This window comes from Dendronephthya gigantea, unplaced genomic scaffold (genome assembly GCF_004324835.1).
Source record: "Dendronephthya gigantea isolate DGI-Jeju-01 unplaced genomic scaffold, DenGig_1.0 000011F, whole genome shotgun sequence".
In the NCBI taxonomy this organism is placed as follows: domain Eukaryota; kingdom Metazoa; phylum Cnidaria; class Anthozoa; order Malacalcyonacea; family Nephtheidae; genus Dendronephthya; species Dendronephthya gigantea.
In genome coordinates, this window is record NW_021163021.1 from 2,004,293 (window position 1) to 2,076,381 (window position 72,089).

Genomic DNA, 72,089 nt, shown 5'->3' on the forward strand with positions numbered 1-72,089 from the left:
TGTATACCTGATACGAGCGACGCTAGTCGCAAAATTCAAAATTCATCGTTATATTATTTAATAAATGCTCCGAAATTTTGTATTTACACAAGTTTCCATGACACAAAACGTTGTGCAAAGTTTTGTTAAGATAGTCGCACTTTTCATCTGGGGTGCTTTTCACAATCACCCTCATAGGTGATTAGGTCTATACCTGATATGAGCGAGGCCAGCCCCAAAATTCAAAATTCATCTTAATTTTATTCAAATGCTCTGAAATTTTCCATTTACACTAGTTTCCGTGATACAAAACGTTGTGCAAAGTTTTGTTAAGATAGTCGCACTTTTCATCTGGGGTGCTTTTCACGCTCGCCCTCTTAGGTGATTAGGTCTATACCTGATAGGAGCGACGCCAACCCCAAAATTCAAAATTCATCTTAATTTTATTCAAATGCTCTGAAATTTTGTATTTACACTAGTTTCCGTGATACAAAACGTTGTGCAAAGTTTCGTTAAGATTGTCGCACTTTTCATCTGGGGTGCTTTTCACGCTCGCCCTCTTAGGTGATTAGGTGTATACCTGATACGAGCGACGCCAGTCCAAAATTCAAAATTCATCTTATATTATTTAAAAATGCTCTGAAATTTTGTATTTACACAGTTTCCTGACACAAAACGTTGTGCAAAGTTTTGTTAAGATAGTCGCACTTTTCATCTGGGGTGCTTTTCACAATCACCCTCATAGGTGATTAGGTCTATACCTGATACGAGCGAGGCCAGCCCCAAAATTCAAAATTCATCTTAATTTTATTCAAATGCTCTGAAATTTTCCATTTACACTAGTTTCCGTGATACAAAACGTTGTGCAAAGTTTGTTAAGATAGTCGCACTTTTCATCTGGGGTGCTTTTCACGCTCGCCCTCTTAGGTGATTAGGTCTATACCTGATAGGCGACGCCAACCCCAAAATTCAAAATTCATCTTAATTTATTCAAATGCTCTGAAATTTTGATTTACACTAGTTTCCGTGATACAAAACGTTGTGCAAAGTTTCGTTAAGATGTCGCACTTTTCATCTGGGGTGCTTTTCACGCTCGCCCTCGTAGGTGATTAGGTCTATACCTGATATGAGCGACGCCAACCCCAAAATTCAAAATTCATCTTAATTTTATTCAAATGCTCTGAAATTTTGCATTTACACTAGTTTCCGTGATACAAAACGTTGTGCAAAGTTTTGTTAAGATAGTTGCACTTTTCATCTGGGGTGCTTTTCATGCTCACCTTCATGGTGATTCAAAATTCAAAATTCATCTTAATTTTATTCAAATGCTCTGATATTTTGTATTTACACTAGTTTCCGTGATACAAAACGTTGTCCAAAGTTTCGTTAAGATAGTCGCACTTTTCATCTGGGGTTCTTTTCACGCTCGCCCTCTTAAGTGATTAGGTCTATATGTTATACGAGTGACGCCAGCCGCAAAATTCAAAATTCATCTTTAATTATTTAAATGCTCTAAAATTTTGTATTTACACTAGTTTCCGTGATACAAAACGTTGTGCAAAGTTTTGTTAAGATAGTCGCACTTTTCATCTGGGGTGCTTTTCACGCTCGCCCTCTTAGGTGATTAGGTCTATACCTGATAGGAGCGACGCCAACCCCAAAATTCAAAATTCATCTTAATTTTATTCAAATGCTCTGAAATTTTGAATTTACACTAGTTTCCGTGATACAAAACGTTGTGCAAAGTTTCGTTAAGATGGTCGCACTTTTCATCTCGGGTTCTTTTCACGCTCGCCCTCGTAGGTGATTAGGTCTATACCTGATACAAGCGACGGCAACCCCAAAATTCAAAATTCGTCTTAATTTATTTCAAATGCTCTGAAATTTTGTATTTACACTAGTTTCCGTGATACAAAACGTTGTGCAAAGTTTCCTTAAGATGATCGCACTTTTCATCTGAAGTTCTTTTCACACTCGCCCTCTTAGGTGATTAGGTCTATACCTGATACGAGCGACGCCAACCCCAAAATTCAAAATTCATCTTAATTTTATTCAAATGCTCTGAAATTTTGTATTTACACTAGTTTCCGTGATACAAAACGTTGTGCAAAGTTTCGTTAAGATAGTCGCACTTTTCATCTGCGGTTCTTTTCACGCTCGCCCTCTTAGGTGATTAGGTCTATACCTGATACGAGCGACGCCAACCCCAAAATTCAAAATTCATGTTTATATTATTTAAATGCTCTGAAATTTTGTATTTACACTAGTTTCCTTGACACAAAACGTTGTGCAAAGTTTTGTTAAGATAGTCGAACTTTTCATCTGGGTGCTTTTCACGCTTGCCTCTTAAGGTGATTAGGTCTATATCTGATACAAGCGACGCCAACCCCAAAATTCAAAATTCATCTTTATATTATTCAAATGCTCTGAAATTTGTATTTACACTAGTTTCCGTGATACAAAATGTTGTGCAAAGTTTCGTTAAGATAGTCGACTTTTCATCTGGGGTGCTTTTCACGCTTGCCCTCTTAGGTGATTAGTAGGTCTATACCTGATACGAGCGATGCCAGCCCCAAAATTCAAAATTCATCTTTATATTATTTAAATGCTCTGAAATTTTGTATTTACACTAGTTTCCGTAATACAAAACGTTGTGCAAAGTTTGGTTAAGATAGTCGCACTTTTCATCTGGGGTGCTTTTCACGCTCGCCCTCTTAGGTGATTAGGTCTATACCTAACCCTAACCACTATTTTTCTACCCCTCACTCCACCACAGGAAAATCACCAGCAGAATTATTAATGGGACGCCAGATCAAAACTAAATTTTCTCGAAATACCCAGTTTGCATTTCACTAGTCCTACCATTTCCAGTACTGATGCTCCTGCTAAAGACAAAATAAAACTTGACACAGACAAAAGAAGCCACGATAAGCCACACAAATTCTCCCTTGGGGATCTAGTCCTACCTCGACAACAGAAAACAAATAGGTTTTCCATGCCATTTGAACAAGAGCCATCTCAAATTACTGAAGTCAAAGGCTCAATGATCACTGCCACATCGAAAGATTGGTCTATAACTCGCAATGTATCCCATTTTAAGGTTGTACCTTCAGAAATTGAAATGGCAACTTTTACTGCATCAAACGAAAGAGAAAGAGGAAAGGGGGAAAAAGACAACAAAGAATTACCTCTGAGTCAGAAAGATATCAATGAGCAAAATCGTCAATATCCAGTAAGAAGTACCAGAAACACAAAACCGAACTATAAACCGTAATCTACAAGTCGCACATATATCAGATTGTAAACCTGACATTTTGGTTTAATTAGTAAATATGTTCACATTATCTGTTGAGTTCAAAATCGGTCAAGAGCAAAATGGATTTAGAATCATCGAACATTTTGGAAAATTATTAAGTACGTTCACATTAAATGGTGAAAGTAAAATTCATTCAAGGATAGGAGGGATGATGTAATGTTGAGTTACAGGGGCGGATCTAGGATTTTTCAAACATAAGTCTAAATTGTGAAATTTTGAGAAAATTTTTCAAATCGTCGTATTGGAATTTTTATTATTTCGGTTCATTTTAGGGTTCGTCACAACGCCCAGGAAAACATACTAGATTCTGCTTATTAACAAAGCTCTGGCAAGGGTCATATCCTAGGTAGCCCAAAGGTATTTGTGTTTTAATCTATAGCGTCCATCCAGTGTAATATCGCGGTCTGTGACGTAAACACCAATTGCTATATTTGTATATAATAAGATAAGGTTGGCAACTAAATATAAATTAACGACGTACACCCTCAAAACTATCGACAAAAACATTAAAAATATGAAACATAACTCACAAAAAACATCATAACAATAAAATCTGATGTTTTTAATTGCTCCCCAGTACATTTTCTTGTTGAAAACAACTCTAGAATTGCGAAAAATTTTGTGATACTTTTCGTATTGCCATGAATTTTTTCGCCGTAACGATGCGGGATGTCTTTTGCCTAGCGCTGGTTTTCCATTCAAATGGCGAAGCAGCGACCTCATTGGCTCTTAAAATTGGCGAATAATTGGGAAAAAAGTGCAGTCCGGGGGGAGCATGAATGCTATGAATGTTATTCCGGAAATTGAATACGAAAATGAGCTGAAAATTAGGCAAAAGATTTTCGGCGCGAAAATTTCAAAACAAATTTAAAGGTCACTGTAATTCATATTACAATAAATATATCATATTGAAGTGCACTACTAAGAAAGTTAAAGATGTAAATCGGAAGGAAACAGCCGCAGAGCCGTCGTAAGTATAAAAATTATATATATTTTTCTGAATAAAATCTTTTATGGCCGTACGGTGGATATTGAAGCTATATTTAATAACACTATATAGGTTTTGAACATGGAAATGCAACATGAACAAAGAGATAATTCTGTTTTCAATCCTCTCACATTAGCTATATGGTAAGAAGACTGTTTTTTCCTAAATTAGTTCAGGCATATGTAAAAAAGAAACTTCAATATAAAAATACGTTTATGCAGTCACAGAGGTAGCTACTATAGTCTACAAAGCTCTCATGTCGCTATCGTTCGCAGTATTACTTGGTATGCATGCATGGCATGCAGATAAAGTATTGTTCTCCGACAAAACACATGCACAAAAAAGTGAAAAAAATTTCGTGTCCGCCTAGAAATGTAAGTAAAAATGGAGTCTGACGTACCTTGGGCTTGACGGTTTTTAGTATTTTACAAGTGCATGTTAAGCCTGTGCCCAACGACGTGTTTTCACACTTCATCAATGTCTCCCAGAAGAAAATACACATGCAGATTGCAGCAAATAAGAAACCAGTACAATTTGAAAACAACGATATTTCACTGCAAAGCTTTCTTTATATCCACGATCTAAATACGTTTTTATGGTATATCCAATCCAAAGAAATGACATCCATTACTTGTTAAATAAACCACGATGAAATTAAGCCAATCAGAAATTGTATTTCTGCCAGTTTACGAACAAATACCTGAAAAATACAATCGTTCTAAGTCTTTGCACACGTTTTCATAATAAAAGTCTAGTTTATATAGTTACTTTTATTAATACGACAGCAAAATACAGTGTTTTATGCAGAACTATGTAAAAAGAAACAAGTCTGAAAAATAAACTATAAACCACAATTTCCCCCTACCTATTAACCCATGTTAAACATTTCATCGCATTTCTATACGCTCAGAAAATTGATCAAAAATGAATTCTACACATTTGTGTTATGATAAAGTGAAATGTATATATGATATGATCTTTTCATAAAACCTCCGCAAAAAAACACATTCTGTTGTGTTCTATAACCGCTTAGATCGCTTAACAATGTTTTTACTTACCTTTAGATAATAAAAGTGTTCATATCAATTGAAAAAAGGCTAAAATAAAACACCGAGTTTGCTTCAAAAAACTGCTTTTCCAACAGACAGCGTGTTCTCAGCAAGGCTCCTACTGCGCATGCACGACTTTTTCGAACAAACATGTGGGAGGATGGTTTGGCTTCCATGGAAGATTTGCCTTGTAGTACCCTGCTGGGTTCCTGACAAGCTGTTCTTTGAACTCTTCATAGACAGAATGTTGGTCGTTTTCCTTAGCATCCGCTAAGACAAGAACATCTAACCAGTAAAAGTCTTCGAAGTCGAGTTGTGTGGTTTGCGTCAAAAACATTGCGTTCCGATCTACGTTGATACCAGGGCTCATTATGATCCAGGCAAACTTCGTCTTTTCCACCACCGGCTTGACATCTTTTCGGCTGAGTAGGGGTTTGGTGCTGGTTTTCACTCGAGCGTACTCTCTGTTTCCCAAGACCAGATGTATGGGCAATTTCTCTTTAGTGTCATCATTGTTCATGGCAACGCCCCGTAGATGTTCGTAATTCTGCTTCAATCTGTCATAACTGGGGTTGTTCACGGTCAACAGCTCGGGTTTGTTGACTTTACACACCTTCACGTTGAGTTTAAAGCTCTTGTCCAGGAAACTTATTTCAGTGTCATACATCTCTATTTGCATCGTTTATGTGGCCATCAACATCTCGATTCCATGGGACTTTTCTTTGCTCGGTTGTGTATTTAACATTTTGATCAATTTTGCCGACGCATAAGACCCCCGGCACCGGAATCTATCAACGGATGGCACTTCACGCCGTTCACCTTGACAACAATGACTGGGAAGACTGTCATTAGCTTCCTGTCACCTCCATTTGTTTCCAACCGCTTTTCACAGATTGAAGAGTGGTGACGTTATTTAAATGCTCTGAAATTTTGTATTTACACTAGTTTCCGTGATACAAAACGTTGTGCAAAGTTTTGTTAAGATAGTCGCACTTTTCATCTGGGGTGCTTTTCACAATCACCCTCATAGGTGATTAGGTCTATAGCTGATATGAGCGAGGCCAGCCCCAAAATTCAAAATTCATCTTTATATTATTTAAATGCTCTGAAATTTTGTTATTGCACTAGTTTCCGTGATACAAAATGTTGTCCAAAGTTTCGTTAAGATAGTCGCACTTTTCATCTGGGGTTCTTTTCACGCTCGCCCTTTTAGGTGATTAGGTCTATACCTGATAGGAGCGACGCCAACCCCAAAATTCAAAATTCGTCTTAATTTATTTCAAATGCTCTGAAATTTTGTATTTACACTAGTTTCCGTGATACAAAATGTTGTGCAAAGTTTCGTTAAGATAGTTGCACTTTTCATCTGGGGTGCTTTTCACGCTTGCCCCCTTAGGTGATTAGGTCTATACCTGATACAAGCGAGGCCAGCCCAAAATTCAAAATTCATCTTTATATTATTTAAATGCTCTGAAATTTTGTATTTACACTAGTTTCCGTGATACAAAACGTTGTGCAAAGTTTTGTTAAGATAGTCGAACTTTTCATCTTGGGTGCTTTTCACGCTAGCCCTCTTAGGTGATTAGGTCTATACCTGATACGAGCAACGCCAACCCGAAAATTCAAAATTCATCTTAATTTTATTCAAATGCTCTGAAATTTTGCATTTACACTAGTTTCCGTGATACAAAACGTTGTGCAAAGTTTTGTTAAGATAGTCGCACTTTTCATCTGGGGCGCTTTTCACGCTCGCCCTCTTAGGTGATTAGGTCTATACCTGATAGGAGCGACGCCAACCCCAAAATTCAAAATTCATTTTAATTTTATTCAAATGCTCTGAAATTTTGAATTTACACTAGTTTCCGTGATACAAAACGTTGTGCAAAGTTTCGTTAAGATGGTCGCACTTTTCATCTGGGGTGCTTTTCACGCTCGCCCTCGTAGGTGATTAGGTCTATACCTGATATGAGCGACGCCAACCCCAAAATTCAAAATTCATCTTAATTTTATTCAAATGCTCTGAAATTTTGCATTTAAACTAGTTTCCGTGATACAAAACGTTGTGCAAAGTTTTGTTAAGATAGTTGCACTTTTCATCTGGGGTGCTTTTCATGCTCACCTTCATGGTGATTCAAAATTCAAAATTCATCTTAATTTTATTCGAATGCTCTGAAATTTTGTATTTACACTAGTTTCCGTGATACAAAACGTTGTGCAAAGTTTCGTTAAGATAGTCGCACTTTTCATCTGGGGTTCTTTTCACGCTCGCCCTCTTAAGTGATTAGGTCTATATGTTATACGAGCGACGCCAGCCGCAAAATTCAAAATTCATCTTTATATTATTTAAATGCTCTAAAATTTTGTATTTACACTAGTTTCCGTGATACAAAACGTTGTGCAAAGTTTCCTTAAGATGATCGCACTTTTCATCTGAAGTTCTTTTCACACTCGCCCTCTTAGGTGATTAGGTCTATACCTGATACGAGCGACGCCAACCCCAAAATTCAAAATTCATCTTAATTTTATTCAAATGCTCTGAAATTTTGTATTTACACTAGTTTCCTTGATACAAAATGTTGTGCAAAGTTTTGTTAAGATAGTCGAACTTTTCATCTGGGGTGCTTTTCACGCTTGCCCTCTTAGGTGATTAGGTCTATATCTGATAGGAGCGACGCCAACCCCAAAATTCAAAATTCATCTTTATATTATTCAAATGCTCTGAAATTTGTATTTACACTAGTTTCCGTGATACAAAATGTTGTGCAAAGTTTCGTTAAGATAGTCGACTTTTCATCTGGGGTGCTTTTCACGCTTGCCCTTTTAGGTGATTAGTAGGTCTATACCTGATACGAGCGATGCCAGCCCCAAAATTCAAAATTCATCTTTATATTATTTAAATGCTCTGAAATTTTGATTTACACTAGTTTCCGTAATACAACGTTGTGCAAAGTTTGGTTAAGATAGTCGCACTTTTCATCTGGGGTGCTTTTCACGCTCGCCCTCTTAGGTGATTAGGTCTATACCTAACCCTAACCCTAACCACTATTTTTCTACCCCTCACTCCACCACAGGAAAATCACCAGCAGAATTATTAATGGGACGCCAGATCAAAACTAAATTTCTCAAAATACCCAGTTTGCATTTCACTAGTCCTACCATTTCCAGTACTGATGCTCCTGCTAAAGACAAAATGAAACTTGACACAGACAAAAGAAGCCACGATAAGCCACACAAATTCTCCCTTGGGGATCTAGTCCTACCTCGACAACAGAAAACAAATAGGTTTTCCATGCCATTTGAACAAGAGCCATCTCAAATTACTGAAGTCAAAGGCTCAATGATCACTGCCACATCGAAAGATTGGTCTATAACTCGCAATGTATCCCATTTTAAGGTTGTACCTTCAGAAATTGAAATGGCAACTTTTACTGCATCAAACGAAAGAGAAAGAGGAAAGGGGGAAAAAGACAACAAAGAATTACCTCTGAGTCAGAAAGATATCAATGAGCAAAATCGTCAATATCCAGTAAGAAGTACCAGAAACACAAAACCGAACTATAAACCGTAATCTACAAGTCGCACATATATCAGATTGTAAACCTGACATTTTGGTTTAATTAGTAAATATGTTCACATTATCTGTTGAGTTCAAAATCGGTCAAGAGCAAAATGGATTTAGAATCATCGAACATTTTGGAAAATTATTAAGTACGTTCACATTAAATGGTGAAAGTAAAATTCATTCAAGGATAGGAGGGATGATGTAATGTTGAGTTACAGGGGCGGATCCAGGATTTTTCAAACATAAGTCTAAATTGTGAAATTTTGAGAAAATTTTTCAAATCGTCGTATTGGAATTTTTATTATTTCGGTTCATTTTAGGGTTCGTCACAACGCCCAGGAAAGACATACTAGATTCTGCTTATTAACAAAGCTCTGGCAAGGGTCATATTTCAAAACACACAACTTCGTACTCCCATGTATTATCCCCTTATGATAGCAATAGTTGATTTAACACAAATTAACAATATGCTCAAATAAAATAAAGAGAAATATTTCAATTGCTTCGTGTAAGATGCATTAGGCCAATAAGAACTTTACAAAACCATGCTATTCATAAGAAACATAATATGCTATAAATAGTCGCGAATATTATTATATGCAACGATTTATTCAAGCCTTGTCTCAAGCTGATTGGTGTGACGTAGATAATGAACCCGATGTAGACTCAAGCTTAGCCAATATTCATGCGCCTTGGAAAACAGCTAGAATTAAAGGTACTAAACTTTCCTGGATGACAACACAGCTAACAGAAGCAGAAATGCGATTTTTACCATCAAAAAGCTAAGAAATCAAACTGCCCTGACCACTGGACTCTGTATAAGCAGACAAGAAACTTTGCAATGCTGAAGTGAAGAGATGTAAATCCGAATATTATACGAGGACAATTAAAGAAAACAAACACAATCACAGCGCATTGTGGAAAACACTTAATGAAATTACTACAAGGAAAGGAAATAGCTCTGTTTCATGTATAGAAAGTGATGGTGTTCTTTAATCTGATCATAAATCTATAGCGTTGATGATGACCAAACTATTTTCTAGTGTACCAACGATATTAATCCAGATTCTAAAAGTAGGTATAGGTGCAATTACCAATACGTATGCCTCGTCAGAAACTCGGAATTCATCTACAACTCCTGGAAATTTATTTCACCTTACATCAAGCGTTTGTTCTGAATAGCTTAAAACAACTTAAGGCAAACAAGGCAACCGGACAATCCTTGTCTGGTTAGCATTTAAATTTTTCAAAACTATTATATATACACTACCAGAATAAAATATAAATAGTATAATACAGAAAAGATAAGAACATTTTCATAAATTTGGTTGTAGCAAAGTATTTCCATTTGGTATTAGTATTTCTATTTACTATCTCCACCAACACAATTCTAGTCATGAGACAAAGTTCTTTTAGACACTTGGGCTGTTGTGCTCAGTGCTCTTGAGAATTTTCAGGCTTCTGCCAAGCATTGAGAGGGTCCTTTGATGGCATATATAATTCAATCATTGGTAATATTTTACATGATGTACTTTCATCTGTTAATATTTAAAATGCATAAAAAAAAAGAGACTGTGGATATGATCCTGTATTCGTATATTTGTGTTCACAGAACACATATGTGCGAATATCCCCCCCCCCCTTATTAAGAATCTCCTGCAGTCCCTGATAGGTAACTAGATTTGTGAATTAACTGAATTGCGAATATCATGACTTGGCCTATCAAATTGTATTTATTTATTGCAATACAGTATTGTAGTCAATTGTATTATATAGCTAGTATATATATAACCTAGTGGAAGAATATGTACTTCAGTATTTGAGCTAATAAGTACACACTGTACCTTTAAGGTTTGATTTGCCCTGCGCCGAAGCTGGAGGTGCTAATTTATAGGTGTCAGTGATTTTACATTGATGCCGATCTTTTGCAATACTTTCACCCTTTGCCATCTTAAACTCGACAAGAGGGACAAAATGATTTGGCTGGAAGGTATTCTCCAAGCCAGGAAGTAAATGAATACCAGCCCTTGTCCACATGATGATTAATTTAATTTCTTGTACAAGTTTCTCAACAAAGTTGTTATGAAAAATTCTTGGTGAAATGGTGCCATTTTGAAACTTTGAGTATTTGTTTTCCTCCTTTGCCTTTTCTGGGTAAACTGAAATAACACTCATTCCAGTGACAGATGATAATGCAAATAAACACATAAAAGAAGCAAAGGTCCCATCATTTGCATTTCTCATAGCTTCTCTTTTCACCACTATCACCCTGCTACAAGGATCATGCCTGCATAACCATCGCCCAATGCCATATTAGATGCTGTTGCAGGAAATGCTGTGTTTTCTCTTTCAAATATATTAGACTTCTCCTTCATGTAGGGATGGAAAGCATAAAACTCCAGATTGCTGAAGAGTTCAATACTGGTCAAGGCTCTTAGCATCTTGTGCATATCATCCTTACCACAAAGCAACATAGAGCAGGATCTATATAAACAATTTCCATCACCTTTTGTTCTATAAATTCAAATTTAATATTCAATTATAAATTTCAAATTACTACAATAAAATTACATTAAAATGATTAAATATGAAGTATCAAATAACAAATAGGAAAATAACTACAGTCTAAAGAATTATTAAAATATTTAATAAATTAATAATACAAAGGGGCCACCACTAAAGTGACTAAACAGAGTAATTATTGTACTAAGGTCAATTTAGTGCCAGATGTGCAATCATTGGAGAGATCTTTCATGTTTGTGCCTCAAATATATGACAATACGTTATATGACAATGATTTTCCAAGTGCCAACTGCCAAATATAAACTTGAAGAGTCTTCAAGTCTAAAGACTCTAGTTTTAATTTCTAATCCTATTTCAATATAAACGACTGAAGCATATGCGTATACCAGAATATGTGATCTTTTATCTTTATATTGAAAATTCATGGTGAATATTAATATTATTATTGTATAAATAATGAATTCTTTCATTTTACTTACTTCAAAGCCCTTAATTCACCAGCCTGCCATTGCATAGTTACATATGCTTCGGAATCAACAATTCCGTTGAAAGATCGCGCCTGTTCTTGCCCTTCAAATAAGGATTCCAAGATTTTGTTGTCGACACGAGTTCAACCGCTTTCTTCGTAAGATATCTTCGAAGGGTTTTGATTTCGGAAGATTTCTCTTCTCGAATGAATGATCTCAGATCACTGAGATTTTCAAATTTAAAATTGTGTTCAATTTGCATAATGCCTTTGTTTGCAGCCTTGACTTCAATCAATATGCATATTGATGCATATGCATATGCATCAGTGAAAGCTTAAACATCACAGTAGAATCCAAATCGAGGCTTAAAGCAAAGAGGTAGCAAAACGCCCGCATTCTGCATGAATGCATTGGTCGGCGGACCCAAATATACCCTCAAAACAATGGAAATGTTTACATCATGGTTGATTTCACACAGAAAAAGACTCAGGACCGGTGCACTCACAGGTGCACAAATCCACAAATCTACTCTCAAAACAATGGAAATGAATCGTCACAGTAGATATCACACGGAAAGGGACTTGGGACCGGTGCACTCACAGGTGCTATGACGTTATGTAATGCTTTGACACAATGACAAAATTAAACTAAATATTTCTGTTGCGAAATTTTTTATGTCTACTTGTCGAATAACAAAGGATGTTCGAAATCATGTTTTGATCAGAGATATGGATAACTTGACAGAAAATATCAACTTAAATCGCTGGTTTGAACTGATTAAATATTCTGAACCTGTTTAAGCAAAAGTGGGGTCAGTGTGGTTAGTTATAAGCCGATATAAAGTATTTTTTATATGTGTATTTTTTATATGTGTATAAAAGATGTATAGTATGTAATAATGTATTTGTATAAATATAATAGCCTTGATGTCACAATTTTGACCGATGCATCTGCATCTGTTGCATCGGTCTAGATCCACCCCTGGTCTTATATGATTGTCATCCTGCTGTAGGTATTAATAAATGCGCAAAAATATCTTTGTTATAAACTGGTGAATAAAAAGAGTGGCGTCAACAATCGTTTTCATACATCAGGATAAGAATCGTATACAACTAATCACATGGTGTAAATAGGCATTTAGCAAATTAGCCATCAATATTTATATAAATGAAATTTCGTGTTCGTCATATTTTGCAAATCATTAAAGAAATATCAACTTGCCTTTTCCAAAATTGAATACACCCCAGTGTCGAAATTTTCCGTCTTGCTGGTGAAGTTGATTTCATTTTCCTGTTTATATACTTTAAAAGACTGATTATTGTCTAACTCCTAAAAATCCGCCATTTTTAAAGTTTTCATTTTAATTTTACCCTTCCCACAGAGGGTAATTTCATCTTGGTTCTTTTTCCCGGTGATCAGGGGTCATTTTTACCCACCGTTCACCCTGGTATGGTGGCCCATCGTTCTTACTGTATATTTACAAGTAAAATTGTAAATTTAGTAATCATTTACGAAGAAATTTTAAATATTAATTAATTTCAATCTTTTTTGTTTTAATTCAATCTAATTTTTTATTATGACTTAATTTAAACTGAAAATGACTTCATTAAAATTAAAAATAAAAATTAAAAAAAAAATTATTACAACGACAATCAGAATAAAACAATTTATCAATTTCAAAAATGAAACTTAAATTAAAATGTCTGATAAAAGCCCAGCGTTCTCATAGACCATGATGCAATGCACGCTTGTGTCAGAATAAGACAATATTTTATTTCTTCGAAAATGAAACTCAAATTCAAATGTCTGATAAAAGACCAGTGTTCTCATAAACCATGATGCAATACGCTATCAGGGATGTGTCTTTAAATTTAGCTGCAGCGTCGAAAACTATATGAGTTTTTCCAGGTTTTGCTGGGTGGAAAACGGGATGATGGGGGAGATACCACATAGTTTCTGAAGTACTTGATGCTTCGCCTGGCCATAGTTTTCTCGCGTATCCCTTTTTCACATATTCTTCAATTTTCTCACGATATTTCTGATGTAAGACATTATCTTTCTTCAAGCAGTTCTTTAGGTGTTGAAGGCGCTTAAGGGCTATGTACCGATTGTTGGGTAGTTGAGGATTATTTCTGTTCAACACCATTCTTACTTTGTAATGATTATCAACGATAGTTGCGGATTCTTCCATCATTGTTAGAGCCTTACTATCTTCAATAGACATCGATTTTTGAGTGTCAGACACCACACCAAGGCTATCTGCCTTAAAATAACGGTGAACTTGCTCTCTCAGACACAACTCTGCGGAATCAGTGTTTGAACGTTGTAGAAGATGAACATCAACATGATTCGATCTTTCACGGTTAGTTGGTCCTATTAGCGCCCAGCTCAGTTTATATTTGAATGCCCACGGTTCACCAGATCCACCAACTCTTGACTTGCTCAGTAATAAAAACTGTTGGATTACCAGCCCCGATTAGCAACTGAATTTCTCCACACTGGACATCAGGAAAGTTTACATCCAACAAATGTTTCCATCCCAGCAAATTGTCTTTTCTTGGCACAACTTTAAGGTGTACATTGAAGTTATCAGTACCTATTAGGTCTCTTACTAAAAGCTTTAAATCTTCATGGGTTTGATCTTCACGGCTTCAACAGTGACTGTTACCTTTTCGGCGTTGATTGCAGTAGATCTAGTTAACGATTTTATGGAAAGTATACTCTTAGTCCCCTTTAGGTCGAGATCTTTGGCTAGCTTACTGTGTATAAAGGTGGCTTCGCTCGGTTGATCTAACAGGGCGTACGTTGACTTACTCTGGCCAGTTGGTCCCCGAACTACAACTGCAACGACTGGGGGTGTGGTTGCACCCTTGTAGACATCTGGAACCACATTCGCTGTGTTTGTCTGAACCTTAGCGTCACATGTAATTACCTTTCGATGCTCCGACTTATCAACATTGATTTGTTCTTTCTTCGGTTCTTGGTTGTTCAAATGCAAAAGTCTGTGATGTCTTCGATTACAACTGTGAACATCGCATTTAGAATATCTACAAGTTTGCTTGTAGTGACCAAATGACAAACATTGGAAACATAGTCTACATTCTAGGATGACCTTTCGTCTTTCAACGACTGTCATATTCAGGAACGTTGGACACGATTGACAGCGGTTACCATGTTGACATACAGGACATGTTTCGGACTATTTCCGTGCAAATTGGGTTGCAAAACTTGAAATTCTTGAAGCATTTGTATTTGAGTCAGAGTATCTTCTCCTTCAGATGACTTCGGTTTTATTCAAGTCTCTCAAATTACCAAATACTGGGTTATTCTCGGAACTTGCTCTTTCTTGTAGGAATTCCACCAAGTCGAAGAAACTGGGGAGCTTACTTTTAGATTTCAGTATTGAACTCGCGCGATCTCTCCACTTGGTTTGGTAATGGTTTGGTAATGGTATGGCAAACGGGCGACCAGCTGGCGAAGGTTTTGGCTAGTCGGTTAATTGTGTCAGTTTCATGAGAAAGAGAAACAGGGGCGCTTGAATGTTTTACTGGTTTTTCTTCACTTTTATGTTGTATCAAAACAGGGAATTTCCCTTTCGTGTCTATATAGGTCGCTTTACGTGGCGATGCAGGACGATATTCAAATTCTAAAGGTGTATTAATTTTTTTTAATTCATTATCATCAAACATGTTCTGCTCATACTCAACAGCGAACTGCTCTTCAAGCTTAGCAAGTTCAAGGTTGTCTTCCAAATCTCGCAATTAAATGATCTGCCGAAGCTCTAACATGTGTTGTTCAACTTCCTTTTTGAGATTTTGCCGCTTGCGAAGTTGATTAAGGCTGGTTCGGCTATCTGTCTTTTCAATCGCGCTTCAAGAGACCTCGTGCTTATATTAGATTTGACGCTTGAATGGTTTGATCTTAATGATTTATTCGATTCATTAATGCTAGCTTCGCTTCTTGTTTCATAATTGTCTTCGAGACTTTTATCTAGTTTTCGAGTATGTTCGACTGTACATGCTTCTAAATACCGACTAATTATATCTAAAAGTTCGGTTCTTTTTTGAGACTGTTCATCAAATACCAAGCGAGCATTTTCAACAGCTAACGTATCTTTAATAGCACATGCTAATATTTCATTATGAACAAAGGAATAGCGTTCCCACTGACGATTAACCATATCACGCAATTCTCTCACTTCACTAGCATACTTAGTTTCTGATAAAAGTATTCTTATCTTATTATATAACTCCGTCAGACATCCTTGGTGGCTACTTCTAGATCTTTTTAGCTTCACCAGTCTTTCTGCGTTTACAGCTTCCAAGTTCAAAGGAACGTTAGGTCTTTTCTCACGGCAAATTCGCTCTGCTCCACTAACAATATGTTCGTTACTCATTTTATTGCCGTCACAGTCACTTTCTGAGGTTAGTTTTGCCTCAGCTATTATCTCCAAGGTCTTTAACACTTGGATCCTTAATATAGTCCGGTTCGAAGGACCAAAATGTAGCTGCCACTGCTTGGGCTCCAAATTTTTATTACTGCTTTTTATGCCCTAAAAAATATCAGAGGCCTTCTACATATATTCACCAGTTATTTACATATCAGTAATTTACAAAGTGCACTCATGCATTCACACAGCGCGTCTACACATTGCTTACATCACCGATCAGGTTACATACTTTGTTTGGTCTTTAATCTTTAATACCTAACATGTCACAGTACTTGTTGCATTTATGTTTTGATGTGAAGTTTTCTATTGCCATAGAAGAGAGGTTTCCAATGCAAAAGTAGAGCTCTTGGTCATCATTATTGTTGTTGTCCTTAACATCATCAGCAAATATTTCTTTTGTGGCAATTTCTGGATTGTAAAGCTGGTAATTAGAACCTTGTATGTCAGCCAACATCATCTTTTGTTCTGTAGTAATGTAACTGAAGTGTACCAGTACCTGGGCCTTCTCATGGAGGGTTCTCATTCCAACATCACATTCTTCACCAAGGTCAACAGTGATTCCATTGTTATTGATGTGCTTGACGAACTCACCTTCTACGAATTCTTCTAATGTGATCGATTCACCATCCAACTTGGAATAATATAAATTCTTGTATGAAAAGCACTTGCCAAATTCTTTTGGAACTATTAAATTAAACTTGCTCGTGATAGCAATGGCTACAGTGTTCATCTGCACTTGCTTTCTTGTGTGGGCTTCGAGGGTTGTTTTGATTTGTGTTAGATATTTGGCTTTTAGCATGATCACTATACTTTTCAGCACCCACTTTTTTCCTTTAGTACTCTTTTCAACAGCCAAATAGGCATCTCTATGGCCACCAGTTGCAAACTTTTCATTCTCAACCAATAGGGTAATGGTTGTTGGTGGCTCCCACTGTCGTTTTTTTAAAGTAAATTTCTCCACCTCAAGTGTGATCTGTGTTCTAGCTTTTGGTTTAACTAACCTACCAGCTTTCAGCAACTCTGCCACTGATATTGAAGCTGGTATGTTACCTGCACATTCTGCTTTGCTGACTGCATTGGGGTAGACAATGCTGCTGGTTTACTCATACACGTTTGAGGCTCAGGGCTAACATCATCAACATCATCATGATTTTGTAACAATGCAAATCATACAGGATATACCTTGTGAAACTATGAATATTAAAAAATGAATGCATAAACATATTACAAATGTGACTCTTTTTTAAATTATCAAGGAGCCAATATCTAATCTTATAATGTGCCGGCAACCCAGGGGGATTTTGACACATGTGTTTAAAAATTATGTAGTCAATCTCCATTGTTGGGCAAAGTATGGCTGTCAACTGTAGGTCTAAAATATGCAGGTACACAGAGATGTTTTGATGTAGTACTTTAGTTAATAACTTTTTAGAATATGTTGACTGGATGTCTAACATAATTATTTTTATGTAGGATATTCATTTTAGGCATAGGCCAAATTAGCCTTTCTCATGCCCATTCCCCCCACCATTTTTTAGTACTGCCTTTGCCACGTCTTACTGCTGCATGCCTAGATTCTCCGATATGGAGACTACGCCAAAAGGTAGATTCTAGGTCCCATCAGAAAGGCTTAAATTTACATGGAGTTTGTACAGGCACTTTTTAGTAATTGGCAGATACTTTGCCTAATTACCAGAATCTTTGCCATGGATAAATAAAAAATGGAACACATGCACAGAACTTACAGAGGACTAGTGATTTACTAAATAGCTCAATCTTCCAAGACTTCACTTGTCAAAAGTTCCCTACCCTAGGAACTGATTAAGCAATCAAATTCCCTAGACTGTACCCACACTCCCCCTCAGTGGAAAATATTGATAGATGCATAACAGAATATTTTCGACGGATAAAATGCAAATGTTAACAATAACACATTTAGTGAAAAATATTTCTAATATATATTACCATAGTTACCTTATCTTTTCGATATGGAATCTGATTTATATTCGTACATGAGGGCCCTTTATTGGACACAAGGACGTCATATGTTGAATAAGGCAGGTTAAAATGTGCCTCATAGGCCTTCTTCAGATTCAATAAAGTGAGTTCTTTATATTCAAATGAAACAAACTTGCATGGCTGCATGGGTTTGTAGGTCTGTTCAGTATCAGGTTAAGAAGAAAGCCTTTGAACAGTTATTTCGAGCGGTGTATTTACGATCTTACCGCTTCCTTTTTGAGCGTCTTTCCATGGGCTAAATCATCCCAAACTGCCATTCTTTTCGGAGGCATCTGTTATAAAATATTAAAGACAACTTGAGAAAAGCATGTGTAACTGTAAGACAATATACTGTGGAGAAAGCCAGAAAGCAGATATCAAGTAAAGACGAGCGCGTTTTGCATCATGGTCTATGAGAACGCTGGGCTTTTATCAAACATTTGAATTTTAGTTTCATTTTTGAAAATGAAAAATTGTTTTATTCTGATTGTTGTCGTAATAATTTTTTTTTAAATTTTTATTTTTAATTTAAATGAAGTCATTTTCAGTTTAAAATTAAATGATAACAAAAAAAACTAAATTGAATTAAAGCAAAAAAGATTGAAATTAATTTTAAGATTTAAAATTTGTTCGTAAACAATTACTAAATTTACAATTTTACTTGTAAATATACAATGAGAACGATGGGCCACCATACCCTGGAGGGAGTAGTTGCTAATTGTTTTTGCGACTACACATCTAAAAAGGGCAGTATCAAGACGACACTTGTCATAATGGGTACACTTACCCTTTCTATGAGAGTAACTTTTACCCCAAATTATTTTACTACAATCGAAGGGGTAAGATACCCTCCCTTTGGTGTAGTTTTTGCCCCTCAAAATTTACTGTGCATACATCACTATATGCAATTTCGAATGTCAGGCTGACAGACGTCTGCATTTAGGAGCTGTAACATTCTACGACAAATTTGGGCCAGGATAAAAACTACATATTCGGAATCTGTGTTATCTAAGCTTTCTATCGATACCAGTTTCATTGAAGGTGAAGCCGTTTTGTGCTCTTTACTTCGCTTGTATTTCAATGCGCACTTAATGAACATCACTATATGCGATCTCGAATGTAAGGCTTGCAGGCCTCTGCGTTTTAGGAGCTGTAACATTTGAGGACGAATTTGGGCCAGGACAAAAATTACATTTTTGGAATCAGTGTTATCTAAGCTTTCTATGGATACCAGTTTCATTGAATGTGAAGCCGTTTTTTGGTGTGTACTTCGCTCCTATTTCACAGACATTTAACCCACATCATTCGGGACCTTAAGATTGGCAGGTTTTTTTCACCGCGAACGTCAAGAAGTCACGTGATAAGTGTTTGCTGTAAATTTTGCGATTCACGTTTTAACGTTGACAGGTCCTCCTAGAGAAAAGTCAGATACTGCAAGATTTTTTTGCTATTTTCAGCGTTCAAGTTCAGGTATATGGCCTAAAATTTGTTCCTTAATTATATTATTAAATGAAATATTTGGTATATGACCTTTAAACAGCTATTTTTAAGTGATAATTTTCAGTTACTTATTATACATGTAAACAAAATATTTTTGGCGGCATATGTCAAGTCAAGAACTAAGTTTTGTAGTAATTCTTTTCAGGAAATGGCTCCCTTTCGTTGGCCCCTTCTGCAATATGATACTATGTTGTGCAAAGAAGTCCTTGCAAGAAGACCATCATCGCCCAGCGACTGGGATAACATAGCGGTAGCCCTAAGCCAGGTGTTCAGTACAACAGATAAACCAGTGGAATTGAAAGGCAGGGATGCAAAGAAAGGCTAAATCTGTTAATTGAAAAATACAACCAGAGTGATAAGAAATCTCTTAAAAGGTAATTGTACATTGACTTTATTTTGAAGTGTTGATATTTTATAATTTTAAATGACAGTTCAGGTGTTGTTCACAATGACAATGGACATGTGGGTCATTCACTGTCTGATATCAAGGGGTCAATTTGTCACTATAAACCTTGGGTTGAAATTTAGCCTGGTGTTTTGGATTGTGTATTTCAGTATGGCAATTAAATTCTTGCTCAAATTTTACAGTATAAAGGAACTTTTAAGTTCAAGCTGAGAGTGGGAGAGGAGAGGCTGGGGGATGGGAGGGATAGATAGATATAGATAGATAGAAAGCTTTAATTCCCTTTCTTGAATTACATGTAGAATTTTCTTCACAGCTCTGATTCAGATTAAAAGTTAAACTTGACTTTGTTCAGATCTGGTACAGAAGAGGATTATACGGAACTTCAGCAGTTGCTTGAGGATGTGAGTACCTACAGAAGAGATATGCAAGAACTAAAAGATATGTAGGCAAGAGGAAGAGAAATTGCAAAAGAAAAGGAGAAAGAGAAGGTAGAAAAAGGACTGGAAATGAGGGAGGCAGCATTAATTGGAATGACAAGTAGGTTGTATTAATGAAAACATGATACATTGCAGATGAATATTACTTGGGGTCTTTGATATATTTAATGCCAAAATTGGTTATTCCAGAGAGAAGGCATTGTAGTGATAGACCAGGATTTAACACTAGTAACTCAGACGATGAAGATGATACAGAGTCTAGTTGCCATAGTAAACCATTATAACAAGGTAAGACATATACTTTTGTACAGGGTTAATTCAACTGAAGAATACTATACGAAACTTAATGGTAAGCCATAAATAAGGTTTGCATTGGCTATACAGGTATTTGCTTTCCTTTTAATTTTAGGATCAAAAAAAGAAATGAGTCAGCAAGACTTCTGTACTTCAAGTGATGCAAGCTAAATTTGAAAGAAAAGCAAGCCTTAAAGAACAAGAGTTACATCAGAGAAAATTAGAGTTTGAATTTGAAAAGGCAAAATTTGAGATTGAGGCTGGTGAATTGGAACAAAGGCTAAACATGGAAATGGAAGAAAGAAGGGCTTTCCTACATTTGCTGAAAGACAAACTGTAGACAAAAATGTTTGATTTTTACACAAAGTGTACTGTATATTTGTTTGAAATATTTTTAATTACTGTACTTTCAGTATTTTATTGGATGTATATTAACTGTTTCTTAATTCTGTTGTGTATATAATATGTACAAATATATAAATTTTATATTTACATAATAAATGAATGAATTATAATAAATAATGCAAAGACATGATCATTGTTAAATATTATATAATCATTATTAAAAATTTGTTTTGCCAAATGTTCTGATTATATTAATAGAAATGTTGATTTAACATGAACCACTAAGCTGTATCTAGTTCCTGTTGCCCAGGTACTCTTCAAGTGTTGGAGGTTCCAAATCAAAAAATGAGCTTGTAATAGACCCTTAAAGACAAGTGTGACAGTTGGTCAATAGTGCTCCGACAGTATAATACTTTGCAACAGGTTGTAGAAGAACCTTTAAATTATTGCGAAAATCTAGGTACGCAAAGTATTGAATAATTTTGCCAAAACCCCATTCAACGCTGACACAAACTTCGGTCATTTGACGATTAAATTGCTTTTGTAATTGGGTAAGGTGTGCACCTTTAAATGGTGATATGACATGTGCTGACATCCCATATGCCGGGTCACCGTAAACAACATAGGGCTCACCATCAGGCTTTGTAATCTGTTCGAGCTGTGGCAGCAGACCACTGACACCCAACATGAAGGCATCATACCGTCTTCCCTCTATGGGGCCAAACAAGTTGGCAATCAAGCCATTAGGAGCAATAACCGACTAAAGGTAAAAAGAGTTCTATTTTCAGGAAAGCTCCATTAATAATTTCCAATCAACTAAAGAATACCAAGCAATAAAATCAAATTCTCTAAAACCTCAAGACTTCTTAAAACAATGCTTAGACAATATAACATCATGGCTTTAAATACATAAATTGGTTTTAACCATACCTGAACTCTGACTCTTTTGTGGCCACTGTACATGATGTTTTGATTTCTAATTGGTCGGGCAATAGGCCGGACAGTTCCATGAATGAACCCCCAACATCGCACATTTCGAATGTCAGGCTGGCAGATGTCTGCGTTTTGGGAGCTGTAACATTCAACGACGAATTTGGGCCAGGATAAAAATGACATATTCAGAATCTGTTTTATTTAAGCTTTCTATCGATACCAGTTTCATTGAAGGTGAAGCTGTTTTTTGGTGTGTACTTTGCTCATATTTCACGCACATTTCAAATCTCAGGCTGGCAGAGGTCTGCAGTTTAGGAGCTGTAACATTCAAGGACGAATTTGGGCCAGGATAAAAATTACATATTCTAAATCTGTGTTATCGATACCAGTTTCATTCAAGGTGAAGCTGTTTTGGGGTGTTTACTTCGCTCGTATTTTAACGCGCATTTAACATTCATCACTATATGCGATTTTGAATGTCAGGCTAGCAAACGTCTGACATTCAAGATCGCCGACGACGAATTTTTGGCCAGGATAAAAATGACATATTCGGAATCTGTGTTATCTAAGCTTTCTATCGATACCAGTTTTATTCAAGGCAAAGCCTTTTTGGGGTGTTTACTTCGCTCCTATTTCACCGACATTTAACCTACATCATTATATGCAATTTCAAACACCCGTTTCACCTATTCTAAAACGCTATAGAGCGTATATTCTAAAATTTAGAACAGCACTTGATAGCGTCACAGAGTTGCAACCTGAGCAACCCACAACAGGCATTTGCCCGCGAAGACAACATCAACATGGCGCCCAAGCAAACTCGAAGTGGTAGTGTGAATAAACCAAAACATTTTAAACCCGTTAAACTGCGCATGCTTTCAGTTTTCACAAGTGGAAGCAAACGTGCCGGTAGCATCTTTCTGAAAACATCATCAGACAATGTTTCAAGTGCTCATGGTGATGAGATATCTACCAGCAATTTGCCCTCGTTCTCGATGGATACCGATCATGATGATCATGGCGATGAGCGTGATGATAGTGGCGATATTCTTGGTGACCGTAATACTCCTGACTTAATACAGACAATGGGAAGAAGTCAGGGACAAGCTTGTTAAATCTTGCTACGAAGGAAATGCTTTCAAAGCCAACGATGTAAAGTGCTGTGATTGCACAGCATTTGCCGAAACTTGTTGCCTAGACTGTGGTCACAATATTTATTATTGCAGAAACTGTGCAATTAACAGTCACAATACAAGGAAACACTTCCATGTTTTAGAAATATTTAAGGTACATGAATTTATTAATACATTTGCAAATTGCAAGCCGAGTCAGAGTGTCTCCCAATGTCTCCTTCCAGTTCCATTCAATTGCTTGCTTGCTTGCATGAATCAATATGCATTTCATTATTTTACTGTCTTAACCATTGAAATTTTGATGTTGTCCACCAACATGGTAGCAGTTGTCACTTCAATTTTTTAATGGTTGATCTGGATTTTGTGTGTTTTGTTAAATTGTGTCATTCCACACCACACACTGTTTTTGCTTTGGTGGAGTGGTGAGATGCCATGCTCAGATAAATTAACTTGTAGATAGAAAGTGTAATTACCTTGTTGGTAATTTTGTAGGTAGATAGCTTGCATAATAGCTTCTGCTAGGTATTCTGAACAGATGTGTATGATCACTGAGGTTAATAATAATTTGTATCTTTCAATCTGTAGGATGGCTGTTTTCTACCATTCTTTGTTCACCAGAAACCATTGAGCTTATAGCATCCAAGGAATTGTCCTACATCTTGTGCCAGAATTGTTGCATGCATTGATCAACACGATAAGCCACCAAGTACAAAAATGGTAATATAACATGTCTATTGATATTTTAGTTAATAGTAAAATATCAACCCTAGGCCACTAAAGATATACATTAAGATGTCCAAAAGCATACTGTACAGTAGATCTACAGTTGGACCAGGTATAATAATGCCTTCATATTTGATTCACCAACAGAGAAACTCTGAGTGTCATAGATTTATGTACATAGAGTGTATGATATTAACAATGACATGGTACACTTTCAGCCAGCCTATTGACATATGGAAACTTGTGAAATAATTTGAATATGAAAGACCATGTGGGGAATGAAGGACAATACTTATTCAAACCATTTGGCATTTTTGCCAAGATTGCATACATCAACAGCTAGTGAGCTGACCTACTTTATCAGTTACAGAATGATTCTCAAGTGAGCAATTCTGTATGTTAATTTTACCCAGGGCGACGGCATCAGAAGCAAATCCTTTTTTGTGAATGTGAAAGTGATGTCGTGACCCTATGGAAGATGCATTTATGGCCTAACTCTGCAAAACGCCCTATTTTAGCTTATCACATAAAGCTGATGGAGTTGGCAGAAGCACTTGTTTTGGAATGTCAAGTTTCTCTGCAAAAGTTCTGTGACATGTTGACTGTCCTCAATAAATCAACTCTTTTCCCAAAATGGGTAAATTTTGTTAATTTACTATGGAATGTTCTTACTACTTACTATGGACTGTAAGATTACAATTGTCAATTTGTGTTTGATGTTCCTGTGACAACAGTGATGACAACTTATACAGCTGTCATTACTGTGATGATATACCACAATGACTAAGCTTATCACTGCAGGTAGGATACATGAAAGGGAAATTCATCTCATATTTTCTGTATTCAATACTGTAGGTGAAAAATGTTTACTCTGGTTGGTCTCTTACTCCTTTGATGAATTTAGGTACTGGTAACTGCATTTTGCGTACTGTTAGATTGGGTAATACCCTAATAGAATAATTTAACTACAGAATGCATGTATATATTCCTTGAACATTTTCATACTAAGTCATACTGTCACTGTATTTGTGTAGATATCACCAGTATATGATGAGAGATGGTTCACCATATTGGCAAAAAAACCCAGAAATTTCTAGCAGTATCTGCCCTCTTTGTCCTAAGGTAAGTTTCGGTTTACATTATTACTGTGTTTCACCTAATATGTGCATGTGCAACTTCATCCTCAAATGCCCATTGTATACTATCATGGGCCTATTTTTCTCTCTTGAACTGTACTCGCATGTACTATCTAAGCCATATTAATTTTCTTAATATGCATGTAGATGTTGTGATATCTTTTTTAGGATGGTAAATCAGGAAGCATTGTGGAGTGTATGGATGGCTGTTTTGGGCTTGTGCGGAGGAAATCTGCAGGCACTGATATTTACCCATCCAGACACAAAACAACCATGTTTGCTGATCAAAATGATGTTGACAATTTTGTTCCCAATTACACACGGCAAATGCCAAAGAATCAAATGTTGTGAGTACTGTAATATTATCAGACATGTAACATGTGTTGCTAGTTGAAGTGAAGTGAGTACACTCCTTAATGTTTTAATCACTTATACCTTAAGATGAATACATTAACATATATTACAATATATTACAACTCCCTTTTTTTTTTTCGTTTTCTTTCCTTAATACTAATTAAATAAATAAATAAATGTTCTTTCTAATATTCAAATACACAGTACACAATATACAATATAATTACCTAAATGTTCATTGAAGTCATTCTATTCAACTAAATTATTCATAAAGCGTTCTAATCAATTCCCAACTGCAATCGTTCTGGTGGTTTACTCACACGTCCACTTCTAGTTCTATACTCCTAGGTATGTATCTCACTTGCTTCATTTGGCCTCACTACTTCCAAAGGAACTAGTTCATCTTCAATCAGATTTTCTTCCGGTAGGTTATTTCATTTTTTGATATGTACGCGATTTCTTCTAATCACTTGACCAGTTGAAGTCCTGATTTTGTATGATCTTGGAGATGACAACTTTTCTTCCACCATGGCTTCTTTCCATCAATCATGCACTTGTACGCGAACTCTTTCTCCTTCATTCACAGATGAGAGTACTCGAGATCCAATATCATAATACTTCTTCTGGTTCTCTTGCTTCTTCTTTAATTTAATTTCGACTAGTTTAGCATCGACAATCTGCGGTTGTAACTGCTTTGTAGTTGTCGGTAAAATGGACTGAAGTCTGCGGCTCATCAATATTTGTGATGGGGAACCCACATCTTCTATTGGTGTGTTGCGATACTCCAGAAGACTCAGGTAAGGATCTTTGCCGTCGGCTTTAGCTTTTGACAGTAATGTTTTCACAGTCTGAACAGCTTTCTCTGCCAAACCATTAGACTTAGGATAGTAAGGACTGGACGTCTGATGCTCGAATTTCCATTCTTTTGCAAATTGTTTATATTTTTGAGCTACGTATTGTGGCCCATTATCACTTCAAATTACATTGTCCCAGCGTTTCCAATTGTTCTCTCGTATAGCTTGTGAGCTTGGCTGTGGTTGCTTCAATTTGGACACCGTTTAGGCTTCTTAGCAGTTTTGTAGGAATTATATTGACTTGTGAACCCGTATCAATCTTGAATCGTATTGGCATGTCTTGTACCACTAATATTTTAAAATATTCATCGCTGCTGTTATCGTTGTTTATGTTCTTGACTGTCAATGAGTAATTAACCGCTCCGATGAAGAAAGGCTCGTCTGAATGCTCTTTATTTTTATCTTTCTCAACAAGGTTTACTTTCTTCTTCCCTTGACAAACTTTAGAGAAGTGATTATTTTTGCCACAATTGTATCAGGTCTTCCTGTAAGCCGGACACTTTGCCGCATGAACTATTCCACATTTGTTGCATTTGTGTTCATGTTTATCACCGTCATGCTTCGGGAAATTCTTACGCTTTAGCTTGTCTTCTAAATTGCCGAAATTACAATTCTTCGCGATCAGCTTCAACTCCGTAAGTATTGGTCGGCTGTCTCATCTTTTCGCAGACCTCGAGTGTTGAACTTATATCTTTCCATAATGACATTTTTTCTCGGTTTACAATATTCATCGAATTTCATGAATAAGACATCAATTTTGTTGGCTTCTCCTTCAGTAAACGACATTGTGTTGTAAATATCTCGACCATCTTGTCCGTAAATATATTGGAAAGCATCGCACTTGTCTTTCTCAGTGCTTTCTGCCATATTGAGCCTTAAATTTGTACAACTCCATGGTTTCTCGCCATCGTCTCCATCGCTCAGCAAGATCCATCTGCTCTGTGTCTGAGAAGCTTATCTCGGATGGAGGTTTCAGAAATCTCTCCATTTCTTCTTACACCTGACACCATGTAATATTATCAGATATATATATATATATATATATATATATATATATATATATATATATAGCTTCAATTCACCACATCGCAGTGTTCAAAAATTAAACTTTTAATGAACTAAATCAAATCAAATACATCTTGTAATATATATGTATATATATATATAAAAAATAGTTTGACAACAGGAGGAATTGTAACCACTTGTAGGTATAAAACATTTTTATTTACAGAAATGTTTTCGCTTGTGAAAGCTCTTCAGGTCTAATATATATATACATAATATATATAATAATAATAATATGCAAGTAATAGTTATAAAGAACGATTAATTTGACAAGTTGAAGCTCATGTAAATAATAGAAGGATACTCGGTATATTTTGTAACATTTATTGCACGAACATTTTCGCTATAAAGCTCTTCAGGTGCTATTACATCACTCTTATAAATTTTTATACTATACTGTAGGTCACTCCAAGCTTTTACACAATACATGGGGCATATAATATGCACAGATGTGTGTATTAATAATTGGACAGGTTAATTGTAAACTGTATAAACCTTATCAGGAATGCAATGAATTTAAAGCTGAAGAAGTAACTGACATGCTCAGGTCAAAAGGGAGAAACAAACTCTATGATGAAAAGGGTGTTTTTGGACGTGTTTGCAGACACGATTTCCCAAAAGGCTTCCTCAACATTAAACATGGAGAAAGGTATATGATTAATTTGGTATTTGAGTAAGTTTGCACTGATAATGAATGGCTGTCAGAACAACACTTTACAAAAACCATTATAATATAACATTTATAGTACGCGCGTGCTGATTGGTCGGGAAGCGTGTTTGTAATTCAATCGAATTATAATATTTGTACAAAATCTTTTTATTGAGTTATATTATAAAGGAAATAGAAAACATTCTTTCCCATGTTTCTAAACAGTTATAGAAACACTTGTGGGAGTTTGGGAGAACTCGAAATAATGTGGAAAAACTCGCTCTACGGGCTCGTTTTCCCACTGATTATTTCTCATTCTCTCAAACTCCCACGCGTGTTTCTATAACTGTATAGAAACACGGAAAATGTTTTCTATTTCTTAAATAGTGTACTGCAGTATATTCATTTATTTTCTCTAACTTGGTCTTCCCATATGTCATTTTCATATGCTGATCGTGGTACAACACTTTAACCATGAATCACGCAGGACAAAATGTCTTAAAAATAAAAAACTATTGATAAAAAAACTATTTTTATTCCTTATAGGATAGCTTATTCCGTGTACAAACTACAGCGTCTATTAGACAATTATGATGGGACAAGTGTTGATGTAAAGATTACATATGATATTGCATGTACATTGGAAGCCCAGTTGAAGGTACTGTACTGTTAACAGTAACCAGCCAAATCACTAGTGTAACACCAGGTATATGGTAATAGCTAATGCACGCTGTACTGTGTTGTAAAAAAAGGAGAGGGAAGACATTCTTGACAAAGTTGATTTAGCCATATGAATTTTCCACTGCTATGGACACAAGTCATCTTGCCAGGTAATGTATAGACATTCCAATATTATGAACCATGTACCTATACGATTTCAGGCCATGTACCATGTAATTACTTTGAGAAAAATAAAGCTTCTATGTCTGATATCCCCTGTAAAATACTGAATGGTTTTATTATGATAATGCTATGAATTTAGACTTCTATTTAGTTTGGTATACAATATTTATTCTTTCTGACAAACTCCATACCCATGCTAGATACAGTTCAGCCCAAGGCGACTACAAGGCTATGGTTTAACTGATGGTGAAGGGATCGAAAGGTTGTGGTCATATTTAAGAGGTTTCTCTTCAATGACCAAGGAAATGAGCCCCGGGCGACGTACAGATATGTTGACCAATGCTTTGCTACATTATTCCTCACGCCAGCTTTGTACATGTGGTACTGCACTATCTGCTGTTTATATAATTTATTAGTTACATTTTGCTCTTGTGAGTATGCTTATTATGTACAGTATACGTCATGCTTAAACTATTAACCTCTCTAATAGGATTTCAACTTGCGAACAAGCTAAAAAAATGTCCAGTACTTCTTTAAAACGCATTGTTGCAATTGGAAGAACTGTTCTCTGCGTTATCCGGTGTAGTAGCTAAAAATTTGGTTTGTTTGGTACAAGGTGTACATACTGTACATATGACACATCCGCAAAAATAATTGTAACAATTAAGTTTCAATCGTAGTTCCATATGATGGAGAAGTAATTAAGAAGTGGATGAAAGATGAGGAAAATCTGATTTTAACAAGAGGTTTGTTGCTAATGACTTGTTTCTTACATGTACAGTACATTGTTGTTTCTAGTTTACTAACAATTCTTCTGTATGCTGTATTTCAATACCTATAGCCAAAACCAAATTCACTTTGACATGGTAGCAGAAGTACGTTCAGAATCTAATTTATTTGAATCAGCTGAGGTGCGCTCCCTTTTCAATAAAGGAACTTGTACGTACGTACATGTTGTCATGATTGTACTTTATTATTACACAGGTTTTTCAATGTTTTCGTATGTTCTTTAATTACAGATTGAATGTTGCATCTATTGAGGAAGGCGCACATGACCAACTGGTTGAAGTGGTTACAAAAAACAAAAGAGTGAGAGAAATTAAGATTCATTCTAACCTACATAATTTCTTTTTTCATCCTTTTATTTTGCAATAACCTAACCATCTAGGGTCATGAAGACACTGAAAAGTATTGAGAAGTGCAACAAGCTGCCGAAGAGGTGGAAACCAGGTGAAGCATATTTTAATGCGGCAGCTATTGGTTTGGAAAATCAAAGACGGGATACAATTGTGGAGCAGACGTATAATATGGCAGTGGAGAGGATGTTTCTTATTTCTCTTAAAAGAAAATATTCAGGTAAAGGCTAAAGCAGTGTACCAAGATAACCGTGTCTGGTGTGCTGTTACAGTTGCTACATGTGGTACCAGAAGCGGAAAGTACGACATGTACATGCATCGTATAGGAGGACTAAATTTATAGATAGGGCAAGGTAGAAGTATTATACTGTAGCTTCCAAAACGAACCAATATTTGGCGAGAAATTCCAACTTGAATTTCGCTAGTGTTCCAGGAATAAATTGCAATGAAAAAAAGAATTCAGCATTACTAACTATGTGAATTTCTTTTGTCTTTGCTTTATGAATTACTGTCAGTATAATAATGTATTTGAGAAGCGAAATACAAATTGCATGGTAACTTTAGCAGTTTGTCAATTAATACTCTATAACTATATTAATGCTTTTGGTTTTACTACCAGATGGTCAAGCAATACCAACGAAATTATTGAAGCAAATAAACAGAAAAACAAATGTGATCAAGAGTAAGGTCACCAAGTATAATGCCTCCTTAGCTGCTTTGCAGGAATTAGTTGATGGCCCAAAGAATTGAACTTTGACGAAGCTAAGGATCCTGAGTCTAGTCTTTACAGAACATATTGCGACGAGAGTACTGTTGAAAGTGTCCCTTTTTCTGTGAAAAGGTCTGCAATTGACCTACAAAATTTCTTAGATTGATGCAAAGAGGAGCAGCAACTCTTGTTGAAGGAAATGGAAATGCTATTTGACCATTATTTGAAAAGAAGAGATTGTCTGGAAGAGAGTTATCAACTTCACTCGCAGAACGACTACAGACTTTCAAATGGGATTTGTACTGTGGGGAAAAGTGAAATTTGTGAGACAAACAATATTTTGCTTTCCTTAGGAACCACATTTTGTAATCATTTAGATGCACCTACTCTGCTGCCGATTATCAAAGTGATTGTGATGGTGGTAATGTTTGATAAACATTCCACAACATGAACTAGAACAAACTGTAATAATAGTGGTATTCAATATGTAGCGATTTATGCCTAGAAAATGTACAAATGTGTTGGTTTACCTCAATCCAGCGACAATGAGTGGCTGCCACCCCATGATACCTCCTGCCATTGAGCAGTTAATACAGAACTCTTTCCGGGGGACTGGAAGCCCTGGTTCAAAATATTCTGCTAAACGTTTCTGGCATGGTGTCACAACGGTGTCGCTTATGCAATAGTGACATTATGTTCAGAAACCCTATATTATAGCATTTGATTCGAGCTTTGAAATGTTCTAAATTAAAAGAGGTCCTGCAACATTTATTGCCAGTACAGTAATCAGAATATATGTTGACAAGTGCATTATGAGTAATCCATGAGCAACCCACAACTTAATAATAAAAGTAAACTAGAAATAATCAAAGATTTGGCACATGCGTTCGATTCTTTTATTACCAAAATTTAATGTTGAAAACAAACGCGAAAATGTGTGCTACAATAAAAAATTTTCCAAATAAAACGGAATAACACGATGTCGTCCCCATAAGAACTTGAGAAATTACAGTACACTACAGTAGTAAGAAATTCCAAAACTAGTGTAAATACAAAATTTCAGAGCATTTGAAAAAAACTAAGATGAATTTTTAAATTTGGGGTTGGTGTTGCTTGTATCAAGTATAGACCTAATATAAAATTAAGATGAATTTTAAATTTTGGGGTTGGCGTCGCTCCTATCAGGTATAGACCTAATCACCTAAGAGGGTGAGCGTGAAAAGAACCCCCGATGAAAAGTGCGACTATCCTAACGAAACTTTGGAAAATGTTTTGTATCACGGAAACTAGTGTAAATACAAAATTTCAGAGCATTTAAATAATATAAAGATGAATTTTGAAATTTGGGGTTGGCGTCGCTCGTATGAGGTATAGACCTAATCACCTAAGTGGGCGAGCGTGAAAAGCACCCCAGATAAAAAGTGCGACTATCTTAACCAAACTTTTCACAAAGTTTTGTATCACGGAAACTAGTGTAAATACAAAATTTCAGAGAATTTGAATAAATTTAAGATGAATTTTCAATTTTGGGGTTGGCTTCGCTCGTATCAGGTATAGACCTAATCACCTAAGAGGGCGAGCGTGAAAAGCACTCCAGATAAAAAGTGCGACTATCTTAACGAAACTTTGCACAACGTTTTGTAGCACTGAAACTAGTGTAAATACAAAATTTCAGAGCATTTGAATAAAATTAAGATGAATTTTGAATTTTGGGGTTGGCGTTGCTCGTATCAGGTATAGACCTAATGACCTAAGAGGGCGAGCGTGAAAAGAACCCCAGATGAAAAGTGCGACCATCTTAACGAAACATTGCACAACGTTTTGTATCACAGAAACTAGTGTAATAACAAAATTTCAGAGCATTTAAATAATATAAAGATGAATTTTGAATTTTGAAGCTGGTGTCGCTCGTATCAGGTATAGACCTAATCACCTAAGAGGGCGAGCGTGAAAAGCACCCCAGATGAAAAGTGCGACTATCTTAAAAAAACTTTGCACCACGTTTTGTATCACGGAAACTAGTGTAAAAACTAAATTTCAGAGCATTTGAATAAATTTAAGATGAATTTTCAATTTTGGGGTTGGCTTCGCTCGTATCAGGTATAGACCTAATCACCTAAGAGGGCGAGCGTGAAAAGCACTCCAGATAAAAAGTGCGACTATCTTAACGAAACTTTGCACAACGTTTTGTAGCACTGAAACTAGTGTAAATACAAAATTTCAGAGCATTTGAATAAAATTAAGATGAATTTTGAATTTTGGGGTTGGCGTTGCTCGTATCAGGTATAGACCTAATGACCTAAGAGGGCGAGCGTGAAAAGAACCCCAGATGAAAAGTGCGACCATCTTAACGAAACATTGCACAACGTTTTGTATCACAGAAACTAGTGTAATAACAAAATTTCAGAGCATTTAAATAATATAAAGATGAATTTTGAATTTTGAAGCTGGTGTCGCTCGTATCAGGTATAGACCTAATCACCTAAGAGGGCGAGCGTGAAAAGCACCCCAGATGAAAAGTGCGACTATCTTAAAAAAACTTTGCACCACGTTTTGTATCACGGAAACTAGTGTAAAAACTAAATTTCAGAGCATTTGAATAAAATTAAGATGAATATTGAATTTTGGGCTTGGCGTCGCTTGTATCAGGTATAGACCTAATCACCTAAAAGGGTGAGCGTGAAAAGCACCCCAGATGAAAAGTGCGACTATCTTAACGAAACTTTGCACAACGTTTTGTATCACAGAAACTAGTGTAAATACAAAATTTCATAGCATTTGAATAAAATTAAGATGAATTTTGAATTTTGGGGTTGGCGTCGCTCGTATCAGGTATAGACCTAATCACCTAAGAGGGCGAGCGTGAAAAGCACCCCAGATGAAAAGTGCGACTATCTTAACAAAACTTTGCACAACGTTTTGTATCACGGAAACTAGTGTAAATAAAAAATTTAAGAGCATTTGAATAAAATCAAGATCAATTTTGAATTTTGGGGTCGGCGTCCCTCGTATCAGGTATAGACCTAGTCACCTAAGAGGGCGAGCGTGAAAAGCACCCCAGATGAAAAGTGCAACTATTTTAACAAAACTTTGCACAATGTTTTGTATCGCGGAAACTAGTGTAAACACAAAATTTAAGACCATTTGATTAAAATTAAAATGAATTTTGAATTTTGGGGTTGGCGTCGCTCATATCAGGTATAGACCTAATCACCTAAGAAAGCAAGCGTGAAAAGCACCCCAGATGAAAAGTGCGACTATCTTAACGAAACTTTGCACAACGTTTTGTATCACGGAAACTAGTGTAAATACAAAATTTCAGAGCATTTCAATAAAATTAAGATCAATTTTGAATTTTGGGGTTGGCGTTGCTCGTATCAGATATAGACCTAATCACCTAAGAGGGCAAGCGTGAAAAGCACCGCAGATGAAAAGTGCAACTATCTTAAAAAAACTTTGCACAACGTTTTGTATCACGGAAACTAGTGTAAATACAAAATTTCAGAGCATTTGAATAAAATTAAGATGAATTTTGAATTTTGGGGTTGGCGTCGCTCCTATCAGGTATAGACCTAATCACCTAAGTGGGCAAGCGTGAAAAGCACCCCGGATGAAAAGTGCGACTATCTTAACGAAACTTTTCACAAAGTTTTGTATCACGGAAACTAGTGTAAATACAAAATTTCACAGCATTTGAATAAAATTAAGATGAATTTTGAATTTTGGGGTTGGCGTCACTCCTATCAGGTATAGACCTAATCACCTAAGAGGGCGAGCGTGAAAAGCACCCCAGATGAAAAGTGCAACTATCTTAACAAAACTTTGCACAACGTTTTGTATCACGGAAACTAGTGTAAATACAAAATTTCATAGCATTTGAATAAAATTAAGATGAATTTTGAATTTTTGGGTTGGCGTCGCTCCTATCAGGTATAGACCTAATCACCTAAGAGGGAAAGCGTGAAAAGAACCTCAGATGAAAAGTGCGACTATCTTAACGAAACATTGCACAACGTTTTGTATCACCGAAACTAGTGTAAATACAAAATTTCAGAGCATTTGAAATAATATAAAGATGAATTTTGAATTTTGGGGCTGGCGTCGCTCGTATCAGGTATAGACCTAATCACCTAAGAGGGCGAGCCTGAAAAGCACCCCAGATGAAAAGTGCAACTATCTTAACAAAACTTTGCACAACGTTTTGTATAACGGAAACTAGTTTAAATACAAAATTTCAGAGCATTTGAATAAAATTAAGATGAATTTTGAATTTTGGGGTTCGCGTCGCTCGTATCAGATATAGACCTAATCACCTAAGAGGGCGAGCGTGAAAAGAACCCCAGATGAAAAGTGCGACTATCTTAACAAAACTTTGCACAACATTTTGTATCACGGAAACTAGTGTAAATACAAAATATCAGAGGATTTGAAATAATATAAAGATGAATTTTGAATTTTGGGGCTGGCGTCGCTCGTATCAGGTATAGACCTAATCACCTAAGTGGGCAAGCGTTAAAAGAAACCCGGATGAAAAGTGCGACTATCTTAACGAAACTTTTCACAAAGTTTTGTATCATGGAAACTAGTGTAAATACAAAATTTCCGAGCATTTGAATAAAATTAGGATGAATTTTGAATTTTATGGCTGGCGTCGCTCGTATTAGGTATAGACCTAATCACCTAAGAGGGCGAGCGTGAAAAGCACCCAAGATGAAAAGTTCGACTATCTTAACAAAACTGTGCACAACGTTTTGTATCACGGAAACTAGTGTAAATACAAAATTTCAGAGCATTTGAAATAAATTAAGATGAATTTTGAATTTTGGGGTTGGCGTTGCTCCTATCAGGTATAGACCTAATCACCTAAGAGGGCGAGCGTGAAAAGAACCCCAGATGAAAAGTGCGACCATCTTAACGAAACTTTGCACAACGTTTTGTATCACGGAAACTAGAGTAAATACAAATCACCTAAGAGGGCAAGCGTGAAAAGCACCCCAGATAAAAAGTGCAACTATCTTAACGAAACTTTGCACAACGTTTTGTATCACGGAAACTAGTGTAAATACAAAATTTCAGAGCATTTGAATAAAATTAAGATGAATTTTGAAATTTGGGGTTGGCGTCGCTCGTATCAGGTATAGACCAAATCACCTAAGTGGGCAAGCATGAAAAGCACCCCGGATGAAAAGTGCGACTATCTTAACGAAACTTTTCACAACGTTTTGTATCACGGAAACTAGTGTAAATACAAAATTTCAGAGCATTTGAATAAAATTAAGATGAATTTTTAATTTTGGGGTTGGCGTCGCTCGTATCAGGTATAAACCAAATCACCTAAGAGGGCAAGCGTGAAAAGAACCCCAGATGAAAAGTGCGACTATCTTAACCAAACTTTGCACAACGTTTTGTATCACAGAAACTAGTGTCAATACAAAATTTCAGAATATTTGAATAAAATTAAGATGAATTTTTAATTTTGGGGTTGGCGTCGCTCGTATCAGGTATAGACCTAATCACCTAAGAAAGCAAGCGTGAAAAGCACCCCAGATGAAAAGTGCGACTATCTTAACGAAACTTTGCACAACGTTTTGTATCACGGAAACTAGTGTAAATACAAAGTTTCAGATTAAGATGAATTTTGAATTTTGGGGTTGGCTTCGTTCGTATCAGGTATAGACCTAATCACCTAAGAGGGCGAGCGTGAAAACAACCCCAGATGAAAAGTGCAACTATCTTAACGAAACTTTGCACAACGTTTTGTATCACATAAAATAGTTTAAATACAAATTTTCAGAGCATTTGAATAAAATTAAGATGAATTTTAAATTTTGGGGCTGGCGTTGCTCGTATCAGGTATAAACCTAATCACCTAAGAGGGCGAGCGTGAAAAGAACCCCAGATGAAAAGTGCGACTATCTTAACGAAACTTTGCACAACGTTTTGTATCACGGAAACTAGTGTAAATACAAAATTTCAGAGCATTTGAATAAAATTAAGATGAATTTTGAATTTTGGGGTTGGCGTCGCTCGTATCAGGTATAGATCTAATCACCTAAGAGGGCGAGCGTGAAAAGAACCCCAGATGAAAAGTGCGACTATCTTAACTCATTGCCGTCCGGTCGTAAACGACGCACGCAAAAAATTTCGATTTTATCTGCAAGTATTTCACCAAATCAACTAGAAATTGTATTATCTTAAAGCTAAAACATTTATCTATTTGTGTAAGTTTAGTTCATTTCAAGAGCTTTCCTATAAGCCAAGATATTTATTGCCGATCTTGTACTTTTGAAATTGAATTTTAGAGAAGCGAAAATACGCAAAGCCTTCCAGAAATCTCGCCTAAAAACCTCCAAATGTTTGTAGCTTACATTGTGATCAATATTTCCATCTATTTTGCTTGAAATACAGTCGTTTTGGCGATTTGTAGTGATATTTCCAACAAACGTGTTTACAAACGGAAAATCCGAAAATTTGCATATAATTATCACCATATTGGCGAAAATTTGACAAAAAATCGGAAAATTTTCGCTCCAAAAAGGCCGAATATATGACTTCTAGGGACATTTTTACCCCAGGAATCGATTTCCGGGCTTATTTTACCCCTAGGGGGTAAGGCAACGTTGAGTTTTTGACACCTCTAAGCTCACGCGACAACCGCATGTGCGTGCGCTAATTAACGGGTCTCGCTACTAACAATAACAAATCAGAAAAATCGATATTTTTCGAGTTTTTCTGCCCATCCTGACTCAAAAACTATCAGAAAAGATAACTAAAGCATTTCTAGTTTATATATAACGGTTAAAATACGAAAGGATGAAAAATAACGAAGAAAATAACGAAATTGCAAAGGCGAGTTATATTTCCCGTTGTCATCACCTTGTAATTTGATATGATTTTGACAGCTGCACTGCGGTGTCAGGTTAACGGAAATATTTATTAATTTCCGGATTAAAACAGGAGCGATTGGGTTATAGTATTTTTCTCGAGCTATATTTTGGTGGTATCTATGTGTTTTTTGCTCGCGCATTCGCAGAGCTATTGGAATTTTAAAAAAGTCGGACTCTAACGTCCGAAATTAATCTACACCGGACGGGAATGAGTTAACAAAACTTTGCACAACATCTTGTATCACGGAAACTAGTGTATACACAAAATATCAGAGCATTTAAATAATATAAAGATGAATTTTGAATTTTGGGGCTGGCGTCGCTCGTATCAGGTATAGACCTAATCACCTAAGTGGGCAAGCGTGAAAAGCACCCCGGATGAAAAGTGCGACTATTTTAACGGAAAGAACCCCAGATGAAAAGTGCGACTATCTTAACAAAACTTTGCACAACATTTTGTATCACGGAAACTAGTGTATATACAAAATATCAGAGCATTTAAATAATATAAAGATGAATTTTGAATTTTGGGGCTGGCGTCGCTCGTATCAGGTATAGACCTAATCACCTAAGAGAGCGAGCGTGAAAAGAACCCCGGATGAAAAGTGCGATTATCTTAACAAAACTTTGCACAACATTTTGTATCACGGAAACTAGTGTATATACAAAATATCAGAGCATTTAAATAATATAAAGATGAATTTTGAATTTTGGGGTCGGCGTCGCTCGTATCAGGTATAGACCTAGTCACCTAAGAGGGCGAGCGTGAAAAGCACCCCAGATGAAAAGTGCAACTATCTTAACGAAACTTTGCACAATGTTTTGTATCGCGGAAACTAGTGTAAACACAAAATTTAAGACCATTTGATTAAAATTAAGATGAATTTTGAATTTTGAGGTTCGCTTCGTTCGTATCAGGTATAGACCTAATCACCTAAGAGGGCGAGCGTGAAAACAACCCCAGATGAAAAGTTCGACTATCTTAACGAAACTTTGCACAACGTTTTGTATCACGGAAACTAGTGTAAATACAAAATTTCAGAGCATTTGAATAAAATTAAGATGAATTTTGAATTTTGGGGTTGGCGTCGCTCGTATCAGGTATAGACCTAATCACCTAAGAGGGCAAGCGTGAAAAGAACCCCAGATGAAAAGTGCGACTATCTTAACAAAACTTTGCACAACATTTTGTATCACTGAAACTAGTGTATATACAAAATATCAGAGCATTTAAATAATATAAAGATAAATTTTGAATTTTGGGTCTGGAGTCGCTCGTATCAGGTATAGACCTAATCACCTAAGTGGGCAAGCGTGAAAAGCCTCCCGGATGAAAAGTGCGAGTATCTTAACGAAACTTTTCACAACGTTTTGTATCACGGAAACTAGTGTAAATACAAAATTTCAGAGCATTTGAATAAAATTAAGATGATATTTGAATTTTAGGGCTGGCGTCGCTCATATCAGGTATAGACCTAATCACCTAAGTGGGCAAGCGTGAAGAGCACCCCGGATGAAAAGTGCGACTATATTAACGAAAAGAACTGAAATGCCACATCTTAACAAACTTTGCACAACATTTTGTATGACGGAAACTAGTGTAATACAAATATCAGAGCATTTAAATATAAAAGATGAATTTTAATTTTGGGGCTGGCGTCGCTCGTATCAAATATAGACCTAATCACCTAAGATGGCGAGCGTGAAAAGCACCCCAGATGAAAAGTGCAACTATCTTAACGAAACTTTGCACAATGTTTTGTATCGCGGAAACTAGTGTAAACACAAAATTTTAGAGCATTTGATTAAAATTAAGATGAATTTTGAATTTTTGGGGTTGGCTTCGCTCGTATCAGGTATAGACCTAATCACCTAAGAGGGCGAGCGTGAAAACAACCCCAGATGAAAAGTGCGACTATCTTAACGAATTTTTGGACAACGTTTTGTATCACGGAAACTAGTGTAAATACAAAATTTCAGAGCATTTGAAAATAATTAAGATGAATTTTGAATTTTGGGGTTGGCGTCGCTCGTATCAGGTATAGACCTAATCACCTAAGTGGGCAAGCGTGAAAAGCACCCCGGATGAAAAGTGCGACTATCTTAACGAAACTTTTCACAACGTTTTGTATCACGGAAACTAGTGTAAATACAAAATTTCAGAGCATTTGAATAAAATTAAGATGAATTTTGAATTTTGGGGTTGGCTTCGCTCGTATCAGGTATAGACCTAATCACCTAAGAGGGCGAGCGTGAAAACAACCCCAGATGAAAAGTGCGACTATCTTAACGAATTTTTGCACAACGTTTTGTATCACGGAAACTAGTGTAAATACAAAATTTCAGAGCATTTGAAATAAATTAAGATGAATTTTGAATTTTGGGGTTGGCGTTGCTCCTATCAGGTATAGACCTAATCACCTAAGAGGGCGAGCGTGAAAAGACCCCAGATGAAAAGTGCGACTATCTTAACGAAACTTTGCACAACGTTTTGTATTACGGAAACTAGTGTAAATACAAAATTCAGAGCATTTAAATAATATAAAGATGAATTTTGAATTTTGGGGCTGGCGTCGCTCTTATCAGGTATAGACCTAATCACCTAAGTGGGCAAGCGTGAAAAGCACCCCGGATGAAAAGTGCAACTATCTTAACGAAACTTTGCACAATGTTTTGTATCGCGGAAACTAGTGTAAACACAAAATTTAAGAGCATTTGATTAAAATTAAGATGAATTTTGAATTTTGGGGGATTGGCGTTGGTCGTATCAGGTATAGACCTAATCACCTAAGAGGGCAGCGTGAAAAGCACCCCAGATGAAAAGTGCACTATCTTAACGAAACTGTTTTGTATCACGGAAACTAGTGTAAACACAAAATTTAGAGCATTTCAATAAAATTAAGATGAATTTGAATTTTGGGGTTGGCGTGCTCGTATCAGGTATAGACCTAATCACCTAAAGAGCAGCGTGAAAAGCACCCCAGATGAAAAGTGCGACTATCTTAACGAAACTTTGCACAACGTTTTGTATCACGGAAACTAGTGTAAATACAAAGTTTCAGATTAAGATGAATTTTGAATTTTGGAGTTGGCTTCGTCGTATCAGGTATAGACCTAATCACCTAAGAGGGCGAGCGTGAAAACACCCCGATGAAAAGTGCACTATCTTAACGAAACTTTGCACAACGTTTTGTATCACGGAAACTAGTGTAAATACAAAATTTCAGAGCATTTGAAAAAATTAAGATGAATTTTGAATTTTGGGGTTGGCGTCGCTCGTATCAGGTATAGACCTAATCACCTAAGAGCAAGCGTGAAAAGCACCCCAGATGAAAAGTGCGACTATCTTAACGAAACTTTTCACAAAGTTTTGTATCACGGAAACTAGTGTAAATACAAAATTTCAGAGCATTTGAATAAAATTAAGATGAATTTTTAATTTTGGGGTTGGCGTCGCTCGTATCAGGTATAGACCTAATCACCTAAGTGGGCAAGCGTGAAAAGCACCCCGATGAAAAGTGCGACTATCTTAACGAAACTTTTCACAACGTTTTGTATCCCGGAAACTAGTGTAAATACAAAATTTCAGAGCATTTGAATAAAATTAAGATGAATTTTGAATTTTGGGGTTGGCGTTCGGTATCAGGTATAGACCTAATCACCTAAGAGGGCAGCGTGAAAAGCACCCCAGATGAAAAGTGCGACTATCTTAACGAAACTTTGCACAACGTTTTGTATCACGGAAACTAGTGTAAATACAAAATTCAGAGCATTTGAAATAATATTAAGATGAATTTTGAATTTTGGGGTTGGCGTCGCTCGTATCAGGTATAGACCTAATCACCTAAGAGGGCGAGCGTGAAAAGCACCCCAGATGAAAAGTGCAACTATCTTAACGAAACTTTGCACAAGTTTTGTATCACGGAAACTAGTGTAAACACAAAATTTAGAGCATTTGATAAAATTAAGATGAATTTTGAATTTTGGGGTTGGCTTCGCTCGTATCAGGTATAGACCTAATCACCTAAGAGGGCGAGCGTGAAAAGCACCCCAGATGAAAAGTGCGACTATCTTAACGAAACTTTGCACAACGTTTTGTATCACGGAAACTAGTGTAAATACAAAATTTCAGATTAAGATGAATTTTGAATTTTGGGTTGGCTTCGTCGTATCAGGTATAGACCTAATCACCTAAGAGGGCGAGCGTGAAAACACCCCAGATGAAAAGTGCGACTATCTTAACGAAACTTTGCACAACGTTTTGTATCACGGAAACTAGTGTAAATACAAAATTTCAGAGCATTTGAATAAATTAAGATGAATTTTGAATTTTGGGGTTGGCGTCGCTCGTATCAGGTATAGACCTAATCACCTAAGAGCAAGCGTGAAAAGCACCCCAGATGAAAAGTGCGACTATCTTAACGAAAACTTTTCACAACGTTTTGTATCACGGAAACTAGTGTAAATACAAAATTTCAGAGCATTTGAATAAATTAAGATGAATTTTGAATTTTGGGGTTGGCGTCGCTCGTATCAGGTATAGACCTAATCACCTAAGAGGGCAAGCGTGAAAAGCACCCCAGATGAAAAGTGCGACTATCTTAACGAAACTTTTCACAACGTTTTGTATCACGGAAACTAGTGTAAATACAAAATTTCAGAGCATTTGAATAAAATTAAGATGAATTTTGAATTTTGGGGTTGGCGTTGCTCGTATCAGGTATAGACCTAATCACCTAAGAGGGCAGCGTGAAAAGCACCCCAGATGAAAAGTGCGACTATCTTAACGAAACTTTGCACAACGTTTTGTATCACGGAAACTAGTGTAAATACAAAATTCAGAGCATTTGAATAATATAAAAAGAATTTTGAATTTTGGGGTTGGCGTCGCTCGTATCAGGTATAGACCTAATCACCTAAGAGGGCAGCGTGAAAAGCACCCCAGATGAAAAGTGCGACTATCTTAACGAAACTTTCACAACGTTTTGTATCCGGAAACTAGTGTAAATACAAAATTTCAGAGCATTTGAATAAAATTAAGATGAATTTTGAATTTTGGGTTGGCTTCGTCGTATCAGGTATAGACCTAATCACCTAAGAGGGCGAGCGTGAAAAGCACCCCAGATGAAAAGTGCACTATCTTAACGAAACTTTGCACAATGTTTTGTATCACGGAAACTAGTGTAAACACAAATTTCAGAGCATTTGATAAAATTAAGATGAATTTTGAATTTGGGGTTGGCTCGCTCGTATCAGGTATAGACCTAATCACCTAAGAGGGCGAGCGTGAAAACAACCCCAGATGAAAAGTGCGACTATCTTAACGAATTTTGACAACGTTTTGTATCACGGAAACTAGTGTAAATACAAAATTTCAGAGCATTTGAAATAAATTAAGATGAATTTTGAATTTTGGGGTTGGCGTCGCTCGTATCAGGTATAGACCTAATCACCTAAGTGGGCAAGCGTGAAAAGCACCCCGGATGAAAAGTGCGACTATCTTAACGAAACTTTTCACAACGTTTTGTATCACGGAAACTAGTGTAAATACAAAATTTCAGAGCATTTGAATAAAATTAAGATGAATTTTGAATTTTGAGGTTGGCTTCGTTCGTATCAGGTATAGACCTAATCACCTAAGAGGGCGAGCGTGAAAACACCCCAGATGAAAAGTGCGACTATCTTAACGAATTTGCACAACGTTTTGTATCATGGAAACTAGTGTAAATACAAAATTTCAGAGCATTTGAAATAAATTAAGATGAATTTTGAATTTTGGGGTTGGCGTTGCTCCTATCAGGTATAGACCTAATCACCTAAGAGGGCGAGCGTGAAAAGAACCCCAGATGAAAAGTGCGACTATCTTAACAAAACTTTGCACAACATTTTGTATCACGGAAACTACTGTAAATACAAAATCAGAGCATTTGAAATAATATAAATGAATTTTGAATTTTGGGGTGGCGTCGCTCTTATCAGGTATAGACCTAATCACCTAAGTGGGCAAGCGTGAAAAGCACCCCAGATGAAAAGTGCAACTATCTTAACGAAACTTTGCACAATGTTTTGTATCGCGGAAACTAGTGTAAACACAAAATTTAAGAGCATTTGATTAAAATTAAGATGAATTTTGAATTTTGGGGTTGGCGTTGGTCGTATCAGGTATAGACCTAATCACCTAAGAGGGCGAGCGTGAAAAGCACCCCAGATGAAAAGTGCAACTATCTTAACGAAACTGTGCACAATGTTTTGTATCGCGGAAACTAGTGTAAACACAAAATTTAGAGCATTTGATAAATTAAGATGAATTTTGAATTTTGGGGTTGGCTTCGCTCGTATCAGGTATAGACCTAATCACCTAAGAGGGCGAGCGTGAAAACACCCCAGATGAAAAGTGCGACTATCTTAACGAATTTTGACAACGTTTTGTATCACGGAAACTAGTGTAAATACAAAATTTCAGAGCATTTGAATAAAATTAAGATGAATTTTGAATTTTGGGGTTGGCGTCGCTCGTATCAGGTATAGACCTAATCACCTAAGTGAGCAAGCGTGAAAAGCACCCCGGATGAAAAGTGCGACTATCTTAACGAAACTTTTCACAACGTTTTGTATCCCGGAAACTAGTGTAAATACAAAATTTCAGAGCATTTGAATAAAATTAAGATGAATTTTGAATTTTGAGGTTGGCTTCGTTCGTATCAGGTATAGACCTAATCACCTAAGAGGGCGAGCGTGAAAACAACCCTAGATGAAAAGTTCGACTATTTTAACGAAACTTTGCACAACGTTTTGTATCACGGAAACTAGTGTAAATACAAAATTTCAGAGCATTTGAATAAAATTAAGATGAATTTTGAATTTTGGGGTTGGCGTCGCTTGTATCAGGTATAGACCTAATCACCTAAGAGGGCGAGCGTGAAAAGCGCAACTATCTTAACGAAACTTTGCACAATGTTTTGTATCGCGGAAACTAGTGTAAACACAAAATTTAAGAGCATTTGATTAAAATTAAGATGAATTTTGAATTTTGGGGTTGGCGTGCTCATCAGGTATAGACTAATCACCTAAGAGCAAGCGTGAAAAGCACCCCAGATGAAAAGTGCGACTATCTTAACGAAACTTTGCACAAGTTTTGTATCACGGAAACTAGTGTAAATACAAGTTTCAATAAGATGAATTTTGAATTTTGGGGTTGGCTCGTCGTATCAGGTATAGACCTAATCACCTAAGAGGACGCGTGAAAACACCCCAGATGAAAAGTGCACTATCTTAACGAAACTTTGCACAACGTTTTGTATCACGGAAACTAGTGTAAATACAAAATTCAGAGCATTTGAAATAAATTAAGATGAATTTGAATTTTGGGGTTGGCGTCGCTCGTATCAGGTATAGACCTAATCACCTAAGAAGCAAGCGTGAAAAGCACCCCAGATGAAAAGTGCGACTATCTTAATAAACTTTTCACAACGTTTGTATCACGGAAACTAGTGTAAATACAAAATTTCAGAGCATTTGAATAAAATTAAGATGAATTTTTAATTTTGGGGTTGGCGTCGCTCGTATCAGGTATAGACCTAATCACCTAAGTGGGCAAGCGTGAAAAGCACCCCAGATGAAAAGTGCGACTATCTTAACGAAACTTTTCAGAACGTTTTGTATCATGGAAACTAGTGTAAATACAAAATTTCAAAGCATTTGAATAAAATTAAGATGAATTTTGAAAATTGGGGTTGGCGTTGGTCGTAAAAGGTATAAAGCTAATCACCTAAGAGGGCAAGCGTGAAAAGCACCCCAGATGAAAAGTGCGACTATCTTAACGAAACTTTTCACAACGTTTTGTATCACGGAAACTAGTGTAAATACAAAATTTCAGAGCATTTGAATAAAAAAGATGAATTTTGAATTTTGGGGTTGGCTTCGCTCGTATCAGGTATAGACCTAATCACCTAAGAGGGCGAGCGTGAAAAGCGCAACTATCTTAACGAAACTTTGCACAATGTTTTGTATCGCGGAAACTAGTGTAAACACAAAATTTAAGAGCATTTGATTAAAATTAAGATGAATTTTGAATTTTGGGGTTGGCGTGGCTCATATCAGGTATAGATCTAATCACCTAAGAAAGCAAGCGTGAAAAGCACCCCAGATGAAAAGTGCGACTATCTTAACGAAACTTTGCACAAGGTTTTGTATCACGGAAACTAGTGTAAATACAAAGTTTCAGATTAAGATGAATTTTGAATTTTGGGGTTGGCTTCGTTCGTATCAGGTATAGACCTAATCACCTAAGAGGGCGAGCGTGAAAACAACCCCAGATGAAAAGTGCAACTATCTTAACGAAACTTTGCACAACGTTTTGTATCACGGAAACTAGTGTAAATACAAAATTTCAGAGCATTTGAAATAAATTAAGATGAATTTTGAATTTTGGGGTTAGCGTCGCTCGTATCAGGCATAGACCTAATCACCTAAGAAAGCAAGCGTGAAAAGCACCCCAGATGAAAAGTGCGACTATCTTAATAAAACTTTTCACAACGTTTTGTATCACGGAAACTAGTGTAAATACAAAATTTCAGAGCATTTGAATAAAATTAAGATGAATTTTTAATTTTGGGGTTGGCGTCGCTCGTATCAGGTATAGACCTAATCACCTAAGTGGGCAAGCGTGAAAAGCACCCCAGATGAAAAGTGCGACTATCTTAACGAAACTTTTCAGAACGTTTTGTATCATGGAAACTAGTGTAAATACAAAATTTCAAGCATTGAATAAAATTAAGATGAATTTTGAATTGGGGTTGGCGTTGGTCGTAAAAGGTATAAAGCTAATCACCTAAGAGGGCAAGCGTGAAAAGCACCCCAGATGAAAAGTGCGACTATCTTAACGAAACTTTTCACAACGTTTTGTATCACGGAAACTAGTGTAAATACAAAATTTCAGAGCATTTGAATAAAATTAAGATGAATTTTGAATTTTGGGGTTGGCTTCGCTCGTATCAGGTATAGACCTAATCACCTAAGAGGGCGAGCGTGAAAACAACCCCAGATGAAAAGTGCGACTATCTTAACGAAACTTTGCACAACGTTTTGTATCACGGAAACTAGTGTAAATACAAAATTTCAGAGCATTTGAAAAAATTAAGATGAATTTGAATTTTGGGGTTGGCGTTGCTCCTATCAGGTATAGACCTAATCACCTAAGAGGGCGAGCGTGAAAAGAACCCCAGATGAAAAGTGCGACTATCTTAACAAAACTTTGCACAACATTTTGTATCACGGAAACTAGTGTAAATACAAAATATCAGAGCATTTAAATAATATAAAGATGAATTTTGAATTTTGGGGCTGGCGTCGCTCTTATCAGGTATAGACCTAATCACCTAAGAGGGCCAGCGTGAAAAGCACCCCGGATGAAAAGTGCAACTATCTTAACGAAACTTTGCACAATGTTTTGTATCGCGGAAACTAGTGTAAACACAAAATTTAAGACCATTTGATTAAAATTAAGATGAATTTTGAATTTTGGGGTTGGCGTTGGTCGTATCAGGTATAGACCTAATCACCTAAGAGGGCGAGCGTGAAAACCACCCCAGATGAAAAGTGCAACTATCTTAACGAAACTTTGCACAATGTTTTGTATCGCGGAAACTAGTGTAAACACAAAATTTAAGACATTTGATTAAAATTAAGATGAATTTTGAATTTTGGGGTTGGCGTTGGTCGTATCAGGTATAGACCTAATCACCTAAGAGGGCGAGCGTGAAAACACCCCAGATGAAAAGCAACTATCTTAACGAAACTTTGCACAAGTTGTTTGTATCGCGGAAACTAGTGTAAACACAAAATTTAGAGCATTTGAATTAAAATTAAGATGAATTTTGAATTTGGGGTTGGCTCGCTCGTATCAGGTATAGACCTAATCACCTAAGAGGGCGAGCGTGAAAACACCCCAGATGAAAAGTGCGACTATCTTAACGAATTTGACAACGTTTTGTATCACGGAAACTAGTGTAAATACAAAATTTCAGAGCATTTGAAATAAATTAAGATGAATTTTGAATTTTGGGGTTGGCGTCGCTCGTATCAGGTATAGACCTAATCACCTAAGAGGGGAGCGTGAAAAGCACCCCGATGAAAAGTGCGACTACTTAACGAAACTTTCACAACGTTTTGTATCACGGAAACTAGTGTAAATACAAAATTTCAGAGCATTTGAATAAAATTAAGATGAATTTTGAATTTTGGGTTGGCTCGCTCGTATCAGGTATAGACCTAATCACCTAAGAGGGCAGCGTGAAAAGCACCCCAGATGAAAAGTGCGACTATCTTAACGAATTTGCACAACGTTTGTATCACGGAAACTAGTGTAAATACAAAATTCAGAGCATTTGAAATAATTAAATGAATTTTGAATTTTGGGGTTGGCGTTGCTCCTATCAGGTATAGACCTAATCACCTAAGAGGGCGAAGCGTGAAAAACCCCAGATGAAAAGTGCGACTATCTTAACGAAACTTTGCACAACGTTTTGTATCACGGAAACTAGTGTAAATACAAAATTCAGAGCATTTAAATAATATAAGATGAATTTTGAATTTTGGGGTGGCGTCGCTCGTATCAGGTATAGACCTAATCACCTAAGTGGGCAGCGTGAAAACACCCCGATGAAAAGTGCACTATCTTAACGAAACTTTGCACAACGTTTTGTATCGCGGAAACTAGTGTAAACAAAATTTCAGAGCATTTGATAAAATTAAGATGAATTTTGAATTTTGGGGTTGGCGTTGTCGTATCAGGTATAGACCTAATCACCTAAGAGGGCGAGCGTGAAAACAACCCCAGATGAAAAGTGCGACTATCTTAACGAAACTTGCACAACGTTTTGTATCACGGAAACTAGTGTAAATACAAATTTCAGAGCATTTGAATAAAATTAAGATGAATTTTGAATTTTGGGGTTGGCGTCGCTCGTATCAGGTATAGACCTAATCACCTAAGAGGGCAAGCGTGAAAACACCCCGATGAAAAGTGCGACTATCTTAACGAAACTTTGACAACGTTTTGTATCACGGAAACTAGTGTAAATACAAAATTTCAGAGCATTTGAATAAATTAAGATGAATTTTGAATTTTGGGTTGGCGTCGCTCGTATCAGGTATAGACCTAATCACCTAAGTGAGGCAGCGTGAAAAGCACCCCGATGAAAAGTGCGACTATCTTAACGAAACTTTTCACAACGTTTTGTATCACGGAAACTAGTGTAAATACAAAATTTCAGAGCATTTGAATAAAATTAAGATGAATTTTGAATTTTGGGGTTGGCTCGCTTCGTATCAGGTATAGACCTAATCACCTAAGAGGGCGAGCGTGAAAACAACCCCAGATGAAAAGTGCGACTATCTTAACGAAACTTTGCACAACGTTTTGTATCACGGAAACTAGTGTAAATACAAAATTTCAGAGCATTGAATAAAATTAAGATGAATTTTGAATTTTGGGGTTGGCGTCGCTTGTATCAGGTATAGACCTAATCACCTAAGAGGCGAGCGTGAAAAGCGCAACTATCTTAACGAAACTTTGCACAAGTTTGTATCACGCGAAACTAGTGTAAATACAAAATTTAGAGCATTTGATAAAATTAAGATGAATTTTGAATTTTGGGGTTGGCGTGGCTCATAGGTATAGACCTAATCACCTAAGAGCAAGCGTGAAAAGCACCAGATGAAAAGTGCGACTATCTTAACGAAACTTGCACAATGTTTTGTATCACGGAAACTAGTGTAAACAAAATTTCATTTGATTAAGATGAATTTTGAATTTTGGGGTTGGCTCGCTCGTATCAGGTATAGACCTAATCACCTAAGAGGGCGAGCGTGAAAACACCCCAGATGAAAAGTGCAACTATCTTAACGAAACTTTGCACAAGTTTTGTATCACGGAAACTAGTGTAAATACAAAATTTCAGAGCATTTGAAAATAAGATAAGATGAATTTTGAATTTTGGGGTTGGCTCGCTCGTATCAGGTATAGACCTAATCACCTAAGAGGCAAGCGTGAAAAGCACCCCAGATGAAAAGTGCGACTATCTTAACGAAACTTTTCACAACGTTTTGTATCACGGAAACTAGTGTAAATACAAAATTTCAGAGCATTTGAATAAATTAAGATGAATTTTTAATTTTGGGGTTGGCGTCGCTCGTATCAGGTATAGACCTAATCACCTAAGTGGGCAAGCGTGAAAAGCACCCCAGATGAAAAGTGCGACTATCTTCTTAACGAAACTTTTCACAACGTTTTGTATCACGGAAACTAGTGTAAATACAAAATTTCAGAGCATTTGAATAAAATTAAGATGAATTTTGAATTTTGGGGTTGGCGTCGCGTATCAGGTATAGACCTAATCACCTAAGAGGGCAAGCGTGAAAAGCACCCCAGATGAAAAGTGCGACTATCTTAACGAAAACTTTTCACAACGTTTTGTATCACGGAAACTAGTGTAAATACAAAATTTCAGAGCATTTGAATAAAATTAAGATGAATTTTGAATTTTGGGGTTGGCTTCGCTCGTATCAGGTATAGACCTAATCACCTAAGAGGGCGAGCGTGAAAAGCGCAACTATCTTAACGAAACTTTGCACAATGTTTTGTATCGGAAACTAGTGTAATACAAAATTTAAGAGCATTTGATAAAATTAAGATGAATTTTGAATTTTGGGGTTGGCGTGCTCGTATCAGGTATAGACCTAATCACCTAAGAGCAGCGTGAAAAGCACCCCAGATGAAAAGTGCACTATCTTAACGAAACTTTGCACAAGTTTTGTATCACGGAAACTAGTGTAAATACAAAATTTCAGATTAAGATGAATTTTGAATTTTGGGGTTGGCTTCGTCGTATCAGGTATAGACCTAATCACCTAAGAGCAGCGTGAAAACACCCCAGATGAAAAGTGCGACTATCTTAACGAACTTTGCACAACGTTTTGTATCACGGAAACTAGTGTAAATACAAAATTTCAGAGCATTTGAATAAATTAAGATGAATTTTGAATTTTGGGGTTGGCGTCGCTTGTATCAGGATAGACCTAATCACCTAAGAAGCAGCGTGAAAAGCACCCCAGATGAAAAGTGCGACTATCTTAACGAAACTTTCACAACGTTTTGTATCACGGAAACTAGTGTAAATACAAAATTTCAGAGCATTTGAATAAAATTAAGATGAATTTTGAATTTTGGGGTTGGCTTCGCTCGTATCAGGTATAGACCTAATCACCTAAGAGGGCAAGCGTGAAAAGCACCCCAGATGAAAAGTGCGACTATCTTAACGAAACTTTTCAGAACGTTTTGTATCATGGAAACTAGTGTAAATACAAAATTTCAAGCATTTGAATAAAATTAAGATGAATTTTGAATTTTGGGGTTGGCGTCGCTCGTATCAGGTAGACCTAATCACCTAAGAGGGCAAGCGTGAAAAGCACCCCGATGAAAAGTGCGACTATCTTAACGAAACTTTTCACAACGTTTTGTATCACGGAAACTAGTGTAAATACAAAATTTCAGAGCATTTGAATAAAATTAAGATGAATTTTGAATTTTGGGGTTGGCGTTGCTCGTATCAGGTATAGACCTAATCACCTAAGAGGGCAAGCGTGAAAAGCACCCCAGATGAAAAGTGCTATCTTAACGAAACTTTGCACAACGTTTTGTATCACGGAAACTAGTGTAAATACAAAATTTAGAGCATTTGATAAATTAAGATGAATTTTGAATTTTGGGGTTGGCGTGCTCGTATCAGGTATAGACCTAATCACCTAAGAGGGCGAGCGTGAAAAGCACCCCAGATGAAAAGTGCGACTATCTTAACGAAACTTTGCACAAGTTTTGTATCACGGAAACTAGTGTAAATACAAAATTTCAGATTAGAAAGATGAATTTTGAATTTTGGGGTTGGCTTCGTCGTATCAGGTATAGACCTAATCACCTAAGAGGGCGAGCGTGAAAACACCCCAGATGAAAAGTGCAACTATCTTAACGAAACTTTGCACAACGTTTTGTATCACGGAAACTAGTGTAAATACAAAATTTCAGAGCATTTGAAATAAATTAAGATGAATTTTGAATTTTGGGGTTGGCGTCGCTCGTATCAGGTATAGACCTAATCACCTAAGAAAGCAAGCGTGAAAAGCACCCCAGATGAAAAGTGCGACTATCTTAATAAAACTTTTCACAACGTTTTGTATCACGGAAACTAGTGTAAATACAAAATTTCAGAGCATTTGAATAAAATTAAGATGAATTTTTAATTTTGGGGTTGGCGTCGCTCGTATCAGGTATAGACCTAATCACCTAAGGGGCAAGCGTGAAAAGCACCCCAGATGAAAAGTGCGACTATCTTAACGAAACTTTTCACAACGTTTTGTATCATGGAAACTAGTGTAAATACAAAATTTCAGAGCATTTGAATAAAATTAAGATGAATTTTGAAAATTGGGGTTGGCGTTGGTCGTATAAGGTATAAACCTAATCACCTAAGAGGGCAAGCGTGAAAAGCACCCCAGATGAAAAGTGCGACTATCTTAACGAAACTTTTCACAACGTTTTGTATCACGGAAACTAGTGTAAATACAAAATTTCAGAGCATTTGAATAAAATTAAGATGAATTTTGAATTTTGGGGTTGGCTTCGCTCGTATCAGGTATAGACCTAATCACCTAAGAGGGCGAGCGTGAAAAGCACCCCAGATGAAAAGTGCGACTATCTTAACGAATTTTTGCACAACGTTTTGTATCACGGAAACTAGTGTAAATACAAAATTTCAGAGCATTTGAAATAAATTAAGATGAATTTTGAATTTTGGGGTTGGCGTTGCTCCTATCAGGTATAGACCTAATCACCTAAGAGGGCGAGCGTGAAAAGAACCCCAGATGAAAAGTGCGACTATCTTAACGAAAACTTTGCACAACGTTTTGTATCACGGAAACTAGTGTAAATACAAAATTTCAGAGCATTTGAAATAATAAGATGAATTTTGAATTTTGGGGTTGGCGTCGCTCTATCAGGTATAGACCTAATCACCTAAGAGGGCAGCGTGAAAAGCACCCCAGATGAAAAGTGCACTATCTTAACGAAACTTTGCACAATGTTTTGTATCGCGGAAACTAGTGTAAACACAAAATTTAGAGCATTTGATTAAAATTAAGATGAATTTTGAATTTTGGGGTTGGCGTTGGTCGTATCAGGTATAGACCTAATCACCTAAGAGGGCGAGCGTGAAAACCACCCCAGATGAAAAGTGCAACTATCTTAACGAAACTTTGCACAATGTTTGTATCACGGAAACTAGTGTAAACACAAAATTAAGCATTTGAATTAAAATTAAGATGAATTTTGAATTTTGGGGTTGGCGTTGGTCGTATCAGGTATAGACCTAATCACCTAAGAGGGCGAGCGTGAAAACACCCAAGATGAAAAGTGCAACTATCTTAACGAAACTGTGCACAATGTTTTGTATCGCGGAAACTAGTGTAAACACAAAATTTAAGAGCATTTGATTAAAATTAAGATGAATTTTGAATTTTGGGGTTGGCGTGGCTCATATCAGGTATAGATCTAATCACCTAAGAGGGCGAGCGTGAAAACACCCCAGATGAAAAGTGCGACTATCTTAACGAAACTTTGCACAACGTTTTGTATCACGGAAACTAGTGTAAATACAAAATTTCAGATTTGAAGATGAATTTTGAATTTTGGGGTTGGCTTCGTTCGTATCAGGTATAGACCTAATCACCTAAGAGGGCGAGCGTGAAAACAACCCCAGATGAAAAGTGCAACTATCTTAACGAAACTTTGCACAACGTTTTGTATCACGGAAACTAGTGTAAATACAAAATTTCAGAGCATTTGAAATAAATTAAGATGAATTTTGAATTTTGGGGTTGGCGTCGCTCGTATCAGGTATAGACCTAATCACCTAAGAGGCGTGAAAAGCACCCCAGATGAAAAGTGCGACTATCTTAACGAAACTTTGCACAACGTTTTGTATCACGGAAACTAGTGTAAATACAAAATTTCAGAGCATTTGAATAAATTAAGATGAATTTTGAATTTTGGGGTTGGCGTCGCTCGTATCAGGTATAGACCTAATCACCTAAGAGGGCAGCGTGAAAAGCACCCCAGATGAAAAGTGCGACTATCTTAACGAAACTTTGCACAACGTTTTGTATCACGGAAACTAGTGTAAATACAAAATTTCAGAGCATTTGAAATAAATATAAGATGAATTTTGAATTTTGGGGTTGGCGTCGCTCGTATCAGGTATAGACCTAATCACCTAAGTGGGCAAGCGTGAAAAGCACCCCAGATGAAAAGTGCGACTATCTTAACGAAACTTTTCACAACGTTTTGTATCCGGAAACTAGTGTAAATACAAAATTTCAGAGCATTTGAATAAAATTAAGATGAATTTTGAATTTTGGGGTTGGCTCGCTCGTATCAGGTATAGACCTAATCACCTAAGAGGGCAGCGTGAAAAGCACCCCAGATGAAAAGTGCGACTATCTTAACGAAACTTTGCACAACGTTTTGTATCACGGAAACTAGTGTAAATACAAAATTTCAGAGCATTTGAATAAAATTAAGATGAATTTTGAATTTTGGGGTTGGCGTCGCTCGTATCAGGTATAGACCTAATCACCTAAGAGGGCAAGCGTGAAAAGACCCCAGATGAAAAGTGCGACTATCTTAACGAAACTTTGCACAACGTTTTGTATCACGGAAACTAGTGTAAATACAAAATTTCAGAGCATTTGAAATAAATAAGATGAATTTTGAATTTTGGGGTTGGCGTCGCTCGTATCAGGTATAGACCTAATCACCTAAGTGGGCAAGCGTGAAAAGCCCCCGATGAAAAGTGCGACTATCTTAACGAAACTTTTCACAACGTTTTGTATCACGGAAACTAGTGTAAATACAAAATTTAAGAGCATTTCATTAAAATTAAGATGAATTTTGAATTTTGGGGTTGGCGTGCTCGTATCAGGTATAGACCTAATCACCTAAGAGCAAGCGTGAAAAGCACCCCAGATGAAAAGTGCGACTATCTTAACGAAACTTTGCACAACGTTTTGTATCACGGAAACTAGTGTAAATACAAAATTTCAGATTAAGATGAATTTTGAATTTTGGGGTTGGCTTCGTTCGTATCAGGTATAGACCTAATCACCTAAGAGGGCGAGCGTGAAAACAACCCCAGATGAAAAGTGCAACTATCTTAACGAAACTTTGCACAACGTTTTGTATCACGGAAACTAGTGTAAATACAAAATTTCAGAGCATTTGAAATAAATTAAGATGAATTTTGAATTTTGGGGTTAGCGTCGCTCGTATCAGGCATAGACCTAATCACCTAAGAAAGCAAGCGTGAAAAGCACCCCAGATGAAAAGTGCGACTATCTTAATAAAACTTTTCACAACGTTTTGTATCACGGAAACTAGTGTAAATACAAAATTTCAGAGCATTGAATAAAATTAAGATGAATTTTAATTTTGGGGTTGGCGTCGCTCGTATCAGGTATAGACCTAATCACCTAAGAGGGCAGCGTGAAAAGCACCCCAGATGAAAAGTGCGACTATCTTAACGAAACTTTGCACAACGTTTTGTATCACGGAAACTAGTGTAAATACAAAATCAGAGCATTTGAAATAATATAAGATGAATTTTGAATTTTGGGGTTGGCGTCGCTCGTATCAGGTATAGACCTAATCACCTAAGGGCAAGCGTGAAAACACCCCGATGAAAAGTGCGACTATCTTAACGAAACTTTTCACAACGTTTTGTATCACGGAAACTAGTGTAAATACAAAATTTCAGAGCATTTGAATAAAATTAAGATGAATTTTGAATTTTGGGTTGGCTTCGCTCGTATCAGGTATAGACCTAATCACCTAAGAGGGCAAGCGTGAAAACAACCCCAGATGAAAAGTGCGACTATCTTAACGAAACTTTGCACAACGTTTTGTATCACGGAAACTAGTGTAAATACAAAATATCAGAGCATTTAAATAATATTAAGATGAATTTTGAATTTTGGGGTTGGCGTCGCTCGTATCAGGTATAGACCTAATCACCTAAGAGGGCAAGCGTGAAAAGAACCCCAGATGAAAAGTGCGACTATCTTAACGAAAACTTTGCACAACTTTTGTATCACGGAAACTAGTGTATACAAAATCAGAGCATTTAAATAAATAAAGAATTTTGAATTTTGGGTCTGGCGTCGCTCGTATCAGGTATAGACCTAATCACCTAAGTGGGCAAGCGTGAAAAGCCTCCCGGATGAAAAGTGCGAGTATCTTAACGAAACTTTTCACAACGTTTTGTATCACGGAAACTAGTGTAAATACAAAATTTCAGAGCATTTGAATAAAATTAAGATGAATTTTGAATTTTGGGGTTGGCGTCGCTCATATCAGGTATAGACCTAATCACCTAAGTGGGCAAGCGTGAAGAGCACCCCGGATGAAAAGTGCGACTATCTTAACGAAAAGAACCCCAGATGAAAAGTGCCACTATGTTAACAAAACTTTGCACAACATTTTGTATGACGGAAACTAGTGTATAAACAAAATATCAGAGCATTTAAATAATATAAAGATGAATTTTGAATTTTGGGGCTGGCGTCGCTCGTATCAAATATAGACCTAATCACCTAAGATGGCGAGCGTGAAAAGCACCCCAGATGAAAAGTGCAACTATCTTAACGAAACTGTGCACAATGTTTTGTATCGCGGAAACTAGTGTAAACACAAAATTTTAGAGCATTTGATTAAAATTAAGATGAATTTTGAATTTTTGGGGTTGGCTTCGCTCGTATCAGGTATAGACCTAATCACCTAAGAGGGCGAGCGTGAAAACAACCCCAGATGAAAAGTGCGACTATCTTAACGAATTTTTGGACAACGTTTTGTATCACGGAAACTAGTGTAAATACAAAATTTCAGAGCATTTGAAATAAATTAAGATGAATTTTGAATTTTGGGGTTGGCGTCGCTCGTATCAGGTATAGACCTAATCACCTAAGTGGGCAAGCGTGAAAAGCACCCCGGATGAAAAGTGCGACTATCTTAACGAAACTTTTCACAACGTTTTGTATCCCGGAAACTAGTGTAAATACAAAATTTCAGAGCATTTGAATAAAATTAAGATGAATTTTGAATTTTGGGGTTGATGTCGCTCGTATCAGGTATAGACCTAATCACCTAAGAGGGCGAGCGTGAAAAGCACCCCAGATGAAAAGTGCAACTATCTTAACGAAACTTTGCACAATGTTTTGTATCGCGGAAACTAGTGTAAACACAAATTTAGAGCATTTGATAAAATTAAGATGAATTTTGAATTTTGGGGTTGGCGTGGCTCATATCAGGTATAGATCTAATCACCTAAGAAAGCAAGCATGAAAAGCACCCCAGATGAAAAGTGCGACTATCTTAACGAAACTTTGCACAACGTTTTGTATCACGGAAACTAGTGTAAATACAAAGTTTCAGATTAAGATGAATTTTGAATTTTGGGGTTGGCTTCGTTCGTATCAGGTATAGACCTAATCACCTAAGAGGGCGAGCGTGAAAACAACCCCAGATGAAAAGTGCAACTATCTTAACGAAACTTTGCACAACGTTTTGTATCACGGAAACTAGTGTAAATACAAAATTTCAGAGCATTTGAAACAAATTAAGATGAATTTTGAATTTTGGGGTTGGCGTCGCTCGTATCAGGTATAGACCTAATCACCTAAAAAAGCAAGCGTGAAAAGCACCCCAGATGAAAAGTGCGACTATCTTAACGAAACTGTGCACAACGTTTTGTATCACGGAAACTAGTGTAAATACAAAATTTTAGAGCATTTGAATAAAATTAAGATGAATTTTTAATTTTGGGGTTGGCGTCGCTCGTATCAGGTATAGACCAAATCACCTAAGAGGGCCAGCGTGAAAAGAACCCCAGATGAAAAGTGCGACTATCTTAACAAAACTTTGCACAACATTTTGTATCACTGAAACTAGTGTATATACAAAATATCAGAGCATTTAAATAATATAAAGATAAATTTTGAATTTTGGGTCTGGCGTCGCTCGTATCAGGTATAGACCTAATCACCTAAGTGGACAAGCGTGAAAAGCACCCCGGATGAAAAGTGCGAGTATCTTAACGAAACTTTTCACAACGTTTTGTATCACGGAAACTAGTGTAAATACAAAATTTCAGAGCATTTGAATAAAATTAAGATGATATTTGAATTTTGGGGCTGGCGTCGCTCATATCAGGTATAGACCTAATCACCTAAGTGGGCAAGCGTGAAGAGCACCCCGGATGAAAAGTGCGACTATCTTAACGAAAAGAACCCCAGATGAAAAGTGCCACTATCTTAAGAAAACTTTGCACAACATTTTGTATGACGGAAACTAGTGTATATACAAAATATCAGAGCATTTAAATAATATAAAGATGAATTTTTAATTTTGGGGTTGGCGTCGCTCGTATCAGGTATAGACCTAATCACCTAAGAGGGCGAGCGTGAAAAGAACCCCAGATGAAAAGTGCGACTATCCTAACGAAACTTTCCAAAATGTTTTGTATCACGGAAACTAGTTTAAATACAAAATTTCAGAGCATTTAAATAATATAATGATGAATTTTGAATTTTGGGGTTGGCGTCGCTCGTATCAAGTACAGATCTAATCACCTAAGTGGGCGAGCGTGAAAAGCACCCCAGATGAAAAGTGCGACTATCTTAACAAAACTTTGCACAACGTTTTGTATCAAGGAAACTAGTGTAAATACAAATCATCAGAGCATTTGAATAAAATTAAGATGAATTTTGAATTTTGGGGTTGGCGTCGCTCCTATCAGGTATAGACCTAATCACCTAAGAGGGCGAGCGTGAAAAGCACCCCAGATGAAAAGTGCGACTATCTTAACAAAACTTTGCACAACGTTTTGTATCACATAAAATAGTTTAAATACAAATTTTCAGAGCATTTGAATAAAATTAAGATGAAATTTAAATTTTGGGGTTGGCGTTGCTCGTATCAGGTATAGACCTAATCACCTAAGAGTGATGAATGAATTTTAAAACTTTGCACCCCAGATGAAAAGTGCGACTATCTTAACAAAACTTTGCACAACGTTTTGTATCACATAAAATAGTTTAAATACAAATTTTCAGAGCATTTGAATAAAATTAAGATGAATTTTAAATTTTGGGGCTGGCGTTGCTCGTATCAGGTATAAACCTAATCACCTAAGAGGGCGAGCGTGAAAAGAACCCCAGATGAAAAGTGCGACTATCTTAACGAAACTTTGCACAACATTTTGTATCACGGAAACTAGTGTAAATACAAAATATCGGAGCATTTAAATAATATAAACATGAATTTTGAATTTTGGGGCTGGCGTCGCTCGTATGAGGTATAGACCTAATCACCTAAGAGGGCGAGCGTGAAAAGCACCCCAGATGTAAAGTGCGACTATCTTAACAAAACTTTGCACAACGTTTTGTATCACATAAAATAGTTTAAATACAAATTTTCAGAGCATTTGAATAAAATTAAGATGAAATTTAAATTTTGGGGTTGGCGTTGCTCGTATCAGGTATAGACCTAATCACCTAAGAGTGATGAATGAATTTTAAAACTTTGCACCCAAGATGAAAAGTGCGACTATCTTAACAAAACTTTGCACAACGTTTTGTATCACATAAAATAGTTTAAATACAGATTTTCAGAGCATTTGAATAAAATTAAGATGAATTTTAAATTTTGGGGCTGGCGTTGCTCGTATCAGGTATAAACCTAATCACCTAAGAGGGCGAGCGTGAAAAGAACCCCAGATGAAAAGTGCGACTATCTTAACGAAACTTTGCACAACATTTTGTATCACGGAAACTAGTGTAAATACAAAATATCGGAGCATTTGATTAAAATTAAGATGAATTTTGAATTTTGGGGTTGGCGTCGCTCATATCAGGTATAGACCTAATCACCTAAGAAAGCAAGCGTGAAAAGCACCCCAGATGAAAAGTGCGACTATCTTAACGAAACTTTGCACAACGTTTTGTATCACTGAAACTAGTGTAATAACAAAATATCAGAGCATTTAAATAATATAAAGATGATTTTTTAATTTTGGGGCTGGTGTCGCTCGTATCAGGTATAGACCTAATCATCTAAGAGGGCGAGCATGAAAAGCACCCCAGATGAAAAGTGCGACTATCTTAACAAAACTTTGCACAACGTTTTGTATCACGGAAAGTAGTGTAAATACAAAATTTCAGAGCATTTGATTAAAATTAAGATTAATTTTGAATTTTGGGGTTGGCGTCGCTCATATCAGGTATAGACCTAATCACCTAAGAAAGCAAGCGTGAAAAGCACCCCAGATGAAAAGTGCGACTATCTTAACGAAACTTTGCACAACGTTTTGTATCACTGAAACTAGTGTAATAACAAAATATCAGAGCATTTAAATAATATAAAGATGATTTTTTAATTTTGGGGCTGGTGTCGCTCGTATCAGGTATAGACCTAATCACCAAAGAGGGCGAGCATGAAAAGCACCCCAGATGAAAAGTGCGACTATCTTAACAAAACTTTGCACAACGTTTTGTATCACGGAAAGTAGTGTAAATACAAAATATCAGAGCATTTGAATAAAATTAAGATGAATTTTGAATTTTGGGGTTGGCGTCGCTCATATCAGGTATAGACCTAATCACCTAAGAAAGCAAGCGTGAAAAGCACCCCAGATGAAAAGTTCGACTATCTTAACCATACTTTGCACAACGTTTTGTATCACGGAAACTAGTGTAAATACAAAATTTCAGAGCATTTAAATAATATAAAGATGAATTTTAATTTTGGGGCTGGCGTCGCCCGTATCAGGGTTAGGTGGAACAATAGTTTCGCAAAAATTTATTAAGCTTATTCTACCATTTTTTTTGCTCAGTTTGTGCAGTACGGATAGCTTTCCCAAGAGTGCACATGAAGCGCTCAGCCTCTGCATTTGCCTCGGCCATAAGGGTTTAATCTTCCGGTGTTGAAAACTAGGTTCCTTGGGGAAGACGTTGAAAGAATAGCTTGTAAAAGGTGGACCCTTATCCGTCTTTAATAATAATAATAATGATAATGATAATTATGTTGATGATGATAATGATGATGATGATGATGATAATGATAGTGATAGTGATAATGATAATAATACTAATAATGATACTAATAATGATACTAATACTACTAAAAATACTAATAATACTAATAATACTAATAATACTAATAATACTAATAATACTAATAATACTAATAATACTAATAATACTAATAATACTAATATACTAATAATACTAATAATACTAATAATACTAATATACTAATAATACTAATAATACTAATAATACTAATAATACTAATAATACTAATAATACTAATAATACTAATAATACTAATAATACTAATACTAATGTGACAAAGTATTTATTAACAATTTAATACATATTTACATAAAAATTTAGTAGTAATTTTTATTATAAAAGAAATTTCATTTGAATATAATCAACAATCTATACAAGGTTAAAAGAAACTATATGTTAAGAAAAAAGATAACGTCATGTTCGTGAATAAAATGTCAGTCGATAAGAAGAGTCATTGACAGCGTAGCTGGCTCTCTGATAGTCCAAGTTCCAAGTTTTGGTTTTTTACTTGATTGGGGTGTTTTCTCGTCCCTCTCATACATGCAATGGCTGATCTTAGTAGAACAAAGGAGAGGCGGCATCTCATCCACGCTAAGGTGACAGCATACTCATATTTCCACTTGGCTGCTAACATCTCTGCCATCCTCTTGTATGCAACAGTTGTTTCTTTGTTGAGACCACCACTTGTAGAAAAGATCAGAGGTGTAAATGTGCCATGCTCTATCTCTCTTATTCTGTCACCGTATTCCCTTTTTTTTAATGTTCTCCTGATTTCTGTACAACAAACTTATGCTGGTGCTGCGGTAACTAGGTGCTGCGGTAACTAGGCATTATATCAAAAAATGCACTTTGTTGGCGACACTAAAAATCTTTAGCCTTTATATCTGATCTAGCTTCTTCTTGTCAGTTTGCGGACTGCGGATGTATACTTTCACGGGTAATAGGCTGTAACTGTGGTTCCTTCTCTGTTTCGTTGCACACCTCACTCAGCCAATCAGCAGTGATGTCGCGAATCTCATTATGGCGGATAATGGTCATGCCACCATGTGAACAAATCATGGCAGGATCTATTGAGAGGTTAACGCCACACACACAGTGCTGAGGGAGATTCTTTAACTGCCAACCATATCGTAAGCACAAGGCATCCCAGAACTCACTCTTGTTCAAGTCAAAGCCATGTTCTTTCAACGGAAGCACAGTAAGCCAGGAAGAAGAGCCTTCTCATTTAGCAAATCCATTGTCCGTTGTTTTGTGGCAGGTAACATTTCTCTGATGGCATTGGCCTTGTTTGCATGATTTTCTGCTTTTTCTTGTCATATCATTGATTTAATCTCTCGTAGATCAGGCTTTCGATACGAATCCACCTGCTCAGCAGTCATTAGTTTCAGAGGCTCGGTAATCTTTTTAGATGCATAAAACTGAGGGCGAGCTTCTTAAACTGGATTAACGATATTCAAACCACCATACCGTGTTGGTAATGGTAGCAACTTCCTTTCTGCGATGGAACAGTGACTTCCACATTTCTACTTTGCCTGTTACATACTTTTGAACAAAATTTAACATACCAATTGCTGCCCCCAGGATGTTATGACCAGCGGTGGTTATACGGATTCCGGTATCTTCGAAAAGAGCCATCGCAAGGTGGGTGTTTTCAGGCTTGACTACCAAGGTCGTTTTGCTTGGGTTGGGATAGTAATCTATTTCATAACACGCATCACTCAAGCTCAGTTAAATTTAAGATTGGGAATAATTCTCGATATGTGCAGCACTAGCCAAGCGGATGGAGCTTGGCTAGTGTGTGCTAGGCGGGTATGACCCACGCAAATTTTTGGTAGTTTCTCCGGCAAACACTCCACGTATAAACTGAGCATGAATGGCGTAATCTGTGTTACACTCCCTTCTTGTATGTTCCGCACGTTTAACATACGTGGCTATTTCCTTCCAATCACAAGCAGAGCATTGTTATGGTAAATTTTAACTTTGCATATCATTATACGTGTTGTGAATAGTAATCTATTTCATAACACGCATCACTCAAGCTCAGTTAAATTTAAGATTGGGAATAATTTTCGATAGGTACCTGCCTATCATTCGCTCTCTTCCACATTCTTTCCTGTGATATACATACCCTCCCCTACACTCCCCCTCTTTTACATTCATTTCCCATCTCTTATCCCCACATCTTACAACCTCGTTTACCTCCAGTATAACCCCAATTCTTACTAATCCCTTCAGTTATGAGTACCCCAAATGGTTACAAATTGTTTCAACTACGGACCCAGTGTGTATAATATTCTTTGATAAATAGTTAATATATTTGCTGAAGGTGAATCCCTAGCTCTTATACATATATTCCCAAATTCCCACACTCTAGCCCCTGTCCCTGGAATAAGTACACTTCGTTTGGACGTCAATAATACGCCACCAATATCTGCGATACAGTTCGCTCCATGTTGATAGTCCTTTGCGCTTGACAATACGACAAATGCAACTTACGTCGGACGTTGTCGCTTTTGGATAGGTAGAGGTGATGGGAAGGCACACACAAAACGTTTTAACTGGTTAATATCTTGCCAGGGTTGGTCGACCGTGCTAGCAGTCGGTGATGAAAGCTTTGCGGATGCTCCGTCGGGATTGAGAACCTTGGCGAGTTGTAGGTAATAAATAGCAGTATGACGACGTGTCCACCCTACATGATCCATAATCTCTGAAAGAGTGGCTCCGGTTAGAGCCAACGTGATCGCACAACCCGATCGGAAACCGTGTAAAGTCTCCCCATCATCTGCATTCATCTGTTGTAGGTAAACTTTCAAGCGGCTTCAGCCGCAGACGAGGTGAAGGGTGAATCCTGAATGCCCTTTTTAGAGGTTGTCGGTCGAAACAGGTAACCTTGAGTGAGATCAACACCGATTTGTCTAGCAATTTCGATGTATTTCTAGATAGCGCGGACCGGACAAATGACTGTGTGGGGGTTACGGCGAATACCAAGGACATTTTGGTCACCATCTCTCAGGTTTTTTCCCCAGACATGACTCAGTAGCAGTCCATCGTCATTTGGGAAACGCAGGATACCGGCAACTTTAATCTGACCCAGGTCCGCCGGGCGATTGCCACTAAAGAAGGTGGTCATAAAATAAGCGTGATCTCGTGCCAGGATAAAAGATTGGAAGTCGCTGCCGCCAGTGATGTTTGTAAATGGTCTGCCAGTTGTGTAAGTTTGGTGACAAAAAACGGTGTGGCTTGTTTAGGTGTGACACGAGCCTGTAACTGTTCTGCAGTAACCAACTTAAGATAATGCTTGACTAAATGCGCAGCAGCTGGATTGCCAAGTCCCAGGCACTTGTCCCATTCTCCGTCCCGTCCAATAGATTGAAAGATAGCGCGCATTTTTCCTATATAAGAATCCACTGTATTATAGGCTAGACGTACAGGACAACCACACGGATGCGTTCCTCGTTGCCCAAGGAAATTACAACTATGAAGATGTATTTGCGTTTTACCAAAGCGATCCTTGTATGCTAGAAAGCGGCAGAGATCGCGAGGTGTAGCAGAGATTAAGGAAACATAACCTGGCAAGGAGTTGAGGAAACTTTCTAGTTATTTTTTGAGAGCGTCCTTCTGCTTAGAGTAACTTGTCATTTTGCCGTAGTCAAATAACTGGGTAAGACGAGCGTCTATAGCATGTAAATCAAAAACACGATTAGAATTAGAGACGGGTGTTAATGACTTGCGAGAATATCCACATTTCTGGCAAAAACGAAAGTCCCAGTCGTTAGCATGAGCACACACAGGACATTGGACTGACTGGATGAACCGTTTAGCAACAATCGGCATTTCCTGTGAAACAAAAACAACAACGTCGTGAAAAAATAAATAAATCGGGTAACGAAAGACTAGAAGGTAATGGCAAATGCCCAAAGGTCGCCGGGGAGGCCTGGATGCGGGCTCCAACCTCTTGTTGTAGGCACACGAAGGGCAGTGGTATCCCCGCGCGCTGCCAGTTTCGACACTTTGCCAGATGACGCCTGTAAGAGTGGCCACCAATATTTGTGGGGAAAGACATCAAGCACGAGGAACGTACAGTTCTGTTGGTACGAACGAAGGAAACTAAAGACTGGCCCAACTAGAACGGATGGGGGAAAGACATAAGGTTGACGCATTAGGTTCTGATGTTGTAGTAGATCTTGCGCAAAAAAGTTTATCCCTGCCGACGCTGGAGATGGTGCAGGTGTAAAATGGGGTAATGCGTTACCAAATATGTCCGGCTGTGCATTAGAATCTAGCGCCATGAGGTCCACTGAATGTCCATGCGTACCTCCAAACTCCGTTTGCACGAGATGCCAGAGCTCAGCAGTTAAAGAACTATCTATCAATGACGTTCTCCGGGAAGGTCTATCTGCAGGGTTGGAATGGGTCGGGATATACATAAGGTGGAGTGATAGGTTAAATTGGACAGTGGTATGGAACAAGCTTTTGAGAGCATCATTAAGTGATGGGCTTCGAGAGCCTTGACTATTCCATGCATGAATGACTGCTTGATTATCGACAAGCAGATCAACATGTGCATTTTCAATGGATCGGCGAAAGGAAGTCAAGACCTTAACAATTGCAACTGCTTCCTTTGTTGCGATGTCCCATTTGTTTTCGTTGGCAGTCCAGTAATCAGAAGCTTCCTGCGGGGTCGCGGAAAGAAGCTTTCCACCCCAACCAGAATTAGATGCATCCGTGGCAATAGAGATGCGCACATGGCGTTCATCACGCCAAGGTAGGGGGTTATCGAAGTTTTCCAGAAATAACCAATGGCTGATCTCTTGTTTTAGCCGCTCAGAAAGAAAAATAGGCTTGTTGTTATGTAAGATGGAATAGGAGATAGCTAGATTCATTTCACGCATGTACAACCGAGCTGCTGGAACAGCCAGAGAAAAGGCGACACACTTTCCAGCAAGGCGTTGCAAAACCTTAAGTTGTCTATGGGACATGCCAAGAATCTCATGGAGTAACGTAAGGAATTTGTCCTTTTTTTCTGGCAATAAATGAAAGACCTGCCTCTCCGAATCAGCAAGAAAGCCCAAATAGGGCACAACTTTGCGGGGTTGAAGAATAGATTTTTTCAGGCCCAAGAAATATCCAAGGAGCACCAGATAATATGTGGCAAGGAAGATCGCTGAGTTCGCGGCCGTGAGGTATTTGTCATCCTTCGTAGCCAGGGTAGCATACTGTCCCTTTTGTAAAGACACTCGCAACTGGCATGGTATCCCAATGGAACGAAAGAATGTTGTCGGTAAAAGGCCAGTTGTGTGGTAGATATAGGGGGATATTTTCCAACCAAATGGTAATGTATTGTAAACGAAATACCAACCGCCAAACTGAATGCCAAAATACGTACGACTTTCTTCAGTTAGGAGAATGTGGTCGTAACCTGACTTATCGTCTAACACTGTTTGGTAGTGGCTGGCGTCGACGTAACGGGGCAAATCGGTAAGCCGATCTAGAGAGAACGGCATATCTCTCATCCATAGATTAAGGTATCTTGCATCATGGCATAAACGGGGTTTTGTCGGCTCTACCGTAAGTGGTAACACGAGAAGTGGTGGTTGTACAGTACCAACTTTTCCAAGCATTAAAATAGCTCCCGTTTGTAAACGCTCAAGAAGGGTTTTATGCACAAATGATGTGAAAGGACAACAAGATTGATTATTCGGAAAAATCCGGTGGGGTGGTCGATCGGAATTGCACTCCTCGCCTTTGAACCTTCCTGGGTATGGTTTAAAATATGGTTAAACCGAAACCTTATTTTTTACCCAACCCAATATTTCAGATTGTTTATCAGGAGGGAGGACATGGGAAATGTCCTGCCAAGCGGAGTAATGGTTATGGAGTTCCCCTGCTTTAAAATGATTTGGATCAGGGAAATATACTTCCTCAACATGACCAATCATATCGCCCGCCTGGACTTGATTAACACGATTAACAAGTTGCTGATTTGCCGCTGTCTCCCCGCTGACCTTGACGGGGTGTCACCGAAAGTTTACCCATTGTTGGTCTGTAAAAGGTGTATCGATTTGTTGTAGATGAAAATCAAAGTCAGAGTTCTTTTTCCCAGTGCCAAAAGGGGAACAAGGAAAATCATAGGAGACCCTGCCAAGTCAACAGGAAGACAACAGCTTTCCCGAAAAAATCGGGAGGGTTGATTTAGGTACCCTTTTTCGAAACTGCTATCTTTCCAATGACTCAGATATAGACATACAAACCACGGACATGCTGTTGTTATTTCATTCATTCATTTATTGTTTCATTTTTTTTTTTTTTTTTTTTAACTGCTTATTTTATTGTATAACTAAAACATGTTCACGATTCTTTACACGAAGTCCATATAATAGAGAGTGATTAGACAGACTATAAGTTATTGAGCCTTTCGTGTTTCACCAGAAGTGTTCTTGGCTTGGCGAGCCTGGGTCGACCGACGGAACTCATTAAAGTCAGCCTTGAAATGCCCCGGTTTATGGCAAAAATAACACCGCGGAGCTGGTGATGCTCGTGTCGACTGACTGCGTTCGCGATAAAAGAACCATGTTGGCGTTGGACGACGTGACTGTTCTTTACGGAGAGTTTTTTCCACTTTTGCAACAATGTCGAGTACTTTGTCATGGTCTTTGTCACCCAATAATCGACGGATTAGCATTTGAAATTGAGGTGTTGGCAGGTTAACCTTCTCTCTAGCTGTCTGGTTTGCCACTCTATAATAATCTCTTTTCTCGTGTGCTTTATCCTTGGCCGTGCTTTGAAGGGAATCCAACATCTCCAAAGCTTCATAGTTATTGAAATCTGTGAGTGGACGAGCTGTATACAGCAACATTCGTCTCCTTAAACTCTCCACAGAAGCCTGGGATACCTCATCTACTGACTGGCGTAATTAACGTAATTCTTTGCGTAGTTGCTAAAGGAAAGAGGAAACACTGTCACTAAGATTATAACCATTAACACGTGCGCCATGATGATAGGCGTATGCTCAGCCACTGGCGCTCTATGAGAATAATTCCATGCCAAATAACTGTCGTACAATCACTAATTTACAACCAGAAGATTGGAGAATGAAAATCAAACTCGTACAATTTCAGCGTAACCATTATATTCAGAGCTCATGTCTGCGATACATTATCAACTGAAAGGATAGTTGATTACAACATACTTTACTTCAGCGTAATTTCATTGTACAACAACTACGCCAAGAGTTTGTTTGATTGTTGATTATTTGTATGAACTGCTTCACGTAAGCAGTGACAAGATCTATTATAATATGTATCTGCTTATATCCAAATTTAAGCATGTTCATTTACAGTCTAACTTCAGCCACCACTGCACAGTGGAGGAAATTTTTACAAACCAAACGAAACGATACGCTGCGAAATTGATCGTGTAAATGCTCTTTAGTGAACTGACAATCTACGCTGAGCCCCGATTATTGCAGTCAAGAAATGACAACCAAGCAAATCCTGCGAGACCCATCGCTTAAAGAGCTATAACAATAGCTTGTATTTTATTGTCGTTTATTCATTTGCAATCTACCCTTGACCATACAGTCAAGAAATTACAAACCCAAGCAAGTCCTGTGAAATCCATCACGTAAACAGCTAAAACAATAGCTTGTATTTTATTCCTGCTTGTTCCATTTGCAATTCACCCTTGACTATCACAGTGAAGAAATTACAAACCAAGCAAATCCCGCGAAATCCATCGCGTAAACAGCTATAACAATAGCTTGTATTCTATTCCTGCTTGTTCCATTTGTAATTCACCCTTGACTATCACAGTCAAGAAATTACAAACCAAGCAAATCCCGCGAGATCCATCGCGTAAACAACTATAACAATAGCTTGTATTTTATTCCTCCTTGTTCCATTTGCAATTCACCCTTGACCATCACCAGTCAAGAAATTACAAACCAAGCAAATCCCGCGAGATCCATCGCGTAAAGAGCTATAACAATAGCCTGTGTTTTCTGTTCCATTTGCAATCTATACCCTTGACGAGAAGTCAAGGAGCTGGCAACCAGCGAATGGAGGCAGTGACAAATATTAGTGTGATTTGTATAACAACACAAACCTAAGTAAGGACTTAACACTGAACGTTGGGACATATTGATGGTTGTCCAATACTGTCAAACTGATACGGATCGTGAATTTGGTGAAGCCTTATATACGATCCGTACGGATGGTAAAATAGTTTGACGGCCCGTAAGGTATAATTGTACAATCCGTACGGATGGTTAAATTGACGATAAGCTATTACGGTCGGTACGGATCGTGACATAGTTTTACGATTCGTAAAGTAAATTGACGATCCGTACGGATTGCGAAATAACTTTACAATTCGTAAAGTAAATTGACGATCCGTAGGGATGGTTAAAGGGCTTTACGATCCGTATAATGAAATTGTCGATCCGGCAACATGTGAGCCTTTGCCGTTCATTTGGCTAAGGTATAGGCCGAAACATTTCGTCGATCCGTACGGACCGTACGGATCGTGAAATAACTTTACAATCCGTAAAGTAAATTCACGATCCGTACGGATGGCGAAACGGCTTTACGATCCCTGTAAGGAAATTGTCAATCCGTCAACAGGTGAGCCTTTGCCGTTCATTTGGCTAAGGTGTAGGCCGAAACATTTCGTCGATCCGTACGGAGGATCCTTACGGATGGTGAAACAGCTTCACGATCCCTATAAGGAAATTGTCGATCCGTCAACAGGTGAGCCTTTGCCGTTTATTTGGCTAAGGTATAGGCCAAAACATTTCGTCGATCCGTACTGACCGTACGGATCGTGAAAGCAATTTACAATCTGTAAAGTCAATTGACAATCCGTACGGATGGTGAAACTGCTTTACGATCCGTATAAGGAAATTGTCGATTCGTCAAGTCTTGAGCCTTTGCCGTTCATTTAGCTAAGGTAGGCCAAAACATTTCGTTGATCCGTACGGACCGTACGGATCGTTAAAGCATGCAATTTACAATCCGTAAAGCAGCTTTATACGTTTCGTATGTATGACATTTGTGCAAAGGAATGTGTGGAACGCGTCCCAACAACAGACATGTAATGTGACAGCACATGGTATGACAACACATGCATGGGGGTATTGAGAGAAAAGGATTGTGAAAAAGCACAAGTTTCTACTGACGTTTACATTATACTTCATTAAGACAACTGTTCTTTACGGAGCAATTTTAGAACAGCCGGCTAATTGATTGTCACGTAACTGTCGGAATTTGCATTTATAAAGGACTTGCACCGTAAAGCTTACTCTATCCACTGTATGACACTATAGTGTAGAATAGGTTAATAAAAATTCAAAACACTGTTGCCATATGTGTTTACTGGGTAATTTTTTCCGGAGTAAGGGCTGATTATACATATGGAGAGTTTTCAGCCCCGGCTGAGTTTCATTCCGGTTAATTTAACAGAGCTGAAATTGTTTAAAGATTACATGCCAAGCTTCAGCCGGGGCTGACTTTTCACGCTGAAACTCAGCCTGAGCTGAAATTGTTATCATGTAATCGCGTGATATGATGTTTGCGTGTTTTCCACAGAACGAAGCATGCTATATTGCAGTGACAGTGTTATTTTTTGTGTTTTGTAGAGAACGAGGCATACTATATTGTAGTGATATCTTGTGTGCTTTGTTGAGATTTGAGAACGAGGCATGCTATATTGTAGATTTGTAGTGTTATCTTGTGTGTTTTGTCGAGAACGATGCATACTATATTGTAGTGATATCTTGTGCGTTTTGTTAAGAACGAGGCATACTATATTGTAGTTAAGAAGGAGGCATACTATACTGAGGTGATATCTTGTATGTTTTGTTAAAAACGAAGCATACTATATTGTAATGTTATCTTGTGTCTTTTGTTAAGAACGAGGCATACTATAATCTATATTGTGGTGATATCTTGAGTGTTTTGTTAAGAACGAGGCATATACTATATTGTGGTGATATCTTGTGTGTTTTGTTAAGAACGAGGCATACTATATTGTGGTGATATCTTGTGTGTTTTGTTAAGAACGAGGCATACTATATTGTGGTGATATCTTGTATGTTTTGTTAAGAACGAGGCATACTATATTGTGGTGATATCTTGTGTGTTTTGTTAAGAACGAGGCATACTATATTGTAGTGATATCTTGTATGTTTTGTTAAGAACAAAACATACTATATTGTGGTGATATCTTAAGAACGAGGCATACTATATTGTAGTGATATCTTGTATGTTTTGTTAAGAACGAGGCATATACTATATTGTAGTGATATCTTGTATGTTTTGTTAAGAACGAGGCATACTATATTGTGGTGATATCTTGTATGTTTTGTTAAGAACGAAGCATAATGTATTGTGTGATATCTGGTGTGTTTTTTAAAAAATGAGGCATACTATATTGTGGTGATATCTTGTGTGTTTTGTTAAAAACGAGGCATACTATATTATAGTGATATCTTGTATGCTTTGTTAAAAAAGAATCATACTATATTGTAATAATGATTTTCAATATTGACTATACTATGCATGTGGTAATATCTTGTTTGTATGGTTTTAGTCATACACGCAATACGGATCGTAAAAGTGTTATACGAACCGTGAACATTATTGACGATCCGTACGGATCGTATGGACCGTATTACTGTATAGCCTATGACTGTTGTTTAAAAGATGTCTTGGGGGTAAACTTGGTTTGTGCTGGGGTAGTAAGGGTTGTAATATGATGATAAAGGGTAATGCTTCACACCTCACAGCTTGAGGCTATAATTCACGAACTGATACGAATTATACGGAATCTGACGAGACAAGACTTAATACAAACCTCAAGGTCTGGTCCATTAGGGATCGCCTTGTGTGGCGCCCGCTTCAACGGCGGCTGGTGGCTGTACAGGTTCATTAACTGGAGGCTGTGGGGCTGCTTGTTGATCATCAGCAATAGGGTATTGAACTTCTGGTTCATCGGCCATAGTGCTATACTGTTAAGGCTTGGTAACAAAATTTTCGTGGGTCATACACTCGTCTCATTTCTCCGGCAAGCACTCCGCGTATAAACTGAGCATGAATGGCGTAATCTGTGTTACATGCCCTTCTT